We start from the raw sequence: 63,482 nt of genomic DNA, 5'->3' as shown, positions 1-63,482 counted from the left end.
GTCTTATCCTGTGCTCTTGTTAATTGTAGACGTTCGTTGTTATATTGCGGTTACATGTTGTCACGAATATAAAATTGTTTATTTGTCCTCTGTGCTATACATTCTTGTATTTATATGTGCTATATTCCTATCACATAGTGTTTTCATTACAGCGATACTTTTAGAATTGTCGTATTAGCCATATAGCGGGAGTTTGGCTAGTCATACTTGTACCATTCATTATTTTTTTTCTTTTCTTAAATGTCCTGTACCAAGTCAGAAATATGGCAGTTGTTATTTAATAGTTCGTTTCTTTGTTTGTCGGTGTTTGTTTTTGTTGTTTCGTTCTTATACTCTCAAAGTTGATGTGTTTTCCTAGGGTTGAGTTTGTAACCCGAACTTGTTTTCTCTCCATCGATTTATGAATTATGAACAGCGGTATATTACTGTTGCCTTTATCTAATTCCGTGACAAAAAAATACAACTATTTTTATCTACTGTATGTTTTAAACTCCACGGAAATGAAGTCTCACTAAATGAATGTTACCTATAAAAAATCAAAGTCGGGTTGTTGGCACATTCCCCATTTCCAGTCTCCATTCTATTTTAAGCTTTATTTCATCAGTAGGTTTATCAAACATATTGTGAAAGGCATTTCCCTTATGAATCGACACATCCAAAATATAAAACAGTTCAAATTCTTATCTTTGAAAATGTGCGTCCGATTCATTTGTTTTATATCATGAATGTGGAAACACTGAATTAGACCGTTGCTGTCAACTTTACTTTGGCTAAGTATCATCTATATTTAGGTCTTTCCACTTTTCTTTGGAAAAACCTATTGTATTTGTTTTGAATATTATGAGTTCTTTCCACTTTTCTGTTCCCTATTGTTTTTCTTCTGATTATTTTTTTTCACCGCTATATTCTGAAATTTTTGTTTTGCAATATATCGCTTAGATATTTCTTATGTTGTATCGTATATTTTATACGCTTTAAATTTCCACCTGATAAGACGAACAATTTTCTTTGTAAGAGTTATCTCCCTATTCACTGTTTATCATCTTTGTGCATCTCCTTCGTAACCAAAAAAGATATCGGCACAATTCTTTTGACAAGTTGTTCGTTACACCCTCAGAAATTTTTGGATTATTTGGATTAAAGCAATTCGATGAAATTTTATAAGAGTTATTTACCTTTACAAAATAAATTTGTCTGTTTATGTTTTCAATTCATCAACCGTTAACTGTATAACCCTGAAATATTTTTTATTTGAAGCCTATATGTCCTTACTAAGAAAATGAGGTCAAGGTCAAGTTCAAAATTTTCACTTTTCCTGGTTTTTGCTTTTTCTCCAACACTTTTTTTTTTTTTTTTAAATCAAACAAGTGCAAAAAGATCGTTTATCGAATGAAGGAAGATATGCTACTTTTGGTCTGATACAACTCAATGACATCTTTTAGGAGTTAGTGCCCCTGAAGTGTCTTAATATAAGGTTATTTGATTATAACTTGAACTTAATTCATTATACAGCTATTTGACCATGAAAAAAGGTGAGGTGACATATGACCTTGAAAAGTGAATACCAGAAATGACCTTGAGAAAACCGAAAGTAGCCTTTTTTTGCATTTTTTTCATATATAAGTACTCAGAATCGAAACATTTTGTCATATAGATACATAAACTTATAACACAAGACTAGAAATGACTTCCGACAAACCGGAAGTGGCCAATTTTCTCCCGTTCTTCATACAATAGTATGTAGAAATTATATATTTTTGGAAACAGTGTGAAAGAAGCTTTCATATGAGACCGGAAGTGATATCTATTTTACAGGAAGTAACATATTATCTCCCTTATTTCATTTAAAAGTATGATTTAACCATTATTTATCGCATAAGTATGAAGTATGAAGAAACTATCTTCGAAATTTCTTTAATGTGGAAAGACCTTCAATTGTTCTCCGAATAATTGGTTTTTAATCATTATTATTTTTTTTGTGCATCTCCTTCGTAACAAAAAGAGATATCAACAAACTTCTAAAATGTTTGTTTCATCTTCAAGAATATTTGGTTAATTTGGATCGCAGCGATTCAATGAAATTTTATAGGAGTTATCTACCTTTACAAAATAAATTTGTCAGTATAGTGTTTTCAACTAAATAACTATTAACCATATAACCCTGGAATGTTTTTATTTGAGGCCCCTAGGTCCTAACTTAGAAACTTATGTCAATGTCAAAGGTCAAGGTCAAGTTCTACATTTTGACCTGTTCTTGTGTTGACATTTTTAAAGATATACAGATGCGCGCAGTCCTAACGTTTACAGCAAGTTAACTTGATAACCAGACATTTGGACTGGTCAAAGTTAACCTGTGACCGGATTAAGGACTGATCTGACCAGTCCTAGGACCAAAATCCTAGGACTGTTTTTATGTCTGCCAAAAAGTTAACTTGGAACTAGGTCCGCTATTAATGTAAGTTAACTTCGAACCAGTCCTGTCATAAGCTAATAGAAGTTAACTTCGAAACAAGTCCTGCCGTAAAGTTAACATAAGCTAACTTCGAAACCAGTCCTGACACAAAGTTAACATAAGTTAACTTTTGCTTCGACAAATCCGATCGAAACCAGACCTGTTCCCAAGGTAACTTTTGACTGGTATGCTCAACACTAAGTTAACTTGTTACCAGGACCGCTCTACGTCGATTTTAAAACAATATGTATATTTTGTATTGTAGTATTCACATTGAAGATAAAATAAAATTAATACTTCCGTTATATAAACATGATTAAATACAAATATTTAAAATAAAGTACGCATAAAAAGTTGCTTGTTACAAAAGTTTATCTGTGATCTGCCGCAATCTATAAATTAAAAAAAAAATTGGTTACAATGATAACAGGCACTGAATATATATTCTAATATCTATATCATATTCAACCACATGTGCACTTATTAAGAAACTAAGGTTTCAACTCCCTCAGGCAAAGTTGGCTTTAGATGATTTGGCTATTTATTTTAGGTATTTTTGACATACAGCTCTTCAACGGTTTCGGTACTTATACATCTTCGGATTTCAAATGTTTGGCTTTGAGCGTTCCTGATGAAGGTAAATCTAGAAAAGCGCTTCGGACGCAAGAAATTAATAACGTGTTGTTTTCAATATTTTATTATAAATATCTATGAAAGGACGTTTATTAGATGGATGTTAGTTATACGTACGTCCTTGATCTACTAGTATGTAGCCAATTGTGGCTACAATCAGCAATATTCTAATCGCAGGAGAGAATTTATTATACAAAACGAAAGCATCATTTAAACACATGACTACAAAATTATGTCTGCACAAATTAAGAGTCCCAGCATGTCCTCCTTTTGTTCAATATATATTGATATTTAACAAAATTTCGGTAGTTTTGATACCTTAGACAGACTTGCACAACAAAATTATTTGACTGCATCGATTAAAACTGACCATATGTGCACTTTAGTTTGTAAATCTATATACCAGCATAGTAAATCAGCCATATTGTTTATGTCAGGTTTCAATGTATGATACAATGGACAGCAATATTGCAATACAATAAGAAGATTTTTTTTGTTCGCATACATTGAGGTTGCCAGCATGTCCTCCTTTTATTCAAAATATTGATTCAAATTTCAGTAGTTTTGATACCTCATGCTCAGTAGTACAACAAAATTAAATGACCTATTGCCCAAAATTGACCATATGTGCACTTTAATTTGTAAATCTATATACCCACATAGTGAATCAGCTATATAAACGCATTGATGATAGTTACGTTACAAGCGTCCAGTCGGATAGGAATTTCTTTTGGCAAATACCACGGCAGAGAGGGGGAAAGGGCATATCCTTTTGGCAAATACCCCGGCGGCGTTAAAAATGAACGATATTCATTTGATAACATAAACTTGGTGAAAAAAACACTAGCTATATATCAACCAATCAAAATCCAGGATTCTTGCATAAGGTGTTATAATCATAGAAAAACATCAACTTTGAAAAAAATACGTCTTTGCATTATCAAAATTTTACACAGGTAAAAGAAATAATTTCGTTGTTAAGTACACTTCTTCTTCTCTCTGTATAACCTATTGTTTAGGAACACCAAGAATTGTTTTGTATATCAATAAAACTATTCTATAACTAAGTGCATGTGGGGTGAATATCAACAATAAATCTATAAAATTAGTGCTCAATCAATCTTCCGTGTTCTTCATGTACAGGTGTCAGAAGTGTGATGTAAAACAGTATAAAAGAAGAAAGGAAATACTTTTGATGTCCATAGTACAAAAAAGTGATAAACTATAGTTATTCCAAACACTTTTTAAAGCTGGTATATAGACCAGAAAAAAATGTTAACATCAAATTACACAAAAAGCATTATAAATAGTATCAACAGGTAAAATTAACAAGAACGTGCGATTTCACTTGTGTGCATTTTTGATTTTTTTTACTATTACAGTCAAACCTGATTAAACCGGACCCTGAATAAACCGGTTTCCTGTCCATTCCGGCCAAAAATGAAAGTCCCATATTTTTCCATTCAAAGTCTTTGTTAAAATACCCTTTATAAACCGGACCCTGTGTATTCCGAATTCCGGTCTAATTATGAAGTCCCAATACTCTTAATTACATTAACTATTACCTGTCAAAACCGGTTTGTCTAATTAATTTCAATGATCGATATGCAATCAAAACATATTTGTTGATACAATATGGCTTTTCGTGATATAATCAATTAGTCAGGTGTCAAACTGTGAACCTCCAATCGTACAGTAGTGAGCTGTATTATTTATTTAAACATTATAAACGTGTTTATTAAACAAAAAGACACACCGAATATATCTCGGATTGAACTTACGTTTTAACTTGGATAAACAAATTCAAATCGCGGAGTAAGAAATTCACATCGTGATTTCGAAATCCAGGGCTCCCTGTTGTGAACCCCTAAACAAATGACCTTGATAATGAAAAACACCCGGATGACAACAATCAATAGCTATTGTACACTGTACGACAACGTTTCGAAAGTGATGAAATTACGTTTGATAATATTCTGGCATTTTAATCGGCCATTCCAACATTTCAAAATATTGATCATGGAAGTAAATCGAAACTCTCGTCTTACAATCCAAACAACGCGAGCATTATGATGCAAATGCAAACAATGAAAACCCATAGATGGTATTACATCTATGAAAAAACGAAGTGAAAGTATTTTAATATATCAGATATAATTTACAATCAGAGAGAACTTTTACATGCAAAATGTCGGACGTCACAAGTTATTAACTTCCGGTCAAAACGGAAACCTGAATAAACCGGCTCACTGTCCAAACCGACCCTTTTTCATAGTCCCGTAGTCGGCCGGTATATACAGGTTTCACTGTATGTATGTTGGTTTTGCTAACGCATCGTTGTCAATATAACGGAATTTGATGCGACTGTAATACAACTGAGAGGTTTAGCTAGCTATAAAACCAGGTTCAAACCACCGTTTTCTACATTAGAAAATGCCTGTACCAAGTCAGGAATATGACAGTTGTTATCCATTCGTTTGATGTGTTAGAGCTTTTGATTTTGCTATTTGATTACAGGCTTTCTGTTTTAAATTATCCTCGGAGTTAAGCATTTTTGTGATTTTTTTTACATTAGTTTTTCGAGCATTCTTTCATTCATTTGACTGATTATACTTTTTAACACATTAATCAATATGTACAGTGGCAGGGGAATGATGTTAGACCATAACAGTTCAAACTAAATTTGCACTAAAACGGCCATGAATTTAAAACTGTTTGCTTGTGCAATTTCTTTCATTTTCTGTGAGTAATCAATTTGATTATGTTAATATAATTGGCACCTTCAGAGGTTTTAGAGTCAAAAGAGATGCGTATGTGGGCCTCCGGTGAAAGTAGTAATTAAAAAAAAATCATAATTGTAATAATACTTCAATTTATAAGACGCGTCCGGGTCTGCATACTTAATATAGCTATTTACAAACTGTTAGATTGTATTGTACTCATAATGCATTGTATTGTTATTAAATATGTAGTTCAACTGTGTTTCTATCACTCGAAGCCAAACTTGATACAATAATAGGAGTTCATCTATTTTGTTATTTGCTGCTTCAGTATTTAATAAAAACAAACAAAGTAGTGCATAAAACATACGACATGACATATAGAATAGATTTTTATATATTAAATAAAGGTGCATTTCTTGTCCTAGTTTAATGAAAACAATTCTGCTAGCTCTTTGAATCTATTTTAGACAGTGCATTCTTATACTCTGCAAACTTAGTGTTGGAAAATCTTATCATCATACCCCGTACATTCTTAACAAAAGTGGGGTGAAAGATACCAGAGGGACAGTCAAATTTATCCGAGCAAACAGTACGCATTTTGAAATAAAGACTTAGTATATATATAGTTTATTAAATCATTATTACCGAGCACCTTTATATATATTTTTTTCAAATATACTGTTAACAGTAATGAGACTCTTTGAGAAAATGTTCTATTTGGAACATGCTTTTGCGTTATTAACACAAAAGAGCCCTATACTGGTGACACATATTATTAGTACACATGCAGGAACAAGAACACATAACGTCACCATGGTTACAATTATGCACTTTTCAATGAAAGTAAATGTAAGCAAATATAAAACAATAACATTCATAAATAAAGACGATACAAAGATTTGAAAAAGTCATTTGATAATGCACGATGAAAATAAGCCATTCGTTCATTAAAATAAGGAAAAGGACACGACAACGGACATTTGCATGTATCAACAGTGGAAAGTTTGTAATTTACACACAAAGAAATAAACAATAAGCTGTCTGTGACTGAGGCGAAAGAGTATTACTGATTATACAAACAGGCTTAATCAGGAAAAGAGAAAAAAAAATACACTCCTTTAACAACGTTTTTTTTTGTTTGCACATTCAATGGTGAAAATGAAAGATGCACACTGATGATTTGAAACGGTAAATACATTTCATAGTCACCAAAAAAAAAATAGACACTATAGCTATAAACAAAATATTACAAAAACATTCTATTCAACACAACATCAAGTTAAACAAACTAGATAAGACGTCTCAACACAAACCTGACTTAAAACCGTTAGTGATCACAGATGCTCTAATATTGGTATAAACTTGATAAATCGATAACTACACAAAATTACCGCTGTTTGCGCCAATATCAATGAAACATTTATAACAAATTATCATATGTTATTAACATCATATTGCATCATTACTGTTTTTTTCAAGTTGTATGTCTTCTTTGAACATCGAATGAAGGTACATGGATTATTATATTTGTACCAGGAATTCAGCTCTGTAACTGTTGTTGGTAGTTCACGTCCCATAGTCTCAGGTAGAACCAATAACGAAAGGGTGACAAATAAATTTAAACTAGCAAACACTGCTGCTGGACCCCATGGAACAATGTAAGACTGAAAAAAAGTATGTAACAGTTGTTTATTTTTTCGCTTCCTCATGATACAAATAAATTAGAAAGATATAGCAAAATTGCATTAATTGCCACTGTATTGTATAAATTTAAACATTAAGAATACATGATAATTACAGTGACTTCTACGGGTGTTTTTTCTTTCTTTTTTCTATTCCATACCTTTTTTTCGTGATTTGGTTTTCCCTGATTTGCTTTGTCTGAGAAATCTGTAACATGTTTGTTGTACAGTTAAAGCAAAGTCTTTTAAGGCATGTATGTCTATATGAAATGAAATACAACCTGACAAGTTTGTTATATTTTTAATATCCTAGTTAGAAATGAATAAGGACCACAATAGACGTATTTACATTTGTATGCAAATTTGTCCGCCATTACGTAGAATCACACAGGTTCCCGTAAACTTTGACATAACAATTAAAAAAATTTGACTTCACAATAAAAATAAATAATTGTTGCTTGACATCAAAAGGTTATTCGGAGGCGATCTAATGTCATTTTGAGATAAAATTCAGCTTAATATCAAAAGTGTAAATATTTTATTATTGCGTAAACCCCTCAGGGTTTACGCAATATTGAGGTTTACGCAATAATACTAATGTAATCTTTAAGCTATATTTAGGAAAGCAAAATGCTTCTGCTACATAAATATGAGCTGTTTTTGACAATGCAATGCACAAATACACATAGTGCCCCAAACTGAACAGTATAAAACTATCCAGCAAGAGAAAAAAAAGATAGGTTAATATAAGAAACTATAAACAAGGCAATTCAGTTCAATTTCAATATATACATGTAGATTATTCTAATGTATTTGTCAACTGTCAGAAGGGATATCTTTTGAAATGTGGTAGGAATAACAATGAGACAACTCTCCACGAAGTGTTACACACAGTGTAGTCAAAATTAGCAGTTATAGGTCATAATATAACCTTCATATCAAAGGCTTGGTGACATTGGACAGCATCCTACTAAGGGCTAATGAGCTTATAAATACACTTGGTTAAAAAGAATTTACATACATACCATTAGACAGTAGTGTAACTTTACCATGTAAAAGACACCCTTTAAAAGTAAATGAACAAATTGTGTTTAGATAAAAAAAAAAAGAAAAAAAAAAAGGGTACAACAGTTCATAACTGTGGCCTTTAAACAAACTAATATTTAGGTGATGAGTATTCAATGGTAATTTCAGGTTTGATCATGTTAGTTGTTTTTTTTCAATTTTGTTTGTTAATCTATATAAGTACAAGGTTTAAGCTGTTTTGTCTAGGCATGTTTTCATGACCCATAATTTGTAATATAAGAAAACATGAAAGTGAAAAGGGACATTCGGAAAATATCTCCAAAGCGAGTTTAAGTTTTAGTTTTTACAAAAAGAGTTACTACTAGCTGCCAACAAAAACTTTTACGAGCACAAAGCACGCAACTTAAAATTGCCAATGCTTACTACCCTAAGCATAACAAAAACCTTGCAGAGCAGGTGTAAAGAAATTATTAATGATCAATAGCAAGCCATTATAACCTTAATTGTTTACTTTTTTAAAATTGTTATTTGGATGGAGAGTTGTCTCATTGGCACTCACACCACATCTTCCTATATCTATGAACATATATCAAATTTCAATAAAAAAAACAGCTATCTTACAGGTTCACATATTGCATTTTCTTGGACACAAATAATCATTAATTGATTTAATTTCTTCACATGTGTATTTGAACTTTAGCCTAAAAACTAACTCTTATAAAAAAAACACCTTAGAATGGAACATCCAGTGGGTGACATAGCATGTTGTCTTTGAGGAGATAGGAGAGAAAATTATTCCTCGGTCGTGGGCAATAATGGCTTTAGCAAAAATATAACAACTCACACAGAACTGTAGCTTCTTTAATTAAACAATCAATGTCAGTTTTTTTAATTCTTATACCACAAAAATTATATAAATCAATAATATTTATTAAACAATTAATCAAATATTTCATGACAAACAAGCATTTGGGTTTCAATTGCATTTCTTTTTTTTAAAGAAAGCAACTTATTTTTTTATATTTATTTAAGTTGCTATGTTGTTCAGATTTGTTCCCTATCAAGTGTATTGGCGAGCTATTTTTTTTTTATTAAATATATTACCTCTCTTGCAGCATATGACTCATTGGCGGATCCATGGGGAGGGTTGCGGGGTTTGGAACCCCCTTTTTTTGGTCGATCAATGCATTTGAATGGCTGGATCCGCCCCTGTGACTAAGCATCAGTTTTTCGTCAACTTAGTAGATGTTTTACATGTTTTCGATATACATTTTTACGTGGTAAAACAATGATAACAATAGATTTAGTTGCAAAAATGGGACACTGACCATCGCTGAAACTTTCGTCAGCACCAATAATTGTGATATGACATGAAAGCCAACGTGTGCATTAATAGTGTGAGGTCCATGTAAGCTCCTTCTGTAAAATATGGAACAGAACACATCAACGGACATCTGCATGTATCGAGCAAGGGACCAAGACCACAGTGAAAAATATAAACTCACGTGTGATTTTGTTGTACTAATACTAGTACTCTCTAGTAAATTTGATGACTCGTGTTTCCTTTTTTCTTTAACATTAAATAACATCTTAACTAAAAGAAAGGTCGTGAAGACAAATAACAATTTTTAAACACTACACAGACGAAATCGAGTAGCTTAATTCCTTTAAAAATCCGATTTGAAAGTGCTACGGCATGGCAAAAACGAACAACTTCGAAAAGACAAACAACGGTCTACAAAACCCAACGATAAATATTTAAGGGACTGACCATCATGAATCCCACAAAAAATCGGGGGTGATCTCTGGTGGTCCGATATGTTAAGATACAAAGATTGTAGTGTTTCAGTGTGTAAATAAATCACTCAGTATCGTTGATATGATAAGTTGAATGATTGTTAGTACTCACAAGAGTCATAGCGAATGGTGACAGCATGGATCCTATTCTAGCAATAGTTGATGCAATGCCTAAACCAGCATTCCTGAAATATAAAAATACTAAGGATACTGTTGATGCTATGCTTATTTATACAGAATTTCTTAAATATAAACCTACTCTATGAACAAAAGATGTCATGCCAAATCCAACATTTCAGAAATAAACATACTCTATGAAGAATTGGTTTCATAGCTTATAAGTATTTCTGAAATATAAACCTAATATAAATACAGCATTTATAAAATATGTACCTGCTCTATGAATAATTGTTGTCATGACTAATCCAGCATTTCAAAACATACTCGTCTAATAAAGCATTCCGGAATTTTAAATTCTCTTAGTAACAGTTGACACATCGCCAAATTGAGCAATTTTTGGAACCTACCCAATAAACAAATTATGCAATGCTTAATTCAGCATTTCTGAAATATAAACATATTCAGAAATCAGTTGATGCAAAACAATATCCAGTATTTCTGAACTATAAACCAACTCTAATGGCAGTTGATGCAAAACAATAACTGTAATAGTATTTGATGTCTTATCTTAAATATCTAAAATATAATCATACTTTATGAGCACTTAATTCGATGTCTCACCTAGCGTTTCTGAAACATAAACTTACTGTAAATTCAGTTGATGCCATGCATTATCCAGCATTTCTAAAATGTAAACCTAACTCGTCAAACAGTTGATGTCTTAAATATCTGAACTAAACACCGTTTTTATGAAGAATTGATGATATGTCTAATTTAACATTTTTACAATATAAACACACTCTATAAACAGTTGATGCCATTTCTAATCAGCATTTTTTGCAATACTAACTTTCTCTAAAGACAGTTAATCAAGTATTCCTGAATTAAAATCTACATTAGAAACAGTTGATGCCATGCCTTATCCATCGTTTCTGACATATAAACCTACTCAAGAAACAGTTGATGTCTTATCTGAAGTATCTGAAATATAAATCTGCTCTTTGAACAATTTATGCATTGCCTTATCTTGAATATTTGAGTATAAATCCATTCTTTGAAGAATTTATTATATGCCTTATCCTTCATTTCTGAAATATACCAACTCTGACATATGACTTTAAGGTAAAGGAACAGTAAATGGGCTATGTCGCAGATTTTGCTAAAAAATTGCATACAACCTTGGCTGGTTGAACTACAACTGAAAATCGAAAAAATAATGCATTTATCTCTTTTATTTGCCGAAAAGTTGCAGATTGATTTCTCTTAATATGGGTGAACATTTGTATAGAAAGCACATAAAATCGGCGAAAAACCTTCTAAAATTTGTCTTAAAATCGCCAAATCTCTAATTCTACTCCATAGATTTTTCTTAAAAAACTATATATTGTTGACACATAAATTTCTGTTTTAATGATATAAAATAATCATAGGGAACCGACTTCGTTTTTTATCTAATAATCAATTTGTTACCTTATTGGTAGTGAAAAACGTCAAAAATCAACAAAGAACGCAACTTTGAATGATGTATACTGTAAAAACGAAGTCGGTGACCCTATCTTTATTTTGCATCATTATAACGGAAATTTATGTATCAACAACATATAGTTTTTTAAGAAAAATCTATGGAGTAGAATTAGAGATTTGGCGATTTTAAGACAAATTTTAGAAGGGTTTTCGACGATTTTATGTGCTTTCTATACAAATGTTCACCCATTTTGTAAGAATTCAATCAGTAATATTTCAAATGATAATTGAGATAAATGCATTATTATTTCGATTTTCAGGTGAAGTTCATCGAGCCAGAGCTGTATGCCAAATTTTACTGAAATCGAAGACATAGCCCATTTACTGTAACTTGACCTTAATCTAGGACTTTTTGGTACCATAACTACTTCATCATGTCTGAAATATAAATCTACTCTTGATATGATTGATGCTAGGCCGCATCAGTAGTGAAATATAGACCAAAAGTAGAAACATCACATGTTGTTATCTTTTATCATATCTAAATTATACTGTTTCAGGTTCAGCTATGCTTTTGTAATCAGCCCTTCAAATATAAAAAAGAAGATGTGGTATGATTGCCAATGAGAACTGTCCACAAGAGACCAAAATGACACAGACATTAACAAGTTTAGGTCACCGTACGGCCTTTAAAGTTTGTATTTTAATCTTAGTGATGGATCTCATTGATTTACGTTACATTACATACCTTAAATTCGTAGGATATAATTCTGATGTATATAGAAACACTGTACTGAACGATCCTGTTATGGCAAATCTTCCAAGCAATGCTAAGACTGTTCCCAATACTGGTAGCCATTCATTTTCACCTGAATCAAAAGATCTAAAAGTGAACATAAGCATTATAGAACAAAACCATCGAGAACATGAAACCGTTACACTCTACATTATCCAATTTCTCGATTTCCCGTTTTCCGGTAAACCTAATACTCCAGGTAATGGCATCAGAGACGTTATAACTATTTGTCGTAATTTCATGAAATGACATTTTCAGCTTTGATATTTTACAATTTAGTAATCTGTTAACATTACAGAATAAGATATATGAGGGAATACAGATAGATTGTAAATTAAAAAGGTAAAAATGAGTGAAGAAACTGTGTGTCTCTAAAAATGTAATGTGCATTATATTTCATTATTTACTTTTTTTTCTTTTTTTTTCTTTTTTCTTTGGAAATCTATCAACTTACCGCCATATGTTGTACAGACCATTGCCAAAACCATTGAAATTCCAGCTATAGCATGAAATATTATAAGCATGCACTTTCTTCCTATTCTGTAATAAACAATTGAATAAGCAGAACATATCATTTATTTATATAAGTCATACTTCATACGGCAGCCTTTAAGAAAAGAATGAAAAAGAGATTGCATTATCCTTTAATTTCCAACCTCCGCTATAAAAATGATGTCCGCTAAATCAATCATTAAACCACCGATGACTTATGTTGAAATCACCTATTACAAATAACTTAAAATAATGAACACAACTGTTGCATCTATTGACATACACTTAGAAATTAACAAAAAATGATCGGTTGAGAACAAAACTTCACGATTACGACAATAGGTTACTTCAGTTCCCTATTGCAAAATTTCCATTTCTCTGTAGCAAAATTTCAACAGCGCTTACATATAGAGTAGATATCCCGAGCTGCACGATATTCCAGAGCTTTCGAATCCTATCATGTTTTCCTTGATGGAGAAAAGTTGCTTACAATGAACCAAGTGACAAATGTGTAAGGACGCAAAAAAACGAGTTGGTTGGCTGTTTACATTGTAACCTGCCTAATTCGACACCCGAGTATTCCAACATCCTGCTGTAAACTGCTTTCATGGTTCCAAATTATTCCTATCCTTGCAGAAAAAAACCTGAGTATTCCTTTTCAGAGCACCTGAGATCATCCTTCATTTTGTTGGTTTTCGTTTTTCTAAGTTTTCACTTATCATGTTTCTATGTTGTATTTTGAAGACTGTTGTTTGTCTTTTCGTCGTTATTCGTAGTTGGCATGGGGGTTTCACGTGGCAATTTGATTTCCGCTTACGGGTTTGAATATCCCTTTGGTAATATTTGCCTCTCTTTTAACCCTTTAATAAGACATTTAATTGGGTAGCTATATGTTTTCTTCTTTGTTATTAAAAGACGAATATAAAAAGTTACATAGTGATTGATATGTGTTTTACTCTTTGGTCGAATTGTTGTCTCATTGACACATTAAACGTTTTCATTCTCTATTTTATAAACCCAATGAGACAATATAATTTGATATAAGTAGCAGCAGCCAAGAAATACACATTCATATAGTCATACCAACACATTCATATAGTCATAGCTCGTTCGCTATGCCCGTGTCTGTTGTGACGTTTTTGATTTTAACGAACGTTATCTATGATAAATTGTTAAACCAGGGATATCGTTACCATAAAGTACTTAAAACCTTTACTAATTTTCCATAGGTATAAAGATATATATAAATATTTATACAACTCGTCTAAACATCAACCCAACAATGTTAGATCTGTAAATTTGCTTTCGCAATTTTTTTGTTCTTTCCTCGCCGGGATTCGAACTACATATATATACGAGTCTAAATTGAAAACTACTTTCAAACCTATGATTGCGTTGGATAAAAACCGCAATTTTTATACGTGTGCATGTGAAACAAATTTCGTTGTAGAAGGGTCTAAAAACAGCACAAACAGCATTTCCAAAAGACCACCAAAAAAGTGAAAAAGTAAATATAAACAAAACGCATTTGACTAACAGGTCGAACAACTGATGTTCTTTTACCCTGCTGACTGCCAATGGCGATCGCCAAATAAAATTGATCACAATATGTAACAAATGGATCTCAATACAAATTTGATACTAAACAGAAGAAAAAAGATTTAACTTGTGGCCACGATGTTATGCCACAAACATACGGTGTCAATATTTATGTATATAACTCGTCTAAACATCAACCCAACTATGTTAGATATGTAAATTTGTTTTCGAAAATTTTTGGTACTTCCCTCGCCGGGATTCGAACCCATGCTACTGAGATATCGTGACATTAAATCGCGTGCACTGTAACCGGTGCTCTAAACCACCCGACCACCTGGGCTTCATAAAATTTTCAACATTGTAATGCTGGAATGCTGGAATGATTGTATGATGCGTACAGTGTGTTGTTGTTGTGTTTGTGCTTGTCACTTTCGCTTTCAGCATCACCACTGGATAGCAGCTTGCGGTGAAAAGGAAGCCGAGTGCGTAAGTCTTCCCTGCCAGTTCTGGCCTCCCATGCAGTAAGACCAATGTGGCCCAGATATGGGATCCTTTTCGAGGTGGCAGACGTAAACTGGGCATCACACGATCCCAGACAGAACCACAGGGTCTCGGAGGAGACTAGGCCCCTAGATGCACGGCATGCAGGCCTATCGGTGTGTGGACACGCCCTGATGCCTGCAAACCTAGCCCCCCAGCTATGGGTAAATAGCTTCACTGCCTTGTGGATGACCTAGTAAAAGTCAAAGGCTATGGAAGTAAATCCAGACAGAAAATTCGGGTAGATGGAGCTCGTTAGCTCAGTAACAGCAATTGTCTAAGGAAAGGAACATCCTGACAGAAAACCCCGACCCTCCACGTAAGAGGTTAAGCTTAGGGCTAACAACCCTAACTTGTAAAAAAGTTATGTTACAGAAGCAGTAACGGAGAATTTATCTACAATTGTGGAGAAGAGCCTCCAAAGCAACAAGTATGACTGTTGGCAGTGAAAGCCGAGAGGAAACTACCAACAAGAATCTGGAGGCCCTTAACACAGCCAAAACTAAAACTAGAATTGGGTTCTGTAATGTCCGTACAATGTACTCTACTGGGAAACTTGCAGAAATTGCATCTGAAATGCGACGTTACAAACTACATATTTTAGGCATAAGTGAAAGCAGATGGCCAGACTCTGGGAGAATAACAACAAGAACTGGAGAAACTACACTCTACTCTGGAAGAGTTGATGGGCAACATCATGAAGGGGTAGCAATTATTCTGAAGAAAGGAATGGCGAAATATCTAATGGAATGGAAACCAATTAATAGTAGGCTGATTATGGCAAGGTTAAAAGGGAAACAGGTCAACATGACTATACTCCAATGTTACGCTCCAACAAATGATTCCAGCGAGGAGAAAAAAGATCAGGAAATAGACAAAACCCCAAAACACGACATCAAAATCATCATGGGGGATATGAATGCCAAAGTTGGATCTAGTAACCTCCACTATGAAAGAGCTATGGGAAAACATGGATGTGGTATTATGAATGAGAATGGTGAAAGACTAGCAGAACTATGTACCACTAACAACTATGTAATAGGAGGGACAATTTTTCCACATCGAAACATTCATAAACTGACATGGTGCTCTCCAAACCAACGAGACAAGAACCAAATAGATCACATCATGATAAATGGAATGTGGAAACGATCCCTGTTGGATGTTAAAGTCAAGAGAGGAGCTGATGTTGGAAGTGATCACCATTTGGTAACAGCTGACATTAAACTCAAACTCAGGGCTAATGGAAAGAACACAAGATCTTGGAAGCAGTTTGACATCGAAAAGCTGAAAGAAAGCAACGTAAGGAAAGAATATACCACCTTGATAAGAAATAGATTCAGAATTTTAAAAAACTTAAATGATGAAGATGACACAGAAACAATTGATGATAAATGGGGGGAAATTTCTGAAAAAGTGCAGAAGAATCCATTAGATTTAAACAAAAACAGAAACATAAAGATTGGATTACACCTAGAACATGGGACAATATTATAATTAGGAGAGATACAAAGAAAAAGTTGAACGAGGCCAAATCACAACGTCTTAAAGAAAGATACCAACTTGAATATAGCCAAATACACAGAAATGTGAATAGAATGGTGCGAAACGACAAGAGAGCCCACATGGATAGTCTAGCTGAAAAGGCAGAAGAAGCAGCTAACAAAGGCGAGCAAGGCAACTTACATAAAATAACCAAAATTATTTGTGGCAAAAATACAGCATCATCTAATATTCCTGTAAAAGACAAGCTACGGAATTTGTTAACATCTGAAAATGAACAAGAACAAAGATGGACAGAACATTTCAGTGAGCTACTAAACAGAGCAACACCAACAGAACTCCCTATTATTGCAGAAAATAACAACGAACTAGATATCAGCATAGAACCACCTGGAATGAATGAGATAATATCTGCAATCAAAAGTCTAAAAAATGGAAAATCACCTGGAAATGACAATCTGAATGCTGAATTGTTTAAATTAGACCCAGGCTTATCTGCCATCCTGCTTTATAACATCTTTAAAGACATCTGGAATAAAGCACAAATACCATACATCTGGAATAATGGCACTATAATCAAGATACCAACTTGAATATAGCCAAATACACAGAAATGTGAATAGAATGGTGCGAAACGACAAGAGAGCCCACATGGATAGTCTAGCTGAAAAGGCAGAAGAAGCAGCTAACAAAGGCGAGCAAGGCAACTTACATAAAATAACCAAAATTATTTGTGGCAAAAATACAGCATCATCTAATATTCCTGTAAAAGACAAGCTACGGAATTTGTTAACATCTGAAAATGAACAAGAACAAAGATGGACAGAACATTTCAGTGAGCTACTAAACAGAGCAACACCAACAGAACTCCCTATTATTGCAGAAAATAACAACGAACTAGATATCAGCATAGAACCACCTGGAATGAATGAGATAATATCTGCAATCAAAAGTCTAAAAAATGGAAAATCACCTGGAAATGACAATCTGAATGCTGAATTGTTTAAATTAGACCCAGGCTTATCTGCCATCCTGCTTTATAACATCTTTAAAGACATCTGAAATAAAGCACAAATACCATACATCTGGAATAATGGCACTATAATCAAAATACCAAAAAAGGGAGCACTTAATGATTGTAACAACTGGCTTGGCATTACACTACTTTCCATCCCAAGTAAGATCATGGCAAAAATCATAATAAGACGAATTGCAAACTCCATTGATGATCTACTGCGAAAAGAACAAGCAGGTTTTCGTCCAGGGAGAGGTTGCATCGACCAAATATTTACATTAAGAAATATTATAGAACGATGCACAGAATGGCAGCGGCAGCTATATATAAACTGTGTTGACTTCGAGAAAGCATTTGACAGCATCCACAGGGAAAGTCTTTGGAAAATATTGCAATCATATGGCATTCCACAACATCTTATTAACCTCATAAAAGCATTCTACAAGAGATTTCAGTGCAGGTTTGGATACAGTGATATATACTTCCAAGTAAAATCAGGAGTAAGACAAGGATGTGTCATGTCATCGACACTCTTCATTATATAGTCATTGACTGGATAATGCGACAAACAAAAGCTAATACACCAAGAGGCATAAGATGGGGCACTTTTACCACTCTGGAAGACCTAGATTTTGCTGATGATTTAGCATAAATGTCTCACACATACCAACATATTCAAGATAAGACCTCAGAATTAGAACAATATTCAGGATAGATGGGGCTAAAAAACAACGTAAAGAAAACTGAAGTCATGACACTTAATGTAAACAACCCAGGGTCAGTATTGCTGGATGGAAAAACATTATCACATGTTGATACCTTCACATACCTTGGCAGCACTGTTACTACCAATGGCGGTGCAGAATGTGACATCAAAAGACGACTATCAAAGGCAAGGTCAGCTCTTTACAACCTGCAGACTGTATGGAGATCTGGTCAATATACCAACTGAACCAAACTCAAACTTTACAGCAGCTGTGTCTTGCCTGAACTTTTGTATGGTTCAGAATGTTGGAGGATGACAGAACAAGACCAAAACAAGCTGTCAGTATTCCATACTAAAAGTCTTAGAAGGATTCTGCGAATCTTTTGGCCACATAAAATTTCAAATGTGGACCTCTTCATCAGATGCCAACAACAAGATATAGCCACAATAATAATGAGAAGACGCTGGAGGTGGATTGAGCATGTCCTGTGGACAGACCAGGAGGATATCACAAAGACAGCACTCCACTGGACCCCAGAGGGTAAAAGAAAGAGAGGAAGACCCAAAATGACATGGAGAAGAACTGTAGAGGCAGAGGCTAGTAAATACCAACAGACATGGGGCACGCTACAGAAAACTGCCAACGACAGACAAAAGTGGAAAATCTTCGTTACTGCCCTACACGCCAATGGCGTACAAGGGCAGTAAGTAAGGAAGTAAGTAAGTAAGTAAGTAAGTAAGTAAGTATTTAGATCATTGAATATTGTTTTTATTGGTATAAATATTGATTTTGTTATCCGTAAGTTAAAAGATATTACTAGTGTGTTATATACATATACACATTCATGGATCTACAATATGTCGATACCTGTAACTTGGCATTGCACAAGGTCGTGGTTTTCTACGACTGTTTATGACGGCTTTACACTAAATCCATTGGATGTTGGATGTGTACGGATTGATAGATTAGTTTAGTCTTAGATGCATGATTTTTTATTAGTTGTTAATGGCTTTAAACTAACTGTCAGATAACTGCGAGTACTCTCAGATCTATCCCTAGCGTATTTTGTTGACGGGATGTACACGTACCCGACCACGTCTACTTGTACCTTTGTGCATCATAACAGTGTGGTCGACGGTAAAACGTTTATTAGTAATTGTACTGAAAAAAATACCTATAACTTGTTAGTCGTTGGCGATGATTTTATGCTCACTCAGTCTATCGGAGGCCTTCAAGTGGGAATTTAAATAATCACTTGTAACACATTTTGATACATAAAATGATACATTCTTTTTTTATATAAACCATAAATCGATTCGTTCATTCAGATATTTGTCGGTTTGCCTTGGCTCTTGAAGTCCAACACACAACTTCTCACGAAATTGGTATTTTTCTTACAAAAATTACATCCATTTGATGTATTGTTTTCATGGAGAATGAATGTTGCACCTTATTTTATTTGTTGTCGGTTGTTTTTTTTTGTGTGTATCATTGACGTATAAGACAACCTGACTCTTCTTTATTCAAATTTAAAAACATACGAGATGGCAATTATGACACAAAATAACTAAATTAAACTTACAGCAGAAGAAAGATAATGAACATCGCTTTTATAGTCTTCTAAATATCGAAGACACAAAGTGGTCTTTTTAAAAATTATGTAAATTTATAAAGGAAAAACAAACAAAATAGTTCGAATATTTATATTGGAAAAAGTAACGGTGTGTAAATCATAACAATTATTTTATTTCAATGAAAATCAAACTGTTGAATTTGTCCGCTGCAAGCAAATTCTTAAATTTGGTCGCATTTTTAAAATCAATAAATCTTGAATTCTTGTTGGAAGCTGCACTGTGTAGTTTAAACTCTTTTTTAATTCCACACAAATCCAACACAGACAAAAACAATGGTAGGTTCAAGAAATAATTGATGCAAACTATACTTTATTGTAGTTTTAATATGGGTAGGCATTATATTCGTGATTATTTTAGCCCGAGCGATATCGAAAAACTATTTTAAAAAGTGTACTAGTTCAGTGAAAATTTACGTCATACTTCTCTCCTAAACAAATAAATAAACAAAAATTAATTGACATACAACACTACCAAAGGCCAGAGACTCCTTACTTGAATGATTTTGTAAAAATAATATGCATCTTTTTTAAATAGTCGAATACAAAATTGTCTGTCCAATGGAACCAACAGGGACCAACAGGCGTTAGCAAGCTATAAGTCCCCGTATGGCCTTCGACCATTAGCAAAATACAGACTTTATAGAATGAAAGCTCCAAGAGGTCTTGGCATGAAAAAAAAACCCAGAAAAGATGACCGAGAAAAAAAAATAGGGAAACCGCACGAAAATTGGAAAATGGTCCGCAACATTACTTTAGTCCACTCACTTAGTTGAAATTAAAGGCCTGGTGAATTTTAGCCTTTTGCAATGGATGTGATGTTTGTTAAAAAAAATCATGGTTTGTTTGGACTTTTTTATAAATCAAGTCTTGGTTTTAAATTATTTGCAAGTAAGTTTTAAGTCATGAACAAATAATCACTCACAGAAAGACGTCAAATCCATCAACAAAAGAAAAAAATTAATAAACGACCGACAACGCACAGAATATCATGTATGTGTTCCGGACCATATGAGTATTTGGATCATACGCATACCATACAGGTATACTCATATGGTCCAACCATATTCGTATGGTGCGACCGTACGCGTTTGACGGGTATGGTCATGCACGTAGGGTCCAAATACTCAGAAGGTCCGGAACATATTTTATTTGTGATCACAAAATGCACGAAGACGTCCATGTCTATGTAAATTGGGTCGATTTTAATATAAATAAGATGAATGCGTTTCTGTTGCCAAGTGTTTTTCACAGGTATAGTAGCAATATAGCAGAACAGTTTAAGTTTCCTATATACACCAAATGATGCCAATACAATAACGTAAATGCCTGAAAATTTCACAAGGTTTAATCCAAATAGCTTTCTTACTATCCAATAACTTTCAAGTACGAAAAAGACAGGGCAGAAGTATATTTTGTCTTTATGTTTCGTATTTGCACAACTTTTGAAAGTGGATTATGCATTCGTTCTAAAATAAAATTAGACCAGATAAAAGTTAAAAGATTACATAACTCGACAATCGCAATTATTAAATCGCTTTGACATCCGAAAAAGATAATCAATGAATACATGCATTGCAACTTTTAAAGCCAGTAAGTCATTCTTTTTTTCTGAAAGAACATGGCTTTGCGATATCATATTATGAAAAATTGATTGTCGAAACATGAAAAAACACAAGTAAAGGACGTTTAATTAATCAATATAAATCAAAACAAAAATTCCTGATTAGTATTTCGAATTCTTTTATATATGCGTTGAGAACCTTTGGTGACCCCAATAAAATTAAGTTATATTTGTTTGTATTGCAATTAGTTGATATTTGTTATTTTGATGTCAAATTCTACCATTGAATACTTTTTATAAAAAGGAATGATATATTTTTTCCTTTTTTGTGTCCCACTATTTATAGTTGCCTTTTTTTTATCCTGAAAGTGTTTTTTTTTTACTCATGTGTTATATTTTGTAAATAAAGCCTTATTAGAGATGACAAATTGGATATGAACATTTCATATTTTAATGAATAAATAAAGACAAATATCATACAAGTACAAGGCACTGATATACATATTTGAAAATTATCGCACACTCAAAAGAAAATTTAAGAACATTAGTTCAAATTATGAAATCTTCGGAGAAACAATACAATTTTTTTTTTAGATAAAGCAATTATTGCTCATAGTAAGAAAATGGCAAAAAAAATTAAACACATTGAGATCCAATAACTCAAAAGAGTATTGGAAATTACTTAACAGTAGAAAAAGAGGGACCAACCTGACATCCCTATCAACAAATTTTTCGATTTTTTCAAAAATCTGAACGCCGCCCCAGAAATTGAAGAAAATACAAAAACTCCAACTTTAAACCCGAATTATGTCGATAGGCTTAATGAAGATCTAAACAGAAGAATTTATAATGACGAAATTCTTAAGGGCATCAAAAACCTTAAAAATGATAAAGCAATGGGGATCGTATAATAAATGAATATATCAAGTCTACAGCTAGTTTATTCATTGGATTTTACGAAAAATTATCTAACGTTATATTTCGCACTGGTATTATACCTGACAGTTGGCTAGTTGGTTACATTAAGCCTGTTTATAGAAATAAAGTTAGAATGTTGGACCCCAAAAATTTTAGACCAATTACCATTTTGAGTTGTATGGGGAAACTTTTTACCGCAATTTTATGCGAGAGACTACGTCTTTTCTCTGAAGAATTCATGATTTCAAACGAAAACCAATGTGGTTTTAGAAAGGGTTATTCAACAACCGATAATTTATTTGTGATATATAATTAGGACAGTTTGAGAGATTTTTAATATGTTTGTTTATTAAAGTTTCTGTTATGTAATTAAACAAGTCTTTGGGGAAAAAAAATCCCTTTCTATTAAACTTTTTGTGTTGCATAATGTAAAGGACAATTAAATTATTTTGATTTTTCTAACTGCATGAATTAAAAATTAAAAATGCAACTTTTATTAAATATCAACAAACAATATTGCAAGACAAGCAACTTTCCAACTACATTTATTTTATTGTAGATTTTTCCTGATTTCACAACTTTTGAAATCACTTTATTTATTAAAATAAATAATTAAATAGAAACAAATCCCTAATTACATGTTGTTTAAATTGCTATAAAACACAAAGGTTTAATTTGTTTATTTAATATTTTTATCTAAATTCACATTCCGCCTTAGTTCAATTCCCATCTGGCCTTAGTATATTTTATACCTTTTTTACCTGGAATTCACAGCTAAGGCGAAATGGGAACACACCACCCCACGGTTTAAATGTCTATATTAAAGACGCCGTGAGCAATGGGCGTTATAGACGAACGTTCACCTAATCTGTCCCAGTCAATGGGATATTAAAGTGCGCCAATCAATGTCCACAGCCACACTGTTGTAATTATGAATTCGATTCTAAATAGAGTTTTTTTAGTTTTTTCGTTTGAAATTTTTTACATTGTTATATTGTGGCCTTGTATAGCTGACTAATGGTATGGGCTTTGCTCATTGTTGAAGGCCGTACGGTGACCTATAGTTGTTAATGTCTGTGTCATTTAGGTCTCTTGTGGACAGTTGTCTCATTGGCAATCATACCAAATCTTCTTTTTTTATATCTATATGCATTTATTTTGTAGTATTAATATGCATGGTCAATTATTGGACTGTTTTAATACTGTTAGATGGGACATTACTGTACTTCAACTACTTGTGTGCTATTTGTTTTGCTGACAACTTACAAATATAATATATGTAAAAGGACTTGAAATGCTAAAAATATGTTTTTGTTGTCGCTCAAAAAATAAATAGAATCATGCTAATAAAGATTAGTTATATTGATGTAAAATGGAGATGCTTTTATTTTACACATGATGAATAGGATACCTGTTTACAAAAAGTTGTTGTACCATCGCAGCCGGATATTCAGCAAGGCAAGCTAGAATATTATTGAGATATCGGTCACCAGAGAGGGTCGATGTAGTTAGCATTAATCCATAGTATGTAAGGGAATTTGTGATCCTAAAATTACATGTGAAACTAACACTATACTACAGTTCTAAAAATATACTCTGCACAAAAAAAAGAAACAGGTAAGTAAATTCATTTTTGAAATAAAGTTAACCATAGATAAGATAATAAAATAGTTAAGCATTAAGTTTATAATACAAATGAGAGTTAACCAAGAAAAGTACACACAACAGCACATTCTATTATGCTTAACTTAAATTTACAACATTGTAAATACATAATTTTTATTCAGGCCAGCTGAAGGACGCCTCCGGGTGCGGGAAATTCTCGCTACATTGAAGACCTGTTGGTGACCTTCTGTTGTTGTTTTTTTATTTGGTCGGGTTGTTGTCTCTTTGACACATTCCCCATGTCCATTCTAAATTTTATAATTTTGAATATTCTCAAATACAATCTGCTTTCAATCAATTTAGTGTTTTCCTGTAAAATGTGCAATCAGTTCATATCAGCTTAGTAGTATTAGCTATATGGTCGTGGGTTCAAAACACGACCGGGTTAAACTAAAGACTTAAAACATTAGTATGTGCTTTCTACTTTTCTTATCACGCAACAAAAACGTGAAAGAACGGACTTATCGCCTCGGAGTCAAAACAATGTTTTATGAAGAAATGAGATGTCATCCTGCGAACTATTACTCTGTGAAGGAGCACGTTAATAATCAGGCTCAGCATGTCGGTCTAGTACAAAGCAGGATTCATACTAGTATTCATATTATATTATCATTTTTCGTTCTGAATGGAATATAAATGATCATGTTTTGTATCTATAATTGCTTATAGATATTATATGTAGAAAGTGTTCATATTATATTAGCATTCAATAGTTAATTTAAGCGTATTGCAATTGTAAACCTACAATGTTACGGGTCGCTTAAACTCACCAAGCAATCCAAAGTATAATAGAACATCCCAGCATTCGTTTGTTCTTCAATATTGTGAAAATGCTATATTTATGTACTGTTGATTTTTCCTCTTCATCTGAATCCGCAGATTGGGCTGTTATTGTGGCATCTTGATTTTTCATTGGAATATCTGTTGACTGTTCAACTTTTATGCTTTTAATGACCAATTGATAATTAGTATAATTCGCCTTCGCGGCTTTTTTCAACAAATTTTCAGCTTTCTCAGTTTTACCATTAGCTATAAGCCATCTTAATGACTCATCTAAAAACCTACAATATACTTAAAATATACCAAATATGTAACAGGGTATGTATTAAACCGATTCATTGATAATATACATAAAATATACCAAATATGTAACAGGGTATGTATTAAACCGATTCATTCATATGGTTATATTTATCAGTTTACTGTTTACAAATTTTAGATTTTTTTTAAAATACTAAGGCTTTTCTACCTCAGGCATAGATTACCTTAGCTGTATTTGGCAAAACTTTTAGGAATTTTGGTCCTCAATGCTCTTCAACTTCGTTCTTTATTTGGTCTTTTTTAACTTTTTTGGATTCGAGCGTCACTGATGAGTCTTTTGAAGACGAAACTCACTAAATAAACCTGGTATCTACGATGAGTTTATTTATTTGCCTATTAACATTTAAAACAAATTTGAATATTTGGATAAAATGACAAATTTCAATTCTGATTTTGAAAATATTTGGTAATACTATAAAAAAAAAAACAAAAAAAAAACGTAATAACAATAATAAAATTAATAATTGTATCATTTGAAATACTAAGGCTTTTCAACGTCAGGAATAGATAACGTTAGCTGTATTTGGCAAAACTTTTAGGAATGTTGGTCTTCATTGCTCTTCAACTTCGTACTTTAATTGGCCTTATTTGGATTCGAGCGTCACTGATGAGTCTTTTGTAGACAAAACGCGCGTCTGGCGTAAATACAAAATTTTATTCTGGTATCTGTGATGAGTTTATTGTTAAACATTTTTCTATAACGATAACCAACTAAGATGAAGGAGATGGCTTAGGTGTTAAAAATACTTACTCAAAGTGCAAGCATGTAAATGTGCGACTATCGTGTTTATATTATGAAATTAAGTTCAATTTATGTTTTGCCTGAAAGATAAAGTAGGGTCTCTAAATCCTTAAATAACCAGCAATTATTCAATACCTCAAAACAAAATTTTGTTTATATTTTTTCTTCTCTATCAGACAGACATTTTTATTTATCTATCAAACTCTTCAATGTATTCATACGTGTAATAGTATTTAAACTTTCAGCATCATTTATAAGGATGATTGTTCTCTTCTTTTCATTTCATAAAAATTGCACAGCTTAATTATAGTTTACTTACAACCAATCAAATAGTGTGTGACAAGTTATGATGGCTAGAATCAGTTGCATGTATCTCCATGTTAAATCCCGACACAAATAGCCAATCACTGATGTCAAGACAAGCCCTGTTGTCCATGCGGTTATATTAGCACCTTCAGCACGATGTCGTAGTTCCTTTGGGAGCAATTCTATATACAGAATTGTACATGTCATAAGACTTCCCTAAAATACAACAGCAAGAATTAATTTAAATGCAGCATGTTTTAACAGTTTCAATCTACAGTATCTTGAACCTCATCGTGAAGATGACTTTCTTCAGTTCAAAAAATATAGGGGGAGATGTGGTATGATTGCCAATGAGACAACTCTCCATCCAAGTTGCAATTTATTAAAGTAAACCATTATAGGTCAATTTACGGCCTTTAACATGGAGCCTTGGCTTTCACCAAACAGCAAGCTGTAAAGGGCACCAAAAATTACTAGTGTAAAACCATTCAAACGGAGAAGCCAACGGTCTAATCTATATAAAAACGAGAAACGAGGATCACTTATGAACCACATAAACAGACAACAACCACTGAATATCAGATTCCCGGCTTAGGACAGGAGCAAACAATTGCAGCGGGATTAAACGTTAATGGTACCAAACCTTCTCCCTTTTCTGAAACAATAGTATAACATCACAGCATAGAAAGACACACTATAAAATATCAATTGGAAGACTTAATTCGATAAAAAAAAAATGATACTTCGAACTCATGAAGTTTAGATAACGCGTTGTTTTCATTTATGTTGCTGTTTTTTTTCTCACCGTTTAACTGTGCTGGGTTTTAATTGAACAATTTTCCGTTTCATTATAATATCGACTATACATGATTTCGTTGATTGTACCCCAAAATAAAAAAAAAATAATGTCATTTGTTAAATATCATTTCTGGAACGTTTTTAAGCAATCCTTATTTTGGTGTCCGCTTGTGAAACTGGTCTCACTTATTAGCGACAAGAAGCGTCAAGAAGAATAATATTAGCAACAAGAAGCGACAAGGAACTATTAAGCGACAAGAAAACATTTTTTTTTAATTAGTATTATATGTCTCTGCTTATTCCAAAGAAATATTAAAATAATATGAAAAAGAAAAAAAAAATTAATGACAAAAAAGTTAATATTGATAGAAAAAAAAATGAAACATAGATCTAATTCAGTTGCTAAATTTATTTACATGATATTGTATCATGTATAACAGCAAGTATTACGTTTACCCTGTCGTTCCATGATATTACTTTTACTTGTGTTTTAGAACAATAATACATTTAAAAACTATCTTTGTACAATGTATAAAAAACAAAATGCATTATGTGTGTGCATCATTGTCCAGAAAATACATGCACAAACTTGTGAAATACAAAAGACCTAAAATCAAACAAGAGGAAAACAGGATTAAAATGTGATCTGTTTCATCATTTTATATAGTGTTTTGCCGCATTTAACGATATTTATCATGGTTATGCATATTGATTGAAGATTAAAGGAAATCAATGACAATCTTGAGTTTTCAATAGGACAGACAGACAGACAGAATATTTTATTATAGTGTCACATACCAATACTGAACAATATCATACATAATAATAAAAGTATAAAAATACAAATAAGGGAGCTACCATTTGATTTTTATTGGGGTGGGGGGGGATGGGGGGCTAGGATGAAATTGGAAAAAAAATAGGCAGGACATGAGTTTTGAGTAAAAAAAAAAGTCAGGATGAGACACTTGCAAAAAAATAAAAGTCAGGACGACAATTTAGGCAAAAAAAGTCAGGATAAACTAAAAAAAAAAGGGCAGGACCGATCAGAGTGAAAAATAAAAAGGCAGGACAGAAATTACAACTAAAAAAAAAGGCAGGACAAAATTTTTCATCCTAGCCCCCACATAAAAATCAAATGGTAGCTCCCTAAGAATTTAAATCGAAGTTAAAATATCGATATCCAGCCATGACTGACTTATGAGACACTTTTGCTTTAAAACTTATTCTAACATTCATTTACAAATGAATAAATAAAACTTTTACATCACATTTAAAAAAAAAACATTCTGTTATACACAATATTTTCTGCGGTTAAACATAAAATATAAAGATTTTGCTAAAAAGGGTTGTATACAGTCATGTGACATCAGAAAGATATTTTTTTCGGGCGCACTACGTTTGCGCTCACTTGGGGATTAAAATGTTTTACGTTTGCGCGCAGCTTTTGATTACGTTTGCGCGCAAAAAATGCACTTAATATTAAATCATCATCTACTAACATTATGCAAAGTCAACAACAACAAATCCTAATTCATACAACAGTTATGCTAACCGGGTTACTATGTTTGAAACCATGATGTTAAAAGTTGACACTGAAGAAAAGGAAACTATTGTTATGGGAGATTTTAATATTGATATAATGTCAAGTAAAAACCATGCTAAGTGGTCACACATCAAAAATATTTTCAACATGAGTCAAATGGTTACAGAACCTACCAGAGTAACTAAAACTTCATCTACTTTAGTTGACCATGTCACTTTTTGTGTATTGTAATCTGCCAGAAAATATTAATTATATTGCAGTTCCAAAATATTCAATCAGTGATCACTATCCAGTATGTATTTCTCATAAAAGAGGGTTTAAAACGAAAAAGCAAATCCATGATTATATAACTTATAGATCTAAAAAATATTTCAACGAGACTGATTTTATTCACCATTTATCTTAGTGTCCCTTTGACAGTATACTAGAAATTGATGACCCTGATGAAGCGCTACTAAGTTTGATAAATATTTTTACTGAAGTGTTAAATCATCATGCTCCTCTCATTAAAAAGCGAGTTAAGCATGTTTATCAAAATCGTGGATAAATGATGAAATTATGGAGGGCATGAAAAAACGTGATTATTATCATAAGAAAAAAGACACATATTACTATAAATTTTGGAGAAACAAGGTTAAATACCTCATAGAAAATTCAAAACAAAACTTTTATACTGAAGTATTAGAACAAGAAAAAGGAAATAGCAGCAAATTATGGAAGCACTTGCATAATGTAAAAGGTAGTGAAAATCATCATGACCATGCAATCTTAAATGACTGTAAACCAATTACAGACCATAAAAGCATTGCTGATACCTTCAATAATTATTTTACAAATATTACTGAAAATGTTTATCTTAATTCAAACTCAAGCACCAGTTGTTCTGGAAAACTTGATAATTATATTTCATGTCGTGTACCAGAAAATGTCTTTTTTACCATACCACAAATAACTAGTGAATTTGTTCTCCATCAATTAATCACACTTGATGAGAAAAAAGCAACAGGTCTTGATAATATCAGTGCAAAGTTTCTAAAAATGTCATCACACCTAATTTCAGTTCCATTATGCCACATTTTTAATTTAAGCATCAGAAAATCAGTATATCCATCGTTATTCAAACTGGCTAAAGTTCTACCAGTATTTAAAAATAAAGGTTCAAAAAATGATGTTTTTAACTACAGACCGATTGCAATTTTACCATTACTATCTAAGATCCTTGAGCGACACGTAAAAACTCATTTGATGAATTTTCTAAACAAATATAATCTATTGTATGTCATGCAATCAGGCTTTCGTGCAAACCATTCCTGTCAAACTGCTATGACTTCTTTGTTAGATAACTGGTTAAAAGCCATTGATGAAGGAAATTTAGTAGGGGCAGTATTTTTAGATCTGTGTAAAGCTTTTGATCTTCTAAATCACAAACTGCTCCTTCAAAAATTACAAAAATATAAATGTTCTTATAATTGTATTCATTGGTTTTCTTCGTATTTGGCTGATAGACATCAAGTCGTATCAATTTCAAATACTTTTTCAGATGTATCTACATTAAAAGCAGGTGTACCTCAATGGTCCGTTTTAGGTCCTATATTATTCTTGATATTTATTAATGATTTGCATTTGTGTAATCCTAATCATAATCTTGATCTTTTTGCTGATGATAGCACTATTTCTGTAATTGGAAAAGACAAAAGGTATATAAGTCAGACACTTAATGTTGTATTAGAAAATATTTGTCAATGGGTTGATGAAAACAAAATGTTAGTTAATGTGTCAAAAACTAAGACAATGTGTATAGGTTCAAAACAAAAACTGTCTGTGATGTGTAATGACACATTAAACGTATCCATTAATGGCCAAAAGATTAATGAAAGTCACTGTGAAAAAGTCCTAGGTATTTTTGTTGACAAAACTCTTTCTTGGTATGATCAAATTAATCATATAATCAAAAAAGTTAATTCTTCATTAGCTTTATTAAAAAGAATCAAGAAATTCTTGAATCACAATTCACGAATTCTATTTTACAATGCGTATATTCTTTCACATTTGGATTACTGTTGTTCAGTATGGGGAAACTGTAACAAGTTTTTAGTTGACAGTTTACTAAAATTGCAAAAAAGTGCAGCTAGAATTATTTTAAACGAACAGGATATTCGTAAACCATCCAGTGAACTATTTAAGGAATCTGGAATTATTCCTGTTACTAAGAGAATATCTTACCACAAATCATAATTAATGTTTAAATCAAAACACCAACTGGCACCAAAATATTTATCAAGTCTTATTGTGCCTACAAGTAGTAAACAATCATACAATACTCGACTTTCATCATCGGATAATTTTATTGTCCCTAAATCAAATACAGAATTATACAAATCAAGTTTTTCTTTTAGTGGTCCAACAGTGTGGAATTCATTGTCCAGTGAAATTAAAAAAATCAAAAAGTATATCTGCATTTAAAAACTCTTACAAGTCATTTTATTTTGAAAAGTGTTAAATTTTTAAGTTAAGCCACAATGTATACCATAGGTGTTTTTGTTGTTGTTGTTGTTATATTACTTTCTATACATCTATTCTTAACATGTGTGCAATATGAATAAAACATAATTATTATGTTTTATTCATATTGTTAACATTGTATGTATATTATAGAGAGCCTTATTGAAAATTAGTTTAATCCAAATAAGTTACTCTCTTTAAATAAAGCTATTATTATTATTATTATTATTATTATTATTATTATTATTATTATTATTATTATTATTATTATTATTATTATTATTATTATATATTGTTCATATTGATTTTTTTAATTATGGAGAGACTATACTTGGTCATGTTTTATGAAGATTTTAGTCCAAGTCGAAAGTGATCATTATAAACTTTGAAGTATAGCTTAAGGCGAATATTTCAGACTGAAAAGTGTTTCAACGAATGGTGATCGTTTTTAACGTAAATATTTTAAGTAAGCTTGTAAAGATACACCAATGAATTTATCAAGACTTTTACCTTTAAGATTAGTTATGAATTTATAAAACATTTTAAGATTTTTATCTGTATATAATTCTGGGATTTAGTCCTTGTGCATAATACAACTGACTTATCTTGCTCGAAATCCCACCTCATCGTTGGTACGCTGGGGACTTAGACTATTAAACGGAAGTGAGCAAGTTATAAATAAATAAGTAATATTACCTGTATTTCACCTGAGTTCACCTGTCAAAAAAATGCGCGCAATTGTAATCAAAAGCTGCGCGCAAACGTAATGATTTTTGCGCGCAAATGTAATGGTAATGCACGCAAACGTAATGCACCGAATTTTTCATCATGATTAAATAGGTATTCACTATTTACAATGATTGTATATTCTGGCGCGTGTAATTGTATAGTCTGACGCTTGTACAAAGTTGAAGGTGTTAATTGGATGTTATTGTAGCAATATTGTGAAACTATTACCCAGATGCATTATATTCTGAAACGGCGAAATGGCATGTTTATTTATTTTTTGAAAATCTCTCAAATTTTCCTCATTCTGAAATAGACATAAAACAGATTTTGCTCCATATCTTTACAAATAAGAGTTAAATAAACACCATGATTGAAAGGCAAAACCCATGCGTCTACCCGTCAGAAATAATCAAGCATAGTTAAGTTTCATTGAAGAGTGAATCATGCAGTGAAAGTTTTAAGATTACTTGTAATTTGTCAATTTTATACACGCACAAAAAATAAGTAGTTGTTCATTACTGGAACAAAATATTAGAAGGAGTGTTTAAATTTTAGACATACTACTGTCGCGAGATGGCTTGTGTAACTGTCAAAAGATACAAAAATCAACGTATTATAAAAATGACAAACATATCTACAAAATGTTCACTACAACATAACAGCAATCTATGTAACGAAGCAAAAAATAACAGGAATAACTTAAGCAACCAACAACCTAACGGTAAGGCAGAACTGAGAACATGTACTTCAAGAAACGACCTTATGGCATCTCATTATATACTAGTACAACTTATAATTTATCTGAGTACTACATGTACATACTTAAACTAACGACGTAATGGTATCACGATACTTTAAAAATAATAAATTTATAAGACAAGTCCTATTCTTATATCGTATGAGCATTTTTAGTAAGTTAAATATAAGAAATTATCTGCTTTACAGTAAAAACAAAGTTGGAAAAGGTAAGATTCAAGTACTTACGCCCTGAAATGTTCCTTGTAGAAATCTGAACACCAAAAATACTGAAATGTTAGGAGAGAACACAGTCGCCAAAGCTGTGAAAAAGTACATAATTCTAGCGAAGATGTTGCTTGGTTTTCGTCCTATCTTATCTGATATAGGAGAGAATATTACTGCTCCCGTTGCTTGACCTAGCATAATCAAGGTTGTTGCCAGTTCTGAACGTTCTGCGCCACTGCAAACAAGATCCCACTGTTAGAAAAGAAGAATAGAGTTAAAGTAAATTTAATCGGTACTATTACAATGAATAAAATGTACAATGAACTGTAAATTCAATTTGTACTCCTTTGGTTCCGAGATTACTGGCAAGGCCGGATACAATACGCTTTACAATATAAGAGTGAAATCAAAAACTGTTAGTTGAAGAAATACAGAAACGCCGAATCAATATACAACAAATTTGAACATTTTCAAACTTCAATTCTTACACAAATATGTGGGTGTGATTGTAATATGTGTAAATAACTAAAAGACTCCTCATGTTTGATATTAACCCAAAACAAATTGTGCAAAACAGTAATGAATCAACTATGTTAATTTTAAATGTTTCTAGCGATTTGAAAGACATTTTTCTTCCTTCAACTGTCATCTATGGTTTAAAACTAAGGTTGCAACTTCAACATATTAAAATATAAACGGTTATTAGGATCATAATTATCTTATTGTAGAAAACTTCTATAGCAAAATAATTTTCATGAGAATTTTACAGATTAAGTGTTGTTCTTTAAGATAAACAAAAATGCACTAATGAATAAAGAAATTAAAGACTCCCATCAACACTTCCATTTATTACTGTTCTCTTTTACTTTTTATGCCCTTTCACCATTTTTTTCCTCTGAAAAATTTAGTTCTTTTTTTTCTAAAACTTTTGGTTTCCAGGAACCTTAAGAAGAAGCATTTGTCGTATGCACTGAAATCAGAATAAAATCAAATTGCTTGAAAATATGCCCCGTTCAAAGAAAATATCAATGAAAGTTTTGTAAATAATGAAGGATTGTTTATCAACTTAAGAACTAATTTGTACTGAATCAATACCTCAGTGACCGTCGTTCTGTCCTTTGGAATGTCATACTTGTAGCCATTTATACAAGCCTCCTTTGAGGTGAAACTGGAGAGAGACGTATTCACGCGTATACCTATATCACATTTCCCGTATGCTATATCTATGGTAGATGATTGGCTAACATTACGGTCTTGTAAGTAATTGGTAGAGTTAATATCTTCACATTGGTAAAAGGGTCGATAAGCTAAAATAAAATATCAAATGTATACAGGATAAAATCTAAGGGCATAGTAAGTTTTGTCCTTTTCATTTGCGGTTAGTGTGAATTTTCAAAGATAGCAAAAAGTACTGATTTCGGTCTTTGGTTCACAGGCACTTAATTGTCTCTGTAGAAAAATTCCTTTATATATATCTTAATAGAACACATGTTAGAGACAAGTGTCTGTGCTTTATTTTATTGTTATTGGTGAGTTCGAAACAGTACGAACAAATGTCAAAGACTGGTAAATGTTATAAAGGAATGTTCCTGAGGTTTCCTTTTATATACGCTGTGAATGAAGAGCATCTATTTATTTCCCAGAAAGAAAACTCACCAAAGATACCATGATGATATACGCCATGTAGACGAAAGACTCACCAGTGACGTTCGAAGAAAAAAAAGAAGTACCCATGATAAAACGCCGTCATTAATTTGTAAACTAAAGATGAGGTTGCCATACAAGATGCCTATCTTTTTTTTTAATATACGTATTGTACATTTTTTCTATGGAAAACTCAAAGACACCGTTCAGATCAACAACAAACACACGTGTGCAGAAACAGAACTCAAATCCGCTAAAAAGAGGAGTTGCGAAATACGAATGAACATGCGTTCTATGGAAGAACAATTATCATATATAAACTGACTCCGCTTGCTATTATAGTTTAGATATCAGGCTATAACAGTCGGTTTATAACATCATCTTTATGCATGACAGATGCACCGTAAATTATGTGTTTTAATGCTCTTACATTTGTAATCAAGCGCGGCCAAGGTCAAGGTTGCTAAAGGATTCTTCAAAATATGTTCAAACCTAAATGTTATTGATATCAATGCATCAACAAAATATAACTTTTAGGTTTTTTTACAGAAATTAACTTAAAATTTCTCCATTAAGATAATGTCATTTCGATGAATAATTACTTTTTTGTGAATTTATTGATCGAAACTATCTAAAATTGACATAGAAAATGAGAAGGTCATACAAAGAGTATTGTTGTAAAGTAAACTTCATGATTATATATTATCGATCCAGTTTGAAAGTAAAAAAACATCAAAAAGCGTCTAACAATTCGACAACGTTACGCCTATTTGAACATTTTGTAGAGTATTTTTTCATATATAAACCACTTTGAAACTTGGAATGATGAACTATGTGACCTTACTTTCATTACACATCATTAAAACGTAACTTAGGACAAAGAGCTGCGCCATGGCCGCATGATAAGCCAGGCGCTTTTTCAATGTTAATTCCGATGTTTATTTCAAATACCAAAAGGACTGGGAAATTACTTTAATATATAAACCAGTCACCAAAGTTTGATGACAAATGCTCAAGCCTTTTCGAGTTATTGGTAGAAAACTAGAAATTCCCATAGCTTAGACAAGTAAAGACTAAAATTTTATAAAAATCTAAATGGAGCTTAGGTCAATAATAAACAATTCACCAAACGGTTTCATGAAAATTGGTTAAAGCGTGTTTAAGTAAACGGGCGAAAAAAAAGTATATGAAAGATATAACACTCCCAACAATAAAAAACCCAACTTTTAAGTAAGTCAAAGTTGTACGCAAAATTTCACCAAAATATGTAACTTATAGCCAATTGATGTTTGATACGTATTGATTATAATCATATTTTATAGAAGAGATAAATTGCACAAATTCACTGAACGCGAGATTAAAAAAAAAAGAAACAAAGGCTTAAAAAAGTATAAAGTTAAAGAACATATAGGACCAAAAATTCTAAGTTTTTGCCAAAAACAGATAAGGTTATCTATTCCTGGGTAGAAAATCATTAGAAATTACATTTTTGTGAAAAGTGCATACTTTTGTATATAGTTTGCTTGTTGGTTATGCATTTATTTTCATTCTGTAATGTGAAAAGGAAAGACATTATTAGTATCTTCATATGTCTAGGTATTCGCTATAATTTTTTTATATGAGTTATATATCTTATAGAATCTATATGAAAACTTACCTATATAAACGGATGAAATTAAATGAAAACTATCCTCCAATACAAAGAAACATATTAAAAGTAACTGAATTTTTTGGTATCTTCCAAAACCTCCTAGTGTTTTCAGGATGTTGTCTACGTCTGTAGCCGGACTGATTTCATTCAGTCTTTTTTTACCTGAGCTACAAGTTATTGTCGATACCTCCATGTTCAAATGTGTATCATAATAGGTAACACTTTCGTCAAATACTAATGTTACCTCTAGGATTGTTTACAAGATATACTGTCTAAAAAAATATTACGCACATTTAAGTATATACGCTCATCAAATTATTAAAGATGTGCATGATGACCTAATTTGAAGTGTTACCAATGTAATTATGGATTTTTTTCTTTTGATATGTTTTGTCTTCTCTTTAAATGTCACCAGTGATGTACATGTTACAATAAATTGTTTTGCACTTGTAATGATAAAAACCTTGACAGTTACGTGTTTATCAGTTTGATTATCTTCTACAGCATGTGAAGAGAAATGACCAAAAACTAACAATATCATGAGACATCTGAGTCAAGTTGTGGTTATAAGAAACAATAGCGTCCAATACAGTGTAACCTGTGTAATCTGACACTCTTATGGCTGGGGGGGGGGGGGGGGGGGCAGCAAAAATGATGGATTGAGCAGGGTGTCGGAAAACTTTTTTCTGCAAGGATTTGTGCATTTTGGGACCATGAAAATGTGTCGGTTAAAGCAGGATGTTGGAATACGCAGGTGTCGGATAAGGCCGGTTGACTGTAATATGAATAATGGCAAATTGTCAGGTCATTTTTGGGCCCATTATAGCTTGCTGTTCAGTGTGAGCCAAATTCTTCTCGCTGAAGGCCGCACTTTGACCTATGATTGTAAAGTTTTTATACATTGTGACTTGGATGGAGAGTGGTCTCATTGGCACTCATACCACATCTTCTTATTCATAAATAGGATATCTTTTCACACAAGTGAACACTGAAGTTCTACTGAAATGCGTGTAACTTGCTGTAACATTTTACTCTTAAGATGTGTTTAGAAAAGAAACGATGGCAGTGATAATCTGTGACGCCAGATATGCATTTCATCTACACAAGGAGGTGTTATTACTTGATCTACATAAGGCATTAGTGCTCGAACAGTTGGGAGGTAAAATCATATACGAAGTTGAAAAGGATTGATAAACCAAAAATACCAAAAATCTGCTAAATACGGATAAAGTCGTCATGGGACTTGTATGGTCTTTTTGGATATACAGCAGACAATATATGAAATAATACTTTTCGCATAGAAATGTATGAAATATAAAGAGAATAAATGATATTATCGCTATTTTACGAATTTTTCCTTTGATCTTGCTGACTGATAATTTCAGCAGAGTCGAGTGATATGCAAATTATCGCTAAAACTCAGGAAATTAACAATGTCGTCATAGGTAAAATAACGATAAACAGATTATCATTGGTCATCTCAACTTAGTTGCCTTTCTCACTTTCGCCATACATGCAAAATCAATCCCGTTGAGATAACCAACGATAATCTATAAAAATAATTAAAGTTGATATATGTCATATATGCATATTAGATTTCTGCACAAGTATCAAAACCCAATGTTGTTAAAATTTGTTCATTTCTATCAAAGAGAAGTTGTAAGAAGTGAAAACAATATGTAAAGTAAAAACTAGTATAAAACGCAAACCTGGATAGCGGTTTTATTTTCGACCAAATGTAATCGAAAAGTATGCCAACCAACTAAACCACAAACTCTGAATTATAGGCTGCTGGCTTGGAACAGACATATTTAGAATGTGTCGGAGTTGAACGTGGTCAACCCTTTAAGTTACCTGGCCGGAGAGTAGTGTAACAGCAGAATAAAAGAGCAACCTGTATCCCTACGTTGGTCTGTATACGCCTAACTCAAGAATACACATTTTTTTAAACGTTAACGTGCGTTGAAACTATTTATGTTTGACCATGCATTATCATATTAATCAGAATTCGAAGAAACGAAATATATTTATCGATCTTATAGGTTGCGGGTTTTCTCAAGCTTTCAGATCCGAAAAATGCACAAAATCATCATTTTGATATTTTCCTTTGTCAAGTGATGATGTTAAAAATACAGCGGTCCCAAAACATGCGACCTGCTACTTAGATATTTCTAAATCAGGAATTATTTAATAGAAATATTTCTTGTTGCTATAAAATAATGTCATGACTATGAAACCTAGAAAGATCCATTTTAAGAACCAAGTATTATACATACCACGCTATTAACGAGTTAACATATTTAAACGACGAATCCGCAGGATAAGTTCGTATAAATATGTTAATGAGTAAGGCGTGGTGTATATGTTTTGTAACATCATTCAAAAGTGACCTGATGATTTTTTCAACTATTAAAAAAACAGAAGGAGTGTCGTATTAGCCAACTGTGTAGCTCGCGCACGAGAAAATCGATCCAGTTGGAAATATATTTTTCTGAATTAAACGACTCGGGTTCCTCTAAGGCACATACCATTTGATTTTTTTCGGGGTCTGGAAATTTTTAGAACAAACTTTTCCGGCTCTTTTTTGGCATAAAAAAAATCTTTAGAAACAAATATTTTCCCCAATGAAATTTATGAAGTTAGTGACGGAATTTGCCGGAATTTGTAAGTAGAAGTCCTATTGTAAAACAAACGAAATCCTTGTCCTCGTGCATTTACTTAACTGTCAATCAGGTGTAACAAAGAGGCGGAGTTTCAATCATGGTTAAACATAAAAAATATATCAGATTAAACCATAGTCTAAGCTCCGCTTATCTTCATGAAGTTGTAAGCAAAAAGTACGTCGTGATTCTTTTTAATGGAATAACATATAACCGTCTTCATATTAAAGTGGCACTAGCTACGAGATATATAAAAAATCTTAAGTATGATTTTTTTTGTTCAATCATTAATGATCATTAATGAAAGTGAAAAAGTGGAATAATAATTCACTTTTAACAGCTAAAATGGTTCAATTTTGTCAAATTAAGCTAATAAAGATTGATAATGAGTTATTCACTTGCAAGTGAATAATTCGACCTCATTAACCCTGTATTCATGTGAACTCCAATTTAACCCCGTATATAGAGATAGAATAACGCATGTATTGTCCGTGCGTATACGGTTATTTAAAGGAAATGAATGTCAACATTGAAAGTGAAACTATTAAAGGTAAAAAATGATTGACTGATTCGATCCACAAAAAATCATTCTTATTTCATGATGTTCATATAATGAAATCATAATCTTTCAGTCAGTTTAATTGAAGTCTGGAGCTGGCATGTCAGCTTACTGCTAGTAGTCTGTTGTTATTTATGTATTATTGTCATTTTGTTTATTTTCTTTGGTTACATCTTCTGACATCAGACTCGGACTTCTCTTGTACTGAATTTTAATGTGCGTATTGTTATGCTTTTACTTTTCTACATTGGTTAGAGGTATAGGGGGAGGGTTGAGATATCACAAACATGTTTAACCCCGCCGCATTTTTGCGCCTGTCCCAAGTCAGGAGCCTCTGGCCTTTGTTAGTCTTGTATTATTTAAATTTTAGTTTCTTGTGTACAATTTGGAAATTAGTATGGCGTTCATTATCACTGAACTAGTATATATTTGTTTAGAGGCCAGCTGAAGGACGCCTCCGGGTGCGGGAATTTCTCGCTACATTGAAGACCTGTTGGTGACCTTCTGCTGTTGTTTTTTTATTTGGTCGGGTTGTTGTCTCTTTGACACATTCCCCATTTCCATTCTCAATTTTATTATTTCGGAAAAAACGCCGATAAACATAAATCTATGATACAAAATTTAGTAGACCTATAAAAATACAAATGCACGAGTTGCTTAATCTATTTATATCTATGTTTATATTAACACCGCTTATATATATGGTCATAGAAGGTCAACTCGAAATTAAACTAGATGGTGTCATTGCTAAAATTTACACGATCGAAGCTAAATCTTATTGAGACCATGGTCTGTAAATTGTTTATTTTATACTTTTTATAGTTTGGAAAAATGTTTTACATTGTTATAAATAAAATATGAGAATTAGTGTCAAATTGGTGAACATGAATTTGACAGCCCCTTTAAACCATGTTTTTTTTTCAAAAACCGGACTATTAAGCAGATTATAACGTCAAAACTTCAAAGGAAAAATGCCGTATTATGTTACAAATTATTGATATTTTATGATAAAGTTAGAATTCAAGGCCATATGAGACTATAGTCCAGAACTTTCACCTTTAACAACATAAGCGTAATGAATGCATGGTTGATGAAAAAAACCTTGTTTGTTTAAACACTAGTTACATAAGTCAATCAAGTTGTGTTTCTGTCAAAAAAAATGTTGATGTCTGAAAAGTGTATTGAATGCCAAATGCAACACTAATTGGAGTATGCGCATGGTATAAATGCCATAAAGATAACTTTCGACCGCAGAAAAAAGGACAACAATGTATATATATGCAATATGCATACATTCATAACAGTCAGTTTGATTTTTTTTACTCGTCATTGTGGGGCCCTTTATAAATTACTGTTTATAGGTGTGAGCCACGGCTCCGTGTTGAAGACCTTAAAGATTACTTTTTGAACATTGTGATTTGGATTGAGAAATGTCTCATTGGCACTCACACTACATTTTCTTATTTTTGATAACATTGTATTACAAAATATAGAGCCGAGCCTTTCCAGCTTCAGAATCTGTTTCGTAGGGAGTATTGATAGATTTTATATGTAAGTTGATACAATATGCAAATATTGTTTAAAAATTATTCGGAAGTTTAACATGACTGTTTTATTTCTTAACCGTGGACTTTATTTAAGAATTGAATGCTCTTTTTTGTAAATTTATTGGGGTGTAAAAGCGTTGACCGAACTTCAAGTACATTTTGTATGAAGCGCGGAAGCGCTTCATACTTAAAATGTGCGCACGGTCAACGCTTTTACAACCCTATAAAGAAGTTACAAAAAAGCATTCAATTCTTATAATTACATTTTTACCTATAGGATCATGAAAACACGCCTTTTAACAAGTTTTTATTTCAATTACCTGTGCATTTTATTGTGGAACCTCGTGTCATCATAAATGAAAAGTTGCATTGTGCAATGCAAAATGATAGTTAGCCAATCAGAATAACGTATTATAATGAAACATACATCAAATGTAATTATTTAGGAATTAATTTTGACACCAAATTCAACTTTCGCTCAGAATGGAAAAAATAAATAGTACGCGACTTGAAAAGTATATATCGCTTCGTAATATCTGTACACATGTACTCGTATAGTAGAACAATACAGAACACCATATATTGTTAATGTTTTAAGACTACAATTTTCACTTCACAGAAACTAATTAAAAATTTAATTTCTTTCCATACACAGATCTACTGTCTATTCTAATATGACGTGCTTCTTTAGCTTTGTAAAGAAACCATACTTTATTATCCAATAAAATTAGTTTGCACATGCGTATATTGACTACGGCAGAAAAATGAATTTCGTCAAATTGATATGCATTTAATGTATTTCCTTAAATTAAACCACTTTCAAACACTAAAATGATACACATTTTGTTACTTATACTTTTACAATGACAACAATGTGTTACAATTCGTAATTGACATATTTGACCTAGATACCGCATCGTTCATGTTGGCTGTTCTAACTTCAAAACCCCTCCCTCTGAAAAACACGTTTCATCTCTCCTTTTAAAAAGGCATGTCATTGTATAGAATAATTTCATTGAAACATTTGTTCCGACGATAAAATATAAAATCAAGTATAGGTTATTATTACTGTTGTACTGAAATGACAAAATTGTTTCATATTTCTAATAAAATGAATTGACCCTAGCAGGGAATCGAACCCCATTCTCCTATAAAAAAAAATAGGCGTAATTACCAATATACCACCAAGGTTTCCAATCCATTTTACAAATGCAACAAGATTGTCACCCAGTATTAATTTTAATCATCATGTAATACAGCATTTGAAATCGTCAGATGCACAAAGGCGTGCCCTTTGATCAACTTTACAAGGTGTAGCCACCGCAAGTATAAATGGATCTCTGTCAAAGGGCCCCTCCTTCCAAGTCTCAAATGTCAGCACAACTTTATCAAGGAATCCTCTATCAAATATAAACATATTTACCAATGCTACACTATTAACCGGCGAAATATTTACGATTAATTTAGTAAAATAAAGACCTACCCGATTCTCCTTGTGCGTCCACCGCCATTGACAACTGACTTGAAAATGTGCGTGTCAGAAATTGACCTCAAAGGAAAAGACTGTTGTAATATAACTTTTCTGTTATATTGTGACTCAAATATTGTTTTAGTTAGGCTGATAAATTAATTTGTTAATTTCTGTTTCAATTTTGAATTTTAGAAACCTACAACTTTGCGAAATTAAACTGGTTTGAACTAGTTGGATAAAAAATCGACAGCGAGGTTGATGGAAGAGCCTACACGAAGATCGTACACTTATACACAGCGAACATAGTAATTGTCCTAATCAGAATCGAAATAATTGATGCCAGCTAGACTTTATTTTAGTTTTAACATGGGTAGGCATTATATTCGTGTTATTTTAGCCCTCGCTATCGCTCTGGCAAAAATAATCACGAATATAATGCCTACCCATGTTAAAACTACAATAAAGTATAGCTGGCATCAATTATTTCTTAATTCTAATATGACGTGCTTCTTTCGCTTTGTAAACAACACTGTGTGAAAATTCTCGATATATCTATACTTTATAGCGCAGACTCAGAGATATACATAATAATGGATGTTACAATATACCTCCCACGTAAATCCACATGTATTTGAACCTACATTGCAAACACTTTGCCAAATTTATTGTATTACTTATTTTAATTAAACAAAAAACATTACAGAACTTTTATTCTTATTCAGATGCATAATAATAAGAATTAATGTATTGCAACTAGTTTTGTTTATTTCCTAAATATAGTAACACTGTATATTTTATGCAATGTCAATTTCATCATGGAACACTTTCTCTACAATGAGGCGTTCATTAAGGGATGCATTGTTATGATTTAAAAAAATATCAATATACTAATTTAAGTTGCAGAATAAAAACAATATTTAGTCAATATCACAAAAATAAAAACTTTTTTGTAACCAACGAAGTTCGTATAATATTGTATTAAAATGGAATTCTGAGGTTTTCTATTCTATTGCCTTTGATTCAGCGAGTCAACATGGCAGCTCCTTCTTTACGAAATGTCAATTTTGGATTTGACGGTAGCTTACGAGAAAACATGTAAATTAAAAATCGGAAATATTAGGTTTGAGAATTAAACATATTTTTTCTAGCGGTTATTAACGAAATAATTAATGCAAGTTAACGCTCAGGATAAAATTCGAATATCACGGCCCAGGCCATGTGTAAATTTCCAACAAATCTATGGCTTCCATGAATTATTTCTTAAATCTATGTTATTTTTCTGGTTATAAAATAAAAAACAACAACTTGAAAACTTTATGACGACTCAAAATGGCGTAAATGAGATTTTAACCAATGCACGTAAAAAGCTGTAGAAAGACAACAACATCCTATATTTTAGTTACCTCATATGATCTCATATGTAGTAGTCATGTTATTAGATCGACTTGACATTTACATAGTGTGTGCATTGACTTCCAATGAATGACAATTTGTTATTTCTGTTAACTTTATATGTAGGACTTAAAGTGCGATGGTACTCTGAAGTTTGACGGTCACGCTAAAGTATACGGAAGCCGATAAGGCCATTCTAACAAATTATTTTATGTCGTGATTACAAACAAATGGAAGTTTTTAACGACCTTGACTGGCTATACAGCCCTAGCACGGTCGTGATTACGATAATGCATAAAATATATTCGTTTTTCACTGAGGGTATCCAAAGGAGGTAACAAAAGATTTTGCAACGATGCAAATATCAAACTTTACAATATAAATAGAAATCTTCAACCAATGAATTCAAATAGCAAAAGCTATTCAATTAACAAATATATACTTATTAAGCGTCATGTAAATTATTTAAACAATAAAATACATTCAATATGAAATTTTGAGCTTTACCAAGGGAGTTAATAATTAAATAATAACACTGTCTGCCACACAGCATTTCGGGGACTCGCCCTCTGGTATCTTTCCTCCCTCTTTTATAGCTGACTATGCGGGGGCATTATGATGACCTATGTTTGTTAATTTCTGTGTCATTTAGTCTCTTGCCGATCATAATACATATTCTTTTATATATATCGATGTCGAAATTACGACATAGCTATGTCAAACGACATAGCGATGTCGTTATAACGACATGTTATGTCGAAATTACGGCATGCTATGTCGTAATTACGACATAAAATATTTTTTTGAATGGCCCGTATCGGCTTCCGTAAAAGTGTGATGGTCTAGGCTGAAGTGCGATGGCCGGGTGTCAAAGTGAAACGCTATTTAAGCGATTATTGTTTGTTTTATAAGAGCGATCAGATGACATGCTAAAGTGCGTTTGTTTAACACTCTAAAGTGCGATGGTATAACGGGAATGGTGTTTAGGCAATTTTTTTTAATTTCTGCTCTTTTTATATTAGTTTTTCGTCTAGTGTATTATTTATAAATCATGCCGTTGTCTCTCTCATTTGAATTGTTTTACACTTGTCATTTCATGGTCCTTAGACCTATATAGCTTGCTATGCGAAGTTAACCAAGGCTTCATGTTGAGGGTTATAAAAATATAATATTTTATATCAACGACATTTGGTGTATTTTTGTTGTTGCTGACAATAACACATTTATCTTCTTTTTTGTTTTTTGGTCGTCAAGGAATACTGTCTGCATTGTAAGCCACACAGTAATCTATAGTTAATTACATTAATGACATTAAACCTTGGATAATTATAAAAAAGAAGATGTGGTACAATTGGTAATGAGACAACTCTCTGCAAGATACCAAATGACAAAGAAATTATTAACTATAATAGATCATAGCAAGGCCTTCAACAGTGAAAAAAGCCATTTCTAATGGCCTTGTTTATGTACCATTTATGTACCAAAAAATGATCAAAAAACAAAATTGTAACAGTTACACATCAACAAACGACAACCACTGAATAACAGACTTGGGACAGGCACATACATACAGAATGTGGCGGGGTTAAGTGTAAACATGTTAGCAGGATCCAAACCCTCCCCTTAATCTGAGACAGTGGTGTAACAATACAACATAAGAACGAACTATCAAAATCAGTTGAAAGAGTTGGTGACTTGTCTCATTGGCAATCATATTATGATACTACATCCCTGTTTGCTAGGTTTCTGTCTTGTCGGCGAGTATGTATCTCTTTCACAGACATTATTATTAAAAAAACGGATGTGGGTACGCGTAGCCTACGAACAGCAATTTTACTATTCGTACCCGCATGCAATTGTGAGGCAGCGTCTCCAGGACCAGTTTATTCAAAAATGGTTCTCTGATATAAACAACTCATCAAGGGGGAATTTTACTTTACACTTTAAAGAAGAAGAGTTTTGCTTAGAACCATATCTGTTAAAATTGAGGCAGGGCCATAGAGTAAATATATATAAATTAAGGGTATGTATTACAAAGTTTACCATTGAAACAGGAAGATGGAGAAATGTACCACGAAATGAGAGAATTTGTCCACTTTGTAAAGCTGGTCTTGGGGATGTGTACCACTATATATGTATATGCCATAATGTACCAATTGTGACATTAAAGATTTAAGGGGGAAGTTCATACCTCCATATTACTTTAAATATCCAAATGTTAACAAGATGCTCCGCAGGGTAAAGCTTTATACGACTGCAGAGGTCGAACCCTGAACGGTTGGGGCTAGTATGGACACAACATTCAAACTGGATACAGCTCTGAATTTGGATTGTGATTAAATAGTTGACACAGCATAGGTTTCTGACACAGAATGAATGTGGTCTAATGAACTTAAAATGTTTTTTTTTTGTTTCTGAGCAATTCACTATGCTGTTTAATATTAATCCTTTGATATTTGAAGAAATTTTCTTTTTCATTTCTGAAATCTGAAATAAAAAAAAATTAAACCCCACCATTTTTTGTTCACCTCCCCCTTTCCCTTATTCCAAAAGTGATCTCAATTCAAATTTCTAATGGAGTTTTCAACAATATCTACTCATTTAAATACATCATAAAATATAAAATGTCATACAGTGATGATTTAAGTTGATTTGACAACTATTCTGGACAAAGAAAGATAACTCCAATGCAACATTTTATATTGGCAAATTTCAAATGAAGTTCATTAAGGATGTACTTAGGTGAGGTTAGGTAAAAAATAAGAAATTAAGAAATTAAAATTGATACTTTAAGTTGGTCTAAGGATAAAAATAAGTTAAAAATATTTATAGGTCATGGAACTCCTTTTTGAGATATTTGAGATTAAAAATATAGCGGGAAAAATCTGACTCTGACTTTTACCTTATATTGGGACGAAGTCCCAAATAATAGTAGAAAATTCAATAAAAAAAACAATACGGGAAAATTTCCCGAATTTTTCATTGTACTAATGAACTCAAAATCGTTCAAATCTTTTTTGTCGCCTTTTTGAAATCCCGGACCTGCGCAGAAATCTACAATGTACTTCCTTTTTCGGGTTTTCTTTGTATGAATCTTTGAGTAAAATATATATTTATCAGTCTAGTATGAATAGGAAGGAACGCAATACCAATTTATTTTTTAATAATTCCTTCATATGAAAAAACGTTACCTGATAATAGCGCTTCTTTGTTTTCATTGCATGTGACGTCACAACTAGAATCCCTAACAACAGAACCAAAATCGGAAACGTTACGGTATTTCCGTTTCTTTTTTTTAACAAATATTTAAGTTACAAAAAAATAATTCATACCGACTTCGTCCCCATTTACAGGTAATGCCTGCCTCATATTATGGGGACTAAGTCCCCAATAACAGTAGAAAATTCAATAATAAAAAAAAAATCGGGAAAATTTCCCGAATTTTTCATTGTACTTATGAACTCAAAATCGTTCCAATTTTTTTTTGTCGCCTGTTTTGAAATCCCGGACCTGCGCTGAAATCTACAATGTACTTCCTTTTCCGGTTTTGTTTGTATGAATCTTTGAGTAAAATATATATTTATCAGTCTAGTATAAATAGGAAGGAACGCAATACCTTTTTCATTTTTAATAATTCCTTGATTTGAAAAAACGTTACCTGATGATAGCGTTTCTTTGTTTACATTGCATATGACGTCATAACTTAAATAACGTCACAACTAAATCCCTAACAACAGAACCAAAATCGGAAACGTTACGGTATTTCCGTTTCTTTTTTTTTAACAAATATTTTAGTTACAAAAAAATAATTCATACAGACCCAGATAGCAATACTTTGTTGGGCCAACATTGGTGATTAGTTGGCACAGTTGGTAAACAGTTGGCGTTGGCAGGACAACAAGAGACCAATGTTGGCCCAACAACACTCAGCCAACAGTTATTTTGACACTGTTGGCCCTCGTTGGCCAAACAACTTGGCACCAACTGTCTTTTTTGTATGGTTGGCCAAATGTTGGCCCAACATTTTCTTACCAACTGTTAAAGTAGTTGGTCCAATGATATTCGACTTTAACGTCCATTGGTTCAGTGTAAGCTCTTCTGACTGAACCCACTGAACCAATTTTAAACAAACTTTATTTGAATGCTCATTGATTCTTAGGATATATTTCATGACAATATTGAAATATAAGCCAACATTGTGCCAACAATATGCCAACATATTCAGTACCTATCTCCCCGTTTTATACCACATATTTTTTTAAATTTTTTTTTAAATATTATTCCAAAGTGCAAACGAAAAGATGTGCTCTTCATTCTCTTTATCTAATATTTTCAAATCTGTGTAGTCATCTAAATGTATTTATCTTAATGTTTGAATATTTTTTTGCGCAACTTGAACAAAAAATATTTAAAACCAGCCCAAAAAAATAAATAAAATTTGAATATAGTTTCATTTGAATAATTAACATTAAATTCTTCTCATCATTGGAAACGAGTGGAATTTTTCACTCTCCAATTGACAGTAGATTGAATAACATCTACATACAATACAGTATAGACCGTAATATACTGAAACTTACATGGAAAGCATAATTAAACGTTGTTAAAGACGTTGGCAAATCTGTAGTACGACCAACAATGGTCCAACTTAAATTCAAAACTAGACTACGTTGGTAGGCACTTGGTAGACTGTTGGCAAACAGTTAACATTGTTGGCTGATTGTTGGAAAATAGTTAACTTTGTTAGCATACTGATGTTGGCCCAACAAAGACCCAACATGTTGGGCCAACGAAGGGCCGATGAGCAAAATTACGGTGGCCCAACATAGTTTTCAAACGTTGACCCAACAATGTTGCCAACAGAATGCCAACGTGGGCCCAACACATGTTTGCTATCTGGGAGACTTCGTCCCCATTTACAGGTAATGCCTGCCTCATATTATTTGCATTAAAATTGGTACTATTAGGTCTCAAAACAAAAGAAAGAAAATTAAGAATCTTCTTAAATTTTGGTAAATGACCTTTCATGAGCTATTAAGTCTTATGTGAAAAAATAAATGGGTGTTATGGGGCAAATATTTTACATTGTATTGTATGGAAAAACACCAAGGAGTCCGAATATTTGACACAATTTCCAAAACCTCACCTAAGTACATCCTTAAACTAAAGTTTTTGGCAAATTTTTAATGGAATTTATTAATAACAAAGTTTTTGGCAAATTTCCAATATACATAATTTAAGAGCAGTTTAGGTGAGCTATTAAAATGAGTTTCAATTACCAACCTTACAATTGAGAATGGAAATGGGGAATGTGTCAAAGAGACAACAGCCCGACCAAAGAAAAAAACAACAGAAGAAGGCCTTCAATGTAGCTTACACTGCTTTTAAATTATGTTTTGTACTTTGTCCATTAACCTGGAAACACTTTTCCCCCCTTTTTTGCGCCTCTATAAATATAACGGTTTGAGCCATAACTCCCAAAGACAATTCGCACCATCCCTTTGTGGTATTCCAATATCCTAAATCTAAATACATGGTTAGATTAATCATATCAAAGAACCCCAAGAATTCAATTTTTGATAAAATCAAATAAAGTTCAATTTTGGACCCTTAAGACCTCAATGTGGACCAATTTGATAACTGGTCCTGAATATTAAAAACATAAATACATGGTTAGATTCAGCATGTTGAAGAACCCCATATATTGAATTTTTGTTATAATCAAACAAAAAAAAAGTTTAATTTTGACCCCGATTTGGACCAACTTGAAAACTGGGCCCACAATAAAAAACCCAACTAAGTACATGTTTAGATTCAGCATATCAAAGAACCCCAAGAATTCAATTTTTGTTAAAATCAAACTAAGTTTAATTTTGGACCCTTATGGACCTTAATTCGTTGGGACCAAAACTCCCAAAATCAATCCAAACCTTTCTTTTGTGGTCATAGACCTTGTGTTAAAATTTAATAGATTTCTATTAACTTATACTAAAAATATTGTGCAAAAAAACAAGAAAAATGCTTATTTTTGGACCTGTTTTTGGCCCCTAATTCCTAAACTGTTGTAACTTACAAGTAAACTCCCCAAAATCAATCCAACCTTCCTTTTGTGTTCATAGACCTTATGTTAAAATTTCATAGATTTCTGTTTACTTATTTTAAAGTTATTGTGCGAAAACCAAGAAAAATTCTTATTTGGGCCCTTTTTGGCCCCTAATTCCTAAACTCTTAGGACCAAAACACCCAAAATCAATCCCAACCTTCCTTTAATGGTCATAAACCTTGTGTTTAAATTTCATAGATTTCTATTTTACTTTTACTAAAGTTAGAGTGCGAAAACCAAATGTCTTTGACGACGACGACGACGACGCCAATGTGATACCAATATATATACGACCAAAAAATTGAATGCGGTCGTATAAAAAAGTACTGGGCATGCTTAAATAGTTAATAAATTCTGTGACCGCCGTGGATAGTAAACTTGAAAATAAAGACATACACTTTATTCGTAGTATATGTATGTTCAACGATAGAGAAAACGCATTCGGAAGTCTAATCTGACTTAAAATTTCGTCCAATGACAGAAACATATCCAGACGCTTTTTTTTTCTCGTTTTTCTCACAAAATAACCCAATCTGAATAATCATATGAATGAATGGCAAATGCGACTATGCACTATACCTATAGGACACAGAGGCATGATGAATAATTTATTGTGGAAAGAAGAGAAGCGACATACAAAAATGAGGTCTTCTCGTTTAATAGTATAGATGTATGACCATGTATATTTCAATGGGAAAATGACAGACTAAGTTGATTCTTCCTATATTTGCGTAAAAATCATGCATTTAGCAACAAAAATATATCATCTGAACACATAATTTCTTAAAGAAATCAAACTGGGACGGGATCTTCTTAATTTTTTTTTTTCGGTTTTGAGTTGTAGACTTAAGTACTTAAATTTCGAAATTTCGAGTCGGTGCCAGTGGTACAGGGGTATGCTGAACTATCCCAAGGAAAAACGGTTGCGTGTTCGAATCTCGCTGCCGGAGTTGCAAAAATCATCTTGTATAATAAATGTAACTTTTCTTTCGGAGACATCCATTTTCACTGAACTAAAGTACACAGTTCTTCAGAAAATAAGCAATGAAGCAAATTTTAAGATATTTTTGGGGCATTTCAGAGACTTGTTTCATCGCCATTTGCTGACGTACAGATGTGGTTAAGGGCTCAAATTAATCCCCAGATAACCAGCAATGTGATTTACTATGCATTAAATTTCTATCATTATCTGTTTAGAGTCAAGTCGACTCTAATGACATGTATTTTTTCTGTTAAAACCATTTATTTTTCTTGGAATTTTGAAGAATACTTTCAAAAAGAAGGGCGTAGAAAACTGTGCTTTTTAGGGGAATAATGAATTTTTACAATAATTGTGCATTGGGATTTTGATGAATAGTATCAAATTGATAGGTATAACATGTACACAAGTTGAAAATATATATTTTTTTTAGTGTACCAGCGCAATCGCAAACTTGAAATGCGCTAAAAATCCGAAGTCATTTTTTAAAGATGTAGTATGGTAAAAGAGACAAAAAGTCTCTTAAATATCCTGAATATTTTTTTGGCAAAGTTGAAATAGATGTAACAAAACATGATTTCGTCAGTGTTGGGGTATAAATAATACAGTTAAAAACACTTTGTTTGTTCAGATAAAGGAACATGTATGACCATGTATATTTCAATGGGAAAATGACAGACTAAGTTGATTCTTCCTATATTTGCGTAAAAATCATGCATTTAGCAACACAAATATATCATCTGAACAAAGAAATCAAACTGGGATGGGATCTTCTTAAATTTTTTTTCGGTTTTGAGTTGTAGACTTAAGTACTTAAATTTCGAAATTTCGAGTCGGTGCCAGTGGTACAGGGGTATGCTGAACTATCCCAAGGAAAAACGGTTGCGTGTTCGAATCTCGCTGCCGGAGTTGCAAAAATCATCTTGTATAATAAATGTAACTTTTCTTTCGGAGACATCCATTTTCACTGAACTAAAGTACACAGTTCTTCAGAAAATAAGCAATGAAGCAAATTTTAAGATATTTTTGGGGCATTTCAGAGACTTGTTTCATCGCCATTTGCTGACGTACAGATGTGGTTAAATGCTCAAATTAATTCCCAGATAACCAGCAATGTGATTTACTATGCATTAAATTTCTATCATTATCTGTTTAGAGTCAAGTCGACTCTAATGACATGTTTTTTTTTCTGTTAAAATCATTTATTTAACTTGAAGAATACTTTCAAAAAGAAGGGCGTAGAAAACTGTGCTTTTTAGGGGAATAATGAATTTTTACAATAATTGTGCATTGGGATTTTGAAGAATAGTATCAAATTGATAGGTAAAACATGTACACAAGTTGAAAATATATTTTTTTAGTGTACCAGCGCAATCGCAAACTTGAAATGCGCTAAAAAAAAACGAAAAAGTCATTTTTTAAAGTAAAGATGTAGATATAGGAAGATGTGGTGTGAGTGCCAATGAGACAACTCTCCATCTAAATAACAATTTAAAAATTAAACCATTATAGGTTAAAGTACGGCCTTCAACAAGTAGTATGCCAAAAGAGACAAAAAGTCTCTAAAATATCCTGAATATTTTTTTGGCAAAGTTGAAATAGATGTAACAAAACATGATTTCGTCAGTGTTGGGGTATAAATAATACAGTTGAAAACACTTTGTTTGTTCAGATAAAGGAACATGTATGACCATGTACATTTCAATGGGAAAATGACAGACTAAGTTGATTCTTCCTATATTTGCGTAAAAATCATGCATTTAGCAACAAAAATATATCATCTGAACAAAGAAATCAAACTGGGATGGGATCTTCTTAATTTTTTCTTTTCGGTTTTGAGTTGTAGACTTAAGTACTTAAATTTCGAAATTTTCGAGTCGGTGCCAGTGGTACAGGGGTATGCTGAACTATCCCAAGGAAAAACGGTTGCGTGTTCGAATCTCGCTGCCGGAGTTGCAAAAATCATCTTGTATATAATAAATGTAACTTTTCTTTCGGAAACATCCATTTTCACTGAACTAAAGTACACAGTTCTTCAGAAAATAAGCAATGAAGCAAATTTTAAGATATTTTATGGGCATTTCAGAGACTTGTTTCATCGCCATTTGCTGACGTACAGATGTGGTTAAGGGCTCAAATTAATCCCCAGATAACCAGCAATGTGATTTACTATGCATTAAATTTCTATCATTATCTGTTTAGAGTCAAGTCGACTCTAATGACATGTTTTTTTTCTGTTAAAATCATTTATTTTACTTGAAGAATACTTTCAAAAAGAAGGGCGTAGAAAACTGTGCTTTTTAGGGGAATAATGAATTTTTACAATAATTGTGCATTGGGATTTTGAAGAATAGTATCAAATTGATAGGTAAAACATGTACACAAGTTGAAAATATATTTTTTTAGTGTACCAGCGCAATCGCAAACTTGAAATGCGCTAAAAAAACAAAGTCATTTTTTAAAGATGTAGTATGCCAAAAGAGACAAAAAGTCTCTAAAATATCCTGAATATTTTTTTGGCAAAGTTGAAATAGATGTAAGGGACTGTGCAATATTTATCTGAGGGTGGGGCCGGTGTACAGCAAATATTTATTAAAAAAAAACTTTATGCCCCGCCAAAATTTATTTAAAAAAAAGTTCCTGCCCCGCTTCAATTGATTACAAAAAAAGTCCTTGCCCCGCTTGAAAAAAATAAAACACACATATGGAAACATGATATTTTTTAACTCAAATGCACAACATTCAATAACACATGTATATCAGAGTTAATATATCAACTCAAATGCATATATTTCAATATTATAAAGATTTTATAACACATTTTAATTGTGTTTTGAAAATAATATTTTATACTGCCACTAGAATGTTTCTATACATTTTTTTTTATATTCATTGATATACATGATATACTTTCCTTGGAATTATGAAATTTTTCAACTTTAATAAGGGTTTACCCAACATTTTTACTCATTTTTATAAACTTTTGAAGAAGTTTTTATTTGAGATATTGACAAAACTATATAAATTTAAAAAAATTGTGAAATAGCCAAATCAAGTATAAAATTGAAGAGCTTGAGGACCAAAAATACCAAAAAAGTATCCCAAATGAGACTGAGGAATTATCTATGCCTGAGGAAGAAAATCCTTAATTTTTCAATGAATTCAAAATTTGCAAACTGTAAATTTATAAATTTAACTATGTCATTCATATACTGTGTCAACACACATATGTGCTAACTACCAGGCTTGTGATAACTCATTTTTGATGTATTTTATAAAACAGTTTACTTATTAAAAAAAGTCATGAAATCGTGATGGAACACGAATTTGTCTATTAGATCGACTGACTAGTTGTTATCACTGGGGTTATTCCTCTTTCAATGTCACTATCAGAACATGCAGAATGGTTAATAGCATCTTGTTCAGAGTCCGATTCAGCTTCTAGATTTGATGCAATTGCTCTCTTAACTGCCTGAACCTTCTCATGCTTATATTTAAAATAGCCCAGCTGTTTATGAATTATGTATTTGTCAAGAATAGACACTGTTTGTTTATCAATATTATTATTTTCAAACATGTCTACCCAGTCATAATCTTCAAATCCTTTAGCCCCTTCATCTTGTCTCTTTTGTTGATGTTCACTTGTTCTTTTCTCTCTGTCTGATTTGAGTGTTTCCATATGCAGTATATAGTTCTTAACAATTTGTTTGGGAACTATAAACTTCTTACTGAACACCTCAATTTCATTATCATCAACACTTGAAATCTCTCCTTCGCTAAACATTTTTTTTAAGTTTGATCTAGGTTGGAAATCGTCATGTCTTCTAATGTACTATATATTAAAAGCAATTTGATATTTTTTTGAAGTGCCAAACATTTATTTTTCTTATTTTACATTGTTTTAGTTTCAACGTTCTTTTTTTTTCATTTAAATACATTTGAGTTTAATGTTTTGATTCTCCTTTACTTTTATAAACAAAAATGTGAGTACAATATACATGTACATGTGTACAAATAGGTTGTATATACATTGTACATGAACATTTTATACATTTATATGTTGGTCAGTATTTCATTTTTTTAAATGATAATTAAAAGCATAAACACACAAAAATATATTGAAGCACTGTATTAGGCTAATTTGTTTTAGATTATATTGTGTTTTTTTTTTTTTAAGTTATTTTTTTCTCACAGAAATCACAAATATATGTATTGAAAAGAACATTTAGACCTTTAAACATGTTGCATTCAGATAATATATAAGTATATGAACTAACATTATCTCAAGCCATCGATATGTTAAATGTGCTGTTATTCAATTTGATTTTAATAAATAGTTTTAATCTTTTTTACTCTGATTTAATTATTTTTTATGCACACGCAAAGGGGTTTTAAAAGTGTGCGCCCCGCCAAATGTTTCTTAAAAAAAACTTGTCGCCCCGCTCATAATTTGCATAAAAAAAGTATGTGCCCCGTCCATGTTTGCACCGGCCCCACCCTCAGATAAATATTGCACAGTCCCTAACAAAACATGATTTCGTCAGTGTTGGGGTATAAATAATACAGTTAAAAACACTTTGTTTGTTCAGATAAAGGAACATGTATGACCATTTATATTTCAATGGGAAAATGACAGACTAAGTTGATTCTTCCTATATTTGCGTAAAAATCATGCATTTAGCAACACAAATATATCATCTGAACAAAGAAATCAAACTGGGATGGGATCTTCTTAATTTTTTTTTCGGTTTTGAGTTGTAGACTTAAGTACTTAAATTTCGAAATTTTCGAGTCGCTGCCAGTGGTACAGGGGTATGCTGAACTATCCCAAGGAAAAACGGTTGCGTGTTCGAATCTCGCTGCCGGAGTTGCAAAAATCATCTTGTATATAATAAATGTAACTTTTCTTTCGGAAACATCCATTTTCACTGAACTAAAGTACACAGTTCTTCAGAAAATAAGCAATGAAGCAAATTTTAAGATATTTTTGGGGCATTTCAGAGACTTGTTTCATCGCCATTTGCTGACGCACAGATGTGGTTAAGGGCTCAAATTAGTCCCCAGATAACCAGCAATGTGATTTACTATGCATTAAATTTCTATCATTATCTGTTTAGAGTCAAGTCGACTCTAATGACATGTTTTTTTTCTGTTAAAATCATTTATTTTACTTGAAGAATACTTTCAAAAAGAAGGGCGTAGAAAACTGTGCTTTTTAGGGGAATAATGAATTTTTACAATAATTATGCATTGGGATTTTGAAGAATAGTATCAAATTGATAGGTAAAACATGTACACAAGTTGAAAATATATTTTTTTAGTGTACCAGCGCAATCGCAAACTTGAAATGCGCTAAAAAAACGAAGTCATTTTTTAAAGATGTAGTATGCCAAAAGAGACAAAAAGTCTCTAAAATATCCTGAATATTTTTTTGGCAAAGTTGAAATAGATGTAACAAAACATGATTTCGTCAGTGTTGGGGTATAAATAATACAGTTGAAAACACTTTGTTTGTTCAGATAAAGGAACATGTATGACCATGTATATTTCAATGGGAAAATGACAGACTAAGTTGATTCTTCCTATATTTGCGTAAAAATCATGCATTTAGCAACAAAAATATATCATCTGAACAAAGAAATCAAACTGGGATGGGATCTTCTTAATTTTTTTTCGGTTTTGAGTTGTAGACTTAAGTACTTAAATTTCGAAATTTTCGAGTCGGTGCCAGTGGTACAGGGGTATGCTGAACTATCCCAAGGAAAAACGGTTGCGTGTTCGAATCTCGCTGCCGGAGTTGCAAAAATCATCTTGTTTATAATAAATGTAACTTTTCTTTCGGAAACATCCATTTTCACTGAACTAAAGTACAAAGTTCTTCAGAAAATAAGCAATGAAGCAAATTTTAAGATATTTTTGGGGCATTTCAGAGACTTGTTTCATCGCCATTTGCTGACGTACAGATGTGGTTAAGGGCTCAAATTAATCCCCAGATAACCAGCAATGTGATTTACTATGCATTAAATTTCTATCATTATCTGTTTAGAGTCAAGTCGACTCTAATGACATGTTTTTTTTCTGTTAAAACCATTTATTTTTCTTGGAATTTTGAAGAATACTTTCAAAAAGAAGGGCGTAGAAAACTGTGCTTTTTAGGGGAATAATGAATTTTTACAATAATTGTGCATTGGGATTTTGAAGAACAGTATCAAATTGATAGGTATAACATGTACACAAGTTGAAAATATATATTTTTTTTAGTGTACCAGCGCAATCGCAAACTTGAAATGCGCTAAAAATTCGAAGTCATTTTTTAAAGATGTAGTATGGTAAAAGAGACAAAAAGTCTCTAAAATATCCTGAATATTTTTTTGGCAAAGTTGAAATAGATGTAACAAAACATGATTTCGTCAGTGTTGGGGTATAAATAATACAGTTAAAAACACTTTGTTTGTTCAGATAAAGGAACATGTATGACCATGTATATTTCAATGGGAAAATGACAGACTAAGTTGATTCTTCCTATATTTGCGTAAAAATCATGCATTTAGCAACAAAAATATATCATCTGAACAAAGAAATCAAACTGGGATGGGATCTTCTTAATTTTTTTTCGGTTTTGAGTTGTAGACTTAAGTACTTAAATTTCGAAATTTTCGAGTCGGTGCCAGTGGTACAGGGGTATGCTGAACTATCCCAAGGAAAAACGGTTGCGTGTTCGAATCTCGCTGCCGGAGTTGCAAAAATCATCTTGTATAATAAATGTAACTTTTCTTTCGGAGACATCCATTTTCACTGAACTAAAGTACACAGTTCTTCAGAAAATAAGCAATGAAGCAAATTTTAAGATATTTTTGGGGCATTTCAGAGACTTGTTTCATCGCCATTTGCTGACGTACAGATGTGGTTAAAGGCTCAAATTAATTCCCAGATAACCAGCAATGTGATTTACTATGCATTAAATTTCTATCATTATCTGTTTAGAGTCAAGTCGACTCTAATGACATGTTTTTTTTCTGTTAAAATCATTTATTTTTCTTGAAGAATACTTTCAAATAGAAGGGCGTAGAAAACTGTGCTTTTTAGGGGAATAATTAATTTTTACAATAATTGTGCATTGGGATTTTGAAGAATAGTATCAAATTGATAGGTAAAACATGTACACCAGTTGAAAATATATTTTTTTAGTGTACCAGCGCAATCGCAAACTTGAAATGCGCTAAAAAAACAAAGGCATTTTTTAAAGATGTAGTATGCCAAAAGAGACAAAAAGTCTCTAAAATATCCTGAATATTTTTTTGGCAAAGTTGAAATAGATGTAACAAAACATGATTTCGTCGGTGTTGGGGTATAAATAATACAGCTGGAAACACTTTGTTTGTTCAGATAAAGGAACATGTATGACCATGTATATTTCAATGGGAAAATGACAGACTAAGTTGATTCTTCCTATATTTGCGTAAAAATCATGCATTTAGCAACAAAAATATATATCCTGAACAAAGAAATCAAACTGGGATGGGATCTTCTTAATTATTTTTTTTCGGTTTTGAGTTGTAGACTTAAGTAGTTAAATTTCGAAATTTTCGAGTCGCTGCCAGTGGTACAGGGGTATGCTGAACTATCCCAAGGAAAAACGGTTGCATGTTCGAATCTCGCTGCCGGAGTTGCAAAAATCATCTTGTATAATAAATGTAACTTTTCTTTCGGAGACATCCATTTTCACTGAACTAAAGTACACAGTTCTTCAGAAAATAAGCAATGAAGCAAATTTTAAGATATTTTTGGGGCATTTCAGAGACTTGTTTCATCGCCATTTGCTGACGTACAGATGTGGTTAAGGGCTCAAATTAATCCCCAGATAACCAGCAATGTGATTTACTATGCATTAAATTTCTATCATTATCTGTTTAGAGTCAAGTCGACTCTAATGACGTGTTTTTTTTCTCTGTTAAAATCTTTTATTTTATCTTGAAGAATACTTTCAAAAAGAAGGGCGTAGAAAACTGTGCTTTTTAGGGGAATAATGAATTTTTACAATAATTGTGCATTGGGATTTTGAAGAATAGTATCAAATTGATAGGTAAAACATGTACACAAGTTGAAAATATAATTTTTTAGTGTACCAGCGCAATCGCAAACTTGAAATGCGCTAAAAAAAACGAAGTCATTTTTTAAAGATTTAGTATGCCAAAAGAGACAAAAAGTCTCTAAAATATCCTGAATATGTTTTTGGCAAAGTTGAAATAGATGTAACAAAACATGATTTCGTCAGTGTTGGGGTATAAATAATACAGTTGAAAACACTTTGTTTGTTCAGATAAAGGAACATGTATGACCATGTATATTTCAATGGGAAAATGACAGACTAAGTTGATTCTTCCTATATTTGCGTAAAAATCATGCATTTAGCAACAACAATATATCATCTGAATACATAATTTCTTAAAGAATCAAACTGGGATGGGATTTTCTTAATAATTTTTTTTTCGGTTTTGAGTTGTAGACTGAAGTACTTAAATTTCGAAATTTTCGAGTCGGTGCCAGTGGTACAGGGGTATGCTGAACTATCCCAAGGAAAAACGGTTGCGTGTTCGAATCTCGCTGCCGGAGTTGCAAAAATCATCTTGTATATAATAAATGTAACTTTTCTTTCGGAAACATCCATTTTCACTGAACTAAAGTACACAGTTCTTCAGAAAATAACCAATGAAGCGAATTTTAAGATATTTTTGGGGGAATTTCAGAGACTTGTTTCATCGCCATTTGCTGACGTACAGATGTGGTTAAGGGCTCAAATTAATCCTCAGATAACCAGCAATGTGATTTACTGTGCATTAAACTTCTATCATTATCTGTTTATAGTCAGGTCGACTCTAATGACATGTATTTTTTCTGTTACAACCATTCATTTTTCTTGGAATTTTGAAGAATACTTTCAAAAAGAAGGGCGTAGAAAACTGTGCTTTTTAGGGGAATAATGACTTTTTTCAATAATTGTGCATTAAGATTTTGAAGAATAGTATCAAATTGATAGGTATAACATGTACACCAGTTGAAAATATTTTTTTTAGTATACCAGCGCAATCGCAAACTTGAAATGCGCTAAAAATCCGAAGTCATTTCTTAAAGATGTAGTATGGTAAAAGAGACAAAAAGTCACTTAAATATCCTGAATATTTTTTTGGCAAAGTTGAAATAGATGTAACAAAACATGATTTCGTCGGTGTTGGGGTATAAATAATACAGTTGAAAACACTTTGATTGTTCAGATAAAGGAACATGTATGACCATGTATATTTCAATGGGAAAATGACAAACTAAGTTGATTCTTCCTATATTTGCGTAAAAATCATGCATTTAGCAACAAAAATATATCATCTGAACACATAATTTCATAAAGAAATCAAACTGGGATGGGATCTTCTTAATAATTTTTTTTTTCGGTTTTGAGTTGTAGACTTAAGTACTTAGATTTCGAAATTTTCGAGTCGGTGCCAGTGGTACAGGGGTATGCTGAACTATCCCAAGGAAAAACGGTTGCGTGTTCGAAGTTGCAAAAATCATCTTGTATAATAAATGTAACTTTTCTTTCGGAGACATCCATTATCACTGAACTATAGTACACAGTTCTTCAGAAAATAAGCAATGAAGCAAATTTTAAGATATTTTTGGGGGCATTTCAGAGACTTGTTTCATCGCCATTTGCTGACGTACAGATGTGGTTAAGGGCTCAACTTAATCCTCAGATAACCAGCAATGTGATTTACTGTGCATTAAACTTCTATCATTATCTGTTTATAGTCAGGTCGACTCTAATGACATGTATTTTTTTCTGTTACAACCATTTATTTTTCTTGGAATTTTGAAGAATACTTTCAAAAATAAGGGCGTAGAAAACTGTGCTTTTTCAGGGAATAATTACTTTTTTTCAATAATTGTGCATTGAGATTTTGAAGAATAGTATCAAATAAGTTGATTCTTCCTATATTTGCGTAAAAATCATGCATTTAGCAACAAAAGTATATCATCTGAACACATAATTTCTTAAATAAATCAAACTGGGATGGGATCTTCTTAATTATTTTTTTTCGATTTTGAGTTGTAGACTTAAGTACTTAAATTTCGAAATATCCGAGTCGGTGCCAGTGGTACAGTGGTATGCTGAACTATCCGGCCAACATATTCAATAGATGAAATAATAAAACAAAAATTTCCTGATGAAAAAAAACAGAACAAATAAAAACAGCTTTCGAAAAAATCTTACGATGTATTCCTGAAGAGTGGAAAGAATTATTAAAATCCGAAAATCCTCTGAATGTTGAAAATGCTCCGATTGTTAAAATTTGTTTACATAATGACAGAGAAATTCACTTTAGAAGTGCTGTGTCGAAATTATTTTACAGCCTTCTTCTGTCAAAATTTTTTGAAACGCCCTCTGCTGAAAAGCATTGGGCGGAGCACTATCCGCCTCTCAATTTCAAAAGTCTTTATTCGGTTGTCAATCAGAGTTGTTTACCTCCTGATTGTCATTGTTTAAATTATAGGATTGTCCATCGAGCTATTTTTACACTTGAAAAGTTGGTCAGAATAGGTCAGGCAGATACAGACACATGCAAAGCGTGCGGCCAAGGTATAGGGAATCTTAATCACTTGTTTGTACATTGTCAAAAGATTCAACCACTTCATGATTACCTGAAAGACACATTATACAACATTTTTATTAAATACCCACCTGATATGGTTAATTGCATTGATTATGAACAGTTATTTTTGCTTGGGTTTTTAAAACGTTCACAAGTTATAAATACTTATTTTCTTAACTTTTTCCTTAGTGTAGCCCGAGTTTGCATATTCAAAACACGGAATTTAAAAGTCTTTCCTGACAAAGAAATAGATGCACTACGTCTATTCAAATACATAATAAGAAAATACATTGAATACGCATACACGTATTATAAAATGACACAATAAAGACAATTATTCTACAAATATTTTTTACACAAAAACACTTTATTAGATATTCAAAACGATAGCATAGTTTTGTTTGTCTAGACAGTCACTTCTATTTGATTGGTTGTGAGAACAATAGGTCACATTCCAATGTCAAATTATCGATCGCACTTAGGTGTGTTTGACTTTTGAAAATATTTTGGAGTTGTCTCGCTTTCAATATAGAATTTGTCCACCGTCTATTCATATAGACTTTTTTTGAAAATGAATCGCCATAAAAGAAATTAGGGACATATATGCTGTATATATTTCTTTTAACTTTTAAACATGTATGTATTCTAATATTTACTAATGTAGGAGGATAACTACTAACAACTCTGTATATAGAAATATCTCACCAACGAGGGATGTCTCATGGTGACAGTATGTAAATATGTAATAAAATTTTTATTAATGATAAAAAAAAAAGCTGAACTATCCCAAGGAAAAAAGGTTGCGTGTTCGAATCTCGCTGCCGGGGTTTCAAAAGTCATCTCCTATAATAAATGTAAGTTTTCTTTCGGAGACATCCATTATCACTGAACTATAGTACACAGTCAGTTCTTCAGAAAATAACCAATGAAGCAAATTTTAAGATATTTTTGGGGGCATTTCAGAGACTTGTTTCATCGCCATTTGCTGATGTAAAGATGTGGTTAGGGCTCAAATTAATCCTCAGATAACCAGCAATGTAATTTACTGTGCATTAAACTTCTATCATTATCGGTTTAGAGTCAAGTAGACTCTAATGACATGTATTTTTTCTGTAAAAACCATTTATTTTTCTTTGAATTTTGAAGAATACTTTCAAAAAGAAGAGCGTAGAAAACTGTGCTTGTTAGGGGAATAATGATTTTTTTCAATAATTGTGCATTGAGATTTTGAAGAAATTAGTATCAAATAGATAGGTATAACATGTACACAAGTTGAAAATATAATTTCTTAGTAAACTTGAAATGCGATAAAAATCCGAAGTCATTTCTTAAAGATGTAGTATGGTAAAAGAGACAAAAAGTCACTAAAATATCCTGAATATTTTTTTGGCAAAGTTGAAATAGATGTAACAAAACATGATTTCGTCAGTGTTGGGGTATAAATAATACAGTTGAAAACACTTTGTTTGTTTAAATAAAGGAACATGTATGACTATGTATATTTCAATGGGAAAATGACAGACTAAGTTGATTCTTCCTATATTTGCGTAAAAATCATGCATTTAACAACACAAATATATCATCTGAACACATAATTTCTTAAAGAAATTAAACTGGGATGGGATCTTCTTAATTATTTTTTTTTCGGTTTTGAGTTGTAGACTTAAGTACTTAAATTTCGATACATCCGAGTCGGTGCCAGTGGTACAGGGGTATGCTGAACTATCCCAAGGAAAAACGGTTGCGTGTTCGAATCTCGCTGCCGGGGTTGCAAAAATCATCTCCTATAATAAATGTAACTTTTCTTTCGGAGACATCCATTATTACTGAACTTTAGTACACAGTTCTTCAGAAAATAAGCAATGAAGCAAATTTTAAGA

General features: G+C 32.3%; 1 protein-coding gene across 1 annotated transcript; it reads right to left on the bottom strand.

Annotated features, from left to right (window-relative positions):
* Positions 1-6,419: 6,419 nt before the first annotated feature.
* LOC134715493 (solute carrier family 22 member 6-A-like) lies at positions 6,420-36,521 on the bottom strand. Its single transcript, XM_063577699.1, has 10 exons — positions 36,252-36,521; positions 34,046-34,257; positions 32,972-33,202; positions 26,429-26,631; positions 25,037-25,327; positions 24,013-24,147; positions 13,148-13,233; positions 12,646-12,766; positions 10,426-10,498; positions 6,420-7,472 (listed from the first exon to the last, which is right to left on the bottom strand). Exons 1-10 carry the CDS (start codon positions 36,436-36,438, stop codon positions 7,242-7,244), a joined length of 1,770 nt encoding a protein of 589 aa, XP_063433769.1. The 5' UTR covers positions 36,439-36,521; the 3' UTR covers positions 6,420-7,241.
* Positions 36,522-63,482: the final 26,961 nt, after the last annotated feature.

This window comes from Mytilus trossulus, chromosome 4, assembly GCF_036588685.1.
Source record: "Mytilus trossulus isolate FHL-02 chromosome 4, PNRI_Mtr1.1.1.hap1, whole genome shotgun sequence".
Taxonomy (NCBI): Eukaryota; Metazoa; Mollusca; class Bivalvia; order Mytilida; family Mytilidae; genus Mytilus; species Mytilus trossulus.
This window is presented reverse-complemented; position numbering and strand designations above follow the sequence as displayed.

What these genes read in the sequence shown, in the direction of transcription:
- LOC134715493 (XM_063577699.1), bottom strand. Translation starts at nt 36,438, where the DNA reads ATGGAGGTATCGACAATAACTTGTAGCTCAGGTAAAAAAAGACTGAAT. An exon ending in AATTTCATCCGTTTATATAG is followed by an intron (nt 34,258 to 36,251) that starts GTAAGTTTTCAT and finishes ATTTTATTTTAG; the next exon opens with CTTATCGACCCTTTTACCAA. An exon ending in ACAGAACGACGGTCACTGAG is followed by an intron (nt 33,203 to 34,045) that starts GTATTGATTCAG and finishes CTTTTCTAACAG; the next exon opens with TGGGATCTTGTTTGCAGTGG.